A 62,051-nucleotide genomic window follows, 5' to 3' on the forward strand; every position below is an offset into this window, starting at 1 on the left:
CCGGGGGATTCCCGGCAAGGCTCCAAGGCTGAGGTAATCATTGGTGGGTGTAGTGAGGCTCCCGCCTTTGGGAGGAGCAGGAGCAGCTCGGGGGGCACGGCTGGGCACACAGGCCGAGCTGCCTGGGGAGCAGCGGGCGGCGAGGCCAGCACGGCACTGCGGCCAGCACGGCACTGCGGCCAGCACGGCACTGCCAGCTCCGTCCCGGCCCCTCTGCCAGGAGATTCCCGGCCCCGCACAACAGGAGGTGCCAAGGCCCGGGAGGCATGCCCTGGCACCAGCACCTACCTGGCACCTGCAGTGCCCATGGCAGGAATTCTCCAGGCTCGGCAGCACGTGGGTTCAGTCTGGAGAGCTGAGGACACTGAGGGAGCAGTGGTGGGTGTGAAACCAAACAAGCCCAATGCTACAGACTACCAACAACCTCCCACAGCACAGGAGGCTCCCAGCCAGGAAACCTCCAACAAACACCGTGGGGACACGCAGGGACAGTCACAGGAAAAGTCTGACACAGTTTACTCCTATGGAACTACAGATATGAGGTGCTCCCTTAAGGGAAGACACCTACTACAACTATTCACACTTGAATTGTATCACGAAGTTCACACTCTACATCACTTTCTGGACTAACTTCTTGCCTTCCCATGATCAACACAGCAGAAAGCACAGCCTGGCCTGGGTGGCCACAAGTCACCTTGGCACATGACCAGCTTCTTGCCGTGAGGAATCCAGGAGGCAGCGTGTCACTAGGAATTCACATCAGAAGGCATATTTTACAGTAAGCAAACCCCTCACTGCTGCTTTTCTGTCTCTGTTGCAGATGTATAATAATTTGGCAAACTAACTTCTCCATCAGCCACAAGATTAAACTACCTAGAGACCAGTTTTGTTCTACAAATTCAGACAAGATAGCCAAGAACATCTGGTAAAGCTCTGCAAATTCGCTTCTGTTGCTTTCCACTGACTCCTCCCCTCCCCTTATGCTGCAGAAGGCTTCTCCTCAGCCAGACAACATCCACATCAGACACCCTGGACGTTTATTGCCTGGGCCAATTCTTCCACAGTCACCGCTCGGACAGGGAGGGAGATGCAGAGATGCAGGTACTGGCCATGGCACATGCCAGCATGGAGCGCTCACTGTAAGGATGCAAGGACCAGCCTTGCAATGAGCTGCCGTGAGTACTAAAGTCATGGAGCAGCCAATAAAACCTTCCAGTGGAAATGCTGACCTGACAGCCCTGGTCTCAGGAATTCAGCAGTGCAATAAAAAAAGCTTCCTCTGATCAGTGGACTGAGAAGTTGACACAGTCAACCACCCTGCATGGTGTCTCACTGTGCTTCCAAGCACTGGCTCTGAGCCCTCTCCCTTTTGGAACTGCCTAGTTTTGGAGCCTGAGAGCTCAGCTGGCTCTCAGCAGGTGCAGCTTTTTGTTCAGAACACCTTCATTGTGTTTGCCCCACAGGAACTGCATCTGTCCTGTCTGTGCATTTGAACCAGGCTGTCCCCGCAGCGCCGTGGTGCAGGACCACACCATGGAGAGCAAGCTCACCTCTCAAGGCTCCTTGCAGGTGAATCCTGAAGGAGCTTTGCTGGCCCAGTGTTAGAGAGGGAGAAGTAAGTATACAAATATATCCTGAAGATGTAGAGGCCTGTCCCAGCCGCGTATCCTGCCAGTGTTTCGAGTATCCAGTGTTTCCTGTGGGTCACTGCAGAGCAAGCTGAGCAAACCTAGCAGTTGGTATAAGTTCTAAAGCACTGATTTTCTCTTACAAAAGGGACTTGGAGCTCTGCACCCATTTTCCCAGATGAACCCAGGGAGTGTGGCACCGAGTGTGGGGCTCGTGGCTCTCAGAACCTGCTCCTTGCTGAGCCCCTGTTCGCTATGCAGGCAGCCCTGCCCTCCTGGGAAGAGGTGGCTCCAGGACGGGCTCCTGGCAGCTGCCTCTCAATCTCCCAGTGGCAGGCACTGCCCTGGAGCTCTGCAGACTGTGCTGCGCCCCGTGCAGCCCTCGTTCCTCCACCAGGAGCAGGGAAGGTCAGCTCTCATCCCAGAGCTATGGGCAATGCACTGCTGCAGATGGCTCCTGCCTACCTGCCGTGACCACTGAGCCACAGGAGAAGCTATAAACGGATGTCACAGAAAACTACAGAACAAATTACAAGCAGAAAAATAGAAAGACAAAAGATGGATGAGATGGGCACAGCACTACGGCACAGAGTGGATTTGAACTTGAAGTGAACCTGAGCCGAATGACCAAGCTGCCATGGTATGTTCATTTGTCAACGTCGGCATCATCAATCTGGCCTTTGTGAAGCCTGGCAGTGAGGTCTGGCTTTTCTTTACTGCAGGATAAATAACAACTAAAAATGGTGGTGCAAGCTCCAAGTAAACGAGCACTTCCAGGGGGTCACCCGAGGGCTCCAGAGCTGGTGCACAGCTTTAACTCTTTTGCCCAGGAATAATGCACATGCAACCAAATCGGCCTCTGCTCTCCAACCACATGGCCACTCTACAGACATAGCTCCAGAAAATTATTTACCTGATCAGAAGAAGCTGAAGCAAAGATCTGGACTCAGTTTGTCCCAAATGTATTTTGTGCTCTTCATCCCAGCAGTACAGTGTGGTGCCTTAAAACCAGAGATGAATCTTTGGACAAGAATTATTTTACTTATGTACAAATAAAAAATATTAGCTGACAGTACAAATACTGCTGTTAGTTACCACTCTGTGCAACTAGCAAATGCCAGATCAATCCAAGGGAGTGCAAAGTAGGTTGGGGCACATGTACGACCCAGGCTGAGAGCAACAGCACTGTTCCTGTTACCATGGCAATTGCATTTCAGTGGGGTCAGGGAATCAGTATTTTACAATACAAAAAATTGTACATTTTAACTCTTACTCCAAAATTGCCATTTTGCTGCCATGATGTATGTTTGTTCTACAGCAGAGACTTGAAAGAGCAGCACAGAGTCAGATGGGCACTTGTAAATAACTTATTACAGCAATGGACTTCTCCAAGACATGCGTTTGGCTTGGGAGCAAGCCCGGTCAGCGATCACAGGGAGGCAGAGGTCAGGGTTTAATGCATCCCGCTCTCATCCTGCGCCATGTCAGTCTTCAGTGCTTCCCCATGAGTGCCCAGGAAACAGGCACATCTCTTTTGTTTTAGCAGCTAGCAGGGAACACGTTAGAGAACTGTCTCAATGATGGGCAGGTGATGGCATCCCTGCTGTCAGCAGGTCCACAGGCAGCTTGGCTGGCGTCCGCCAGGGTGTCGCTGCCAGCATCCATCCATCCATCCAGAAACACAGGAGGCTTGCTGCCCTAGATCCGTATGGACACACGGACACCCTGTGCAAAGCGAAGGTGCTTCATCTCAGGACCTGCAGTGCACCTTGGGCACCCTGCCTGCCCGGCCAGCGCCCAGGGAGAGCCAGGGGCCCTGGCTCCCCCAGCCTAGGCAAATCCAGTGACCACAGTGGATCTGAGACCGATCCCAGCCACAGCAGAACTTTTGTGCCCAGACCGTGGCAGAGGGATTGGCATTCACTGCAGCTGGGTTCTGCACTGGCCTGGGTGCTGCAGGAGCCTCCTGCTGCAAGGTGTGGAGCGCCAAGCAGCTCCACAGCAGCTTGTGTGGCAGTACCCAGCCATGCCTTCCATTGCTCCTTTCAGGGGTAAGATCTCTCCATGCTCCGCAAGCTCCCGGCTGTGTTCGCAGAGGTTTGCTACAGCTCTGGATTCTGTGACTGTCCTGCAGCAGGGTTACAAAGTGGGGATGAGCAAGGTGCTGCCTCAGGCTCCCAGTCCTCAGTCCTGTACTCACGTGGAGAGGGGTGTGCGGCGGGGTGGGGGCGGCTGCCCAGGTGCCCGCGGTGGAGCGGTGTGTGCAGGGCGGTGCAGCGCGGCGTGGCTGGACACGGGGAGGCGCGGGATGGTTCCGGGGCTGTGTCCCGTGTCCTGCTCAGTAGTATGCACGCACACACGCTCCGGCCGCGGCCCTCAGGACGGCGGCACCGGCGGGCAGCGGGTGGGGCTGGGCGGCAGGCGGGCTGCCGCGCTCTGCTCCGTCCGGAAGCTGTAGTCGTACTGTGGGGCAAAGCAGAGAGAGGGAACTGCAGCACTGACCACACAACACTGCCCACACCTGTGCTGGGACGGTGTGAGAAGCAGAAAAATGAGAGAAAAACCTGGGCTGACAACAGCTGGCCCAGGTAGGGCCATGCCAGGTGAACCTGCTGGTACCACCTGAGCTCACATCAGTGACCTCCCCAGGCAGGGCTCACCCCCTCCCCAAAACCCCGCATTAACACAAATGTGACCACGCTCATCCTGTCCATAAAGCAGCTAGTCAGAAACATTCCCCCTGGCAAGTTTACTCAAGCTGCTACCATCAGAATTAACGTTTTTGGTTGGCAAGAGGGTGAAAGTCCCTACATTCACACCCCTTGGGCCCACGGTGTCACTGCAGACAGGGGACATCCCTCGCAGGCTGGCGTGCACTGTAGCAGTGCCATCTCGTGGCACGCTGTGAGCCGCACCCGCCGGCCCGCGGCCACCCGGCCGCTGCCAGGGCACCCCAGGACAGGCCGGGGTAGCGGTGGCTGTCCCGTGGCAGGCGGGTGGCCAAAGCAACACCATGTGTTGGGGCTACCGAGGCAGGAGCTGCCTGCGACCGACCGTGGCACACGCACTGCAACGGCCCCGTACACGGACTCTCCTCTATGCATCTCCCAGTGCCGCATTTGTGGCCTTTGGAATCTCACAAACACGTCCCCCTGTGTGCTCCTCACAGCCGGACCAGGACAAGGGATGTGCCGCCACCAGGGCGGTGGGGCAGCCATCAGCCATGCCGGTACCTGGCCCAGGGCCGTGCCAGCAGTACCAGGGCCGTGCCACTTCCACCCGACGCCGACCTCCTTTTGGTGCCGGCTCGGGAGGACACCGGCGCGACGCTGAGCTACGGGAGCCCCGCTCCTGCCGAGCGCACAGGGCCGGCCATGGCGATGGATCCCCGGCGAGGCGGCCAGGGGCCGGCAGGGGGCGCCGCGGCTTCGTGCCGGGCCGGGCGGGAACGGGGCACCCCGGCCTGTGCCCGGCCTGTGCCCGGGGCCTGTGCCCGGCCTGTACCGGGACTGTATCAGAGTCTGTGCCTGGCCTGTACCGGGCCTGTGCCCGGGGCCTGTGCCCGGCCTGTACCGGGACTGTGCCCGGGGCCTGTGCCCGGCCTGTACCGGGACTGTATCAGAGTCTGTGCCCGGCCTGTACCGGGCCTGTGCCCGGGGCCTGTGCCCGGCCTGTACCGGGACTGTATCAGAGTCTGTGCCTGGCCTGTACCGGGCCTGTGCCCGGGGCCTGTGCCCGGCCTGTACCGGGACTGTATCAGAGTCTGTGCCTGGCCTGTACCGGGCCTGTGCCCGGCCTGTACCGGGACTGTATCAGAGTCTGTGCCCAGGCGGTACTGGGGCTGTACCGGGGCTGTGCCCAGGCTGTACCAGAGCCTGTACCCAGGCTGTACCGGGTCTGTATCAGAGCCTGTAGCCAGGCTGTACCGGGTCCTGTACCCAGGCTGTACCCAGCCTGTACTGGAGCTGTGCCGGGGCTGTGCCCAGGTTACACCAGGGGCTGTATCAGAGTCTGTACCTGGGCTGTACCAGAGCCTGTATCCAGGCTGTACTGGGGGCTGTACCGGGGCCTGTACCAGAGCCTGTACCCAGGCTGTACCAGGGCTGTACAGGGGCCTGTACCCAGGCTGTACCAGGGCTGTACCAGAGCCTGTACCCAGGCTGTACCAGGGCTGTACCGGGGCCTGTACCCAGGCTGTACCAGGGCTGTACTGGGGCTGTATCAAAGCCTGCACCCAGGCTGTACTGGAGCTGTGCCGGGGCTGTGCCCAGGTTATACCAGGGGCTGTATCAGAGTCTGTACCCGGGCTGTACCGGGCCTTTACTCCCCGGGGCCGCACCTCCCTGTCGCGATGCTGCAGCCGCTGGCATGCAATAGGCCTCATTTTTCAACACCCAAACGCATAAAGATGTCAGCTCAAACTGTTTACTAATTAACACTTAAAAAGACACAAATTAGATATGCGTGGCTAAGAGCAATTATAATCAAGACGAATCTCTCCAGTCATTGGGGAACTGAGGAAACTCCTAATTGCTGGAACCAATGTTTTAAAATCTGAAATCATGCCAGTTAGCAAATATGTTCATTTAAAGAACATTTCATGTGACTGCACTCAGGAGAATTGACTACAAACATGCAAACAAGGAAAAATATTTCTGTGTAAAATTAAAATTTTAGGCTCTTCTAGATTTACAACTTCTTCATTAAATATATTTGCAAAAAGGAGCCCATGAAAACTTGTAGCAATTTAGTGGTTAAATGAACTGCCTTCCTTATCACTTTAAAAGGAATGATGAATATTGGATGCTGCCTTTACTAATCAGACTCTCTCTAGACTTTTTACACCACGCCAAGCGCACATGAAGACAGGGTGCACCCTGCCAGCGGCCAGCCCGCTGCCCTTGCTGCACAGCATCCACCACAGAGCGGGGAACAGGGACAGTGCCACCACCCTGGCTGCCACCTGCACCTGCCCAGGCGCCTGCTCAGTGATCTACCCTACCGAGGGCAGGCAGGGGTGAAGGACAAACCCCCAGAGCCCTGCTGGGAGACTGGCAGCAGCGCTGTCTGTCCTACATCCACCAAATTAGCCATGAAGTGATGGCATGTGCTGCTTACACCTGCACCTCACCACCTCTTCATAGCCCAGCTCTCTGAGCACTCCCCCGGGCACAGCTGTGCCATCCTGGGGCAACAAGAGCGGTTCAGGTGCAGTCCAGGATTTGCACCTATTTCCATCATTTTCCTGACAGGGTAGAGTCCTGAAATTCAGCTGCCTGCAGCTTGGAGGATGGATGCATACATCTGCAAATGCGGTGACAGAGAACAGTAATTCTTAGAATTCTTTGGGAATATTTTTTGCAAGGCATCTTGCTCCAGGGAGAATGTTCTGGCTGCTTTGGATATCCAGAAGATTTGCTGTAATGGTGCTATTGCTTGCAAGGGAAATAAAGCCATGCCGAAATTCACAATATTTATATGTGTAGCTCTCTATGTGCAGACAAGATGCTTCATCAAGGAATATGGGCTGCATAATCATACTTTTCATTACGCTGGAACGCACACAGCCTGCTACAGAGCAGGAGCTGTGGGAGAGCAGGCAGGTCTTGGCCTCTCCTCGCTGCCCACAGAAATGACTGCAGTGCTGGTGTCCCCACCCTCCACAGGCCTGCGAGGGCACAAGCAGGGCTGTGCAGCCCAGCCCTCCCCAGGCAGCCCCCGGGCCGCCAGACCTTTCCCACACCAGGCAACGCACAGAGATGATGCAGAAGCAAATTCAGCACCAGACGGATTCCCCGTGGCCAAAGGGACCATCTGCTCCCTGGCCAGCTCAGGGCAGGCGTGGGACAGCAGCCAGGCACGGGGAAGGGCTGCCAGCCCTGAGCACCCCCTGCTCCCAGGGTCCCTCCTGACAGACACTGCCAGTCCCAAACAGAGGGGCGGCATGTGTGCCACGTGGCAGACTGCAGTGCCCGAGGCAGTGGGTGCATCTGTCAGCCACTGGCCCTGTCAGGCAGCATCCTCAGATCCACCACTGCAGCCACTGCAGTCCCACGGGGCGCCTGCAAAACCCCTGCCAACTGGGCCTGACCATCTTCTGTACTTGGACAAAACTTTCAGGCACAAGAGGGTGGATCTGGGAGAGACACGAAAAGTATTTTCCATAAGGGAAGGGTTCTTAAAAACAAGTGAACACAGCCCTCATGATTTGCTCAGTGCCTGGCTGGCTACTTACCTCCTTTTCAATTTCTGCAAGGGTTTTGATTGTGATACCCAAGAGATCAACCGGCTGCATCTGGCAAGAAAGAAACAAAAATGTCAGATTCAGGGTCAGGGAGGGGGTGTCTGTTTGTTTGTTTGTTGTTTTGTTGTGTTTCAAGTCAGCAAACACTCCATCACTAGAGATTTAGAGGCACCATCTGTAAACACAGGCACGATCCTGTTCCTCGCTGCAGCAGGAGAGTGAACAGCAGACGGTGGGCTGGGGCTCCCCGCTCCAGCCCTGCTCTCCCTCAGCACGACAGCTGACACTCACCCTGGTGCTGCTCCGTGCGGGCAGGGTGGGTCTGCAGCACTGGACGGGTTCTGTGGCTGCAGCACGAGGCGTGAGCAGCACCAGCTGCAGGAAGCCCTGACCAAACTGACCATATGGTGGCAATGGTGTCTAAAGGATCCGCGGGGAGGATTAGCACAACCTAATATCTCTGCATTTGTCCTCACAGCAGGGACTTCAGATTTCTGGGAATAATGGCCCATAAACAACCCTCTCAGAAAGCAAGGGATGTGAAAAACCGCTGTCAGCAGGAAGAAGAAAGCAAAAAGCTGGAGCACTACTGAAAAATCAGACACAGCTGATGGCCCAGTGTTTGCCTTAACAGCTTCCTGTAAATTGATTTTTAAAAAGATGCTGCTTTAGGATCAGATGGATTTGGGAACTGATTTGGATGCTGAATCTTTGAGCTCTGGATCATGAACCTTACCAAGCACGGGTCCAGTGACACCCAGAGGTCACTCTGAACCAGGAGCAGCGTTTCTGTTTGGGGAAGCAGACGTGCCCTGCCGTGCAGGCAGCAGCGCCCGCTGCGGAGCAGGCACCACCAGTGCCCTCTGCAGCTCACCCGCAGCCAGGCAGGGCCCTGGGGCAGCTGATGGCACTGGAGTGCACTGTGCCATTACCACTGCCCCGAACTTCTGCAGGGACAGCAGGAAGTAGTAAAGCTGCTGGCACTATGCCATCCTCACAGCAGGTAAATGCAGGAGAGCTCATCTCTGCAGCTTTCTTTACAATCTATGCTAAGAAATTAGAAATGCTTTCAGCACCAGGGAGTCCCATTGCCATTCCTATTTTTGATGGTAATAAACCTTGAAATCCCAGGACAATTCAGTTTTAGAAGCAATCTGGAAAAAGCCTTTCCCATCTAACGGGCAGCTATTGTGACATGCAACCTTGGCCCATCTCAAGCACTGGGTATGTATTTGGCCCCACAACAGAGTAGCTCCCAGAAGCAGCTAATTTGTCTTGATGTTTTGTGATCGCTCCCCATGAAACAATGGATTTCAGACACTGGAGAACAACAAACTCACCCCTTCAGGAGCACAGGCAAATTTCTCCGAAATCATAAAAGGCACTCCATCCATTGCTGAAAAGGACAAGACATCACATGTGACGTTTCCAGCTGCCTTCTGACATGCAACTTCACACATTCCCAGTGACAGATCAAGTGTTCACAGCACTGACACATGACTGATTGCTCCCAAGCGTTACTGCCAGCCTTTTTCTCCCTCTAAACTGCCAGTGGTTTCTTTACATTTAAGACATAGCTGGGTCAGTCCCTACCAAGCCAGGAATCCAACAAATTCTCCTTGCTCTATCCATATACAATTTCATGGCCTCAATTTTGCATTTTCCAGTTTTGTGCAGCTGGCAAAGCAGGACAGTATTTGAAACTAGAAGGACACAACTTCTATTAATCGCCTCCTCAGCAAACCAGTTCAGCACGCGGTGGTGTCTGAGCAAGAGGATAAGGGACAGCTGGTTCAGGGGACTTGCAGCCCCCAAAGCAGTCACCACCACCACCTGTGTACCAAGCAGGTAAATGATGACAAACACCTGGGGCCAAGCACCCTCCCTGGCCTGGCTGCTGCTAGTGTAAACTCAACAGTGAGCAGCAGCTCAAACACTTGCAAACCACATCTGGAGGATGTAAACCAATGGAATATGAAGACAGACATGAGGACACGACACCACAGGCTCATGTCACATGGCCCAGCTTTTTCTGTAGCATAACCTTAATGGTACTCAGAGCACTGTTTGCCTTTATACCATCTTGTATATTCATCCTAGTGCAATGATGGTCAGTGTTTGTGTCTTGCTATCACCATGTCACAGGAGGCCTCCCGCAAGACGTGGCAGTACAAGGGAGACATTTTTAAAACATGTAACTCAGCAATTTGCATGGAAGACTGAAAAGGGCATGTTTCGAAGGCAGCTCACACCCCAGATACACCCCCTTAATTGCACTTACACCGTTAACATCTGAAGTCTTTAAATTTCAACTTTGAAAGAAATAAAACTTCAAATCAGAGCAAATTTAAGCCCTGAGAGGCCCTCCACTGATCCTCAAATAGGATTTTCTTTCAGAAAGCATCTGCACCCACAAACCCAGTGCTCCTCTGCTGTTTCTAACTTCTACAGCACCACTGAGTTACCATTGAGTAGACTCAGCCTTTTACATTGGCTTTGTCTATTTCCAATATAAAACCCCCCTCCACTGGAGTAATTTTGTTATCAAAGGTGCTGCGTGGCAGCCACAGCGCAAAGGAAAACAAAAGGAAACAGATGAAAAGCAGCATCACCAAACCCAGGAAGTTTTAAACCTGAAAGACCATCTGCACTTGTTATCCGACAGGAACCCCCTTTGATCAGCCACATGCCAGCCTCTGTAAAGCAATCTAAAGCCTGAGCCAGGGAGAGTGTGCATCCCCAGAGCGCCCGGCCCACCCGGAGCTCAGCGCACACAGCAAAGCAGCAGATAAAAGCAGGGTGAGCCAAAGGCTCTGCAGCGCAATTAGCGCTCTCCTAAACAAACGAGCTTCAACAGAGCTGTAATTAAGCAGGCCTGTAATTAAGTATATGCCCTTTATCATAACGATCATGCTTAAAAATGGCACGATGCATGGAAGTGTGTTATTAATGCTGCGCTCCCCAAGCGCGGGAGCGTGCGCGGAGCTGCCGTGTCAGGCCCGTCACCAGCCTGCTGCTAAAATGCATTAAAGGCAGAAAGCAGAAAACAAGGTGCTCATTCAGCGTCTCCTTTCTCAGCCAAGCTCCGGTGTCACGAGGGTTTAAATACCACCAGTTCTGGAACCTTTACAGAAACGAGGCCCTGGGCAGCCGCAGCCACCGCCTGCCCCAGCACCAGGAGGGCAGCAGCCCTCAGCCCTCACCCTCAGCCCGTGGCTCAGCTGGGCTCCAGGAGCCCTTGGGCCACGCAGGGGCTGCAGGCAGGCAGGGACAGCCCAGACAAGATGCATGGGGAGCAGCGCTCCCCCCTCGCGTCTGCTCTCCCCGAGCAAAGCAGATGCTCTGGGGGCGGGAGCCTCCTGTGCCCCCACCCCACCCGTGGGGTCCCCTGCCCGCAGGATGAGACACCCACTGCTGCTGCTGCCCAAGATGGGCTTTTTCCCACTCACGAGGACTGCAAGGGCGTGCTCTTCTCCCTCAAAACGAAACAAAATAAAATCGGGTTTCAGAAGGAAAACTGTTTCCAATGGCTGTTTGCTGCCTCCCAGGACCAGCTCCTTCCTGAGGGTCACAGCTAATTAACTCAGGCACTGCAATTAGTTAAAAGAGTTGAGAGGAGCCAGCAGGTAAACCAGCCTCGCAAAGCGCAGCCCCAAAGGACAGCGTTCCCATGCATCCCTGACAGCAGAAGGGATGCCTCGGTGAGGTGTAGTGGACGTGTCCCTTCATGGGTGCAGGACCACCGAACACACAACCGCTTCCACCTGCCGGCTGCTCCTGCACTGTGATTTACCAAGACCTGCTCTCCGGCTCTGGTGGGGAGGACACCAAAGCATGCTCTATAATTCAACTTGCTAGCTCGCTTAGAAATCCTCTCTTTAATCTGTGAAAGTATTGTCACCCTTCTCTAAGCACTCGAGAGATGCTGCCTTCTGTGCTGCAGACTCCAACTAAATCTCAGTTGTCAAATTAGTAATTCATCTTTCTTGAATAACTATATTTTTAGCCAAGCTACCAGATTTAAATAATCAGACCTGCCAATGCTACCCTAATTTAAACATGCTGACGAACTTTCACAGGCAGCATCAGCTAACATAATGAGTTTCTGGATGACAAAGAACTTCAGACGGTAGTTCTCTACACTACCCAGCGTAATAAGCACTTGTTCTTTTCTACAATGTGCACATAAAAGAGAAATCTAAATAATAGTTGCTGTAATTATCTTGAAAAATATGTGGTGATTAATGGTGATTATGAAAATCTGTATAATTGTTCGCTAACGCTCCAAAGATCAGATGTTCTCTTGAAGCAACCATCAGTGAAGAACTTGGAAACACAAAAGCTTCCAAGCTGTGTCCATGAGAGCGGGATGACCCGTGTGCCAGCTCAGCCCTCACCCTGCCGTGACCTCTGCCACAGGCTCCAGGATGTCCACCACGCGACACATGTGTCATTGTGGCTGAAAGCACCGAGTTCAACCTGTTATTTATGCAAATAATTAATTACTCTTGTATCCAACTCACAGTTTGTCATGACACATTAATGACTTGATAGACTTCTATGAACTAGTGAGCACAGGACAGCAGAGCGCTTTTATCGCCATTTAATTTAAAAATGATCCTGTGTGAAATTATCTAGTTGTGAGTGATGGAAGCATAAAGAACAGACTCAGCAAAGCTTCTTTTGGATCATTGCTTTATTAATGGTAACGTCAGGGAAATGAAAAATGCTAACATTGTCATATTTAACTCCTGGGTACAGATGAATCGCTGCCTCAGAGCCTGGCAGGCTCCGTTTGCACACTGCAGCGAGCGCTAATTCCTCACACCACGATGGTGGGGATACACAGCCACACAACAGTTTATACACCTGAACTCCCAAGGAAATAACAGCTGTTTCTGCATTAAATTCTCACCATAAGCTTTTATAGCTTTGGATTTCTATATTACTGTTTTTGCATCGCCTGTTACACTAGAATTTTCAATTTCTGATATTAAAAATATTTAAATAAATAAATAAATCCCTTGCAAAATGTTTTCCTGCATGACTGAAAATGAAGAACTGCTAATCCAAACCAACAAAAAACCCAACACTGAGTGCACTACTACCACCTTTAAAATTTAAATGACCTTAGATTTTAGAAAGGGCTTCCTCTAACGCTGCAGAACTGTTCCAATTTTCCCCAGACCTGAATGCTAACAGAGTGTTTATCCTTTACCAAGAAGAGTATTTCATAAACCAGCCTACAGCAACACCATAAAACCAGCAGAGCTCTCCTGCTTAGAGAAAACTTGATTTTCAGCTAAATGGCACCAGAGGAATCTGAAAGCAGATTCAGAATCAGGGGCTGGCACAGAGATTTAAACAGCAACCTGAACAGTAAATGTGTGTGTTCTTTGTGCTACAGTGCACCCAGGCCCATATGGAACCACACCAAATCACTGAGGGCGAAACCTCGGGGCCAAAACCAAAAGCAGCCTTTCCCGACAGCTCCTGCCAAGCCAGCTGCAACAGGGAACCTGCAGCTGTCCCAGCTGTGCTCCCCAGCTGCAGACACCAACCCCAACACGCACACAGCTTCGTTGTGTCGTACAGGGCAGCGCGGAGGGGCAGGCAGGGGCACAGGCAGGGGCACAGAGGGGTGCAGGCTCAGCTCTGCTGGCCCAAGGCAAGCATGAGCCCGAGCCCAAGCTCATGAAAGCCCCAGAGCACTCCATGTGGCTCCTGGGCAGCAGGAGCTGTCCCCAGGGCTGTTGAGGGAATGCCCAGCGCGGTGCCCGGCGCCCAGGCCTGGCCAGGCAGCAGGGTGGCAGCAGCACCAAGGCACCCAATGCCTGGCGCAGCGAGTGGGACAGCAGGGGCCTCCTGGGCTGGGGAAGGAACCTCTGCTTTGGGAAAGGTTTACAGCTTTCCTGTTCCTCTTGAAATGACTTTGATTAAAAAAACAGACCTGGACTAAATTTTCATTTTTGCTAATTTGATTGTCAGCCTTGATTTTCTTCGTTTCCTGCGTAGCTCATGTCATGGCACAATTAGTTCTTTACTGCTAAGATCAAGCCACGAAAACACTTGAAAAAGTACCCCTGGATTTGATTATTTTCTTTTTTAAATAAAGTGAAGGTTAAGTGCCGCATGGTGACGCCTAAGGAGCACCTCAGCACTGTGGCTCCATCAGCACCAGAGAACATGGAGAGACTTCAAACAAGCTCTTCAAATTGCAAGTGTTTAGGAGCTCTTGATTTTATTATTTTTTAATAAAATGTCCCCTTTGAAGTCTCTGCACCACACTAAACTTCAAAGATCACACCTTAGCATGTGCTGTTTCCAAGCCACAGCCCCTAATTAATTAGAGCAGAGCAGATACAAACCAGGGCACTCGCGTGGGGCTGAGGCAGAGCTGGGACAGGGCCCGCTTAGTGATGGGGAGGCAAAGGCAAAGGAAAGGCAAAGGGTAAAGGCAGGGACTCCTTCAGCATCTGCTCACGGCTGTGTGCTGAGGAGAAACCCAGACTCTTTTCCATTCCCTTCAGCTCTGGCTGTAAGGACAGACTCCTTGGAAGTCATTAAACGTGTAATGTCTGTCTGCACGGCCGGGCAGCGCAGGCTGCAGCAGCAGTTGCAAAAAGCATCTCGGGCAGCCCCACAATGGCCGCAGTGTTCCCTGGCCGGCAGCTGTAAATTCCTGCTGCTTGATGAGAGAAACATCCACACGGCTTCCAGGGCTGCGGGGCAGGGGCAGGGGGCATTAAATCCACGGGCTGCATATTGTTACAGTGTCTGGCCCCGGAAGCCTTTTCCTCAGCTGAGCCACCTGCGGTGTGCGGTGGATTTGCTGCCGCTGTGACAGTCCCAGGCTCCCAGACTCTCTGGACAGCAGCCGGGTCACTGCCAGGGCGGATGCTCACACTTGCAGTGCTGTGATCCTGCCCAGCAGCTCCCCACACTCTCCAGCAGTGCAGTGAGTGACCAACATCTGTCCCACAGGGCTCCCAGGGGAGACAAAGGTGCACGGTCCTCTCTTTACATGGTTTTGGTCTAAAAGACCCAAGTTATTTTTAACACACAGCAACTTTGTGTTTCCAATAAAGGCAGGAGAAAGAAACTAGATCAGCTGCCCTGACAGCACCATGCTCTCCATCCCGCAAGCATGCCTGCAAGTTAGTGGAATGGCTAGGAAGGAAGTGGGGATGGATAGCCACCTTCTGCCCTGGAGCTCACTGACACCCAGAACGCGCTCCCACCATCCCACGGAGCATCCACCCAGCCAGAAGAGCCTCGACACAGGCCCAAAGCTGGGTCTGCCGAGGATGGCACAGGGCACAGGCACGCAGCACTGCCCTGATGCAGGGACGGTCCCTGCGCCCAGGCTGGGTGGTGAAGGCCAGGGGAGGTGCCCTGCTGCCAACAGCCAGGCACGGGGCCACAGCCCTGCCTGGCCAAAAGCCCTTCTGCAGGAGGAGATCCACTGTGCCACGCAGGATCCACATCCTCTAACGGGACTTCATTTTTAAGTGCTCAAAAACATTACTGGAACCACATATTTCTATCAGGTAAATTTCATTTGCATATGCAAATGATATCCAAATACATAGCACCATTAATATGATCAGTAATTACATAATAATAGTCACCAATCTCCACACACATCAAACTTACAGTTTTGTAGCTATTAAGGAAACTGTGCTTTGTAATTAAGATAATCCTCATTTCCAGATGCTAATTAACTATATAATAATTAGCTTCTTTTGCTAATGCAAATGAAGTATTTTCATCCTTATTGGTAAAAGAGTTGCTTATCACTTAAAAAAGAGACAACCTAGAAATAATCCCTCCTCCTCCTTAAAGGTGAAAAGGTAACTCCATTTTTATCAGTCTCATTTGTGAATGTAAATTAGCCCTGATTAATCAAATCACAGATTAATGTGCCCATCCTGTAGCACGGCCAGTGCCTGGCGTGGCCCCCAGCCCTCTGCCCGTGGCCCAGAGCAGCCCCCAGCTCCTTTCCGCTGGTGCTGGCACTGCAGAGCCCCCAGCCCGGGCACCAGCCCCCGCAGGGACACACGGTGCCACCCAGCCAGCCGAGAGCGCCAGGAGCTGTGCCAGCCTGTGGCTGTGCCACCAGCCTGGGCGGGGGCAGCGCTGCCAGCCTGTGGCTGTGCCACCAGCCTGGGCGGGGGCAGCGGTGGCAGGTGCCAGTGGCAGCGCTGCCACGCCACCGCGGCACGGGCCGGCCTGGCGCAGCGCATTCATCATCTGCTAAACCAATCCACCCACTCTGCACCACCATTTGTCATTAATTATGCTAATCAGCACACCATTACTCTCCGATGACACCACGGCACTTATTAGCCAGTTATGGTTTCTCAAAAGCACAGCTCATTGTGTATGTGAGTGCTGCGCCTGCATTAGCCTACAGGGAAGAAATGTCCAATTATGAAAAGAAAAAATTTGCTATTATCTCCCTCTAACAAACCAATTTAGTAATTATAAAAGTCTCTGAACTCAGAAGGATTTGTTAAGAAGAGCTGAGTGATGAAACCAGAGAATTTTCTTTGCAATAACTTTCTGAGTTGGAATTGAAGTGACAAGAGAGAATGAGCAGTTTTTATTATCTTAATTACAACTCTTGCATCTTCACTTTAGATGATCAAAAAGCAGAATTTATCTAAACACAGGCCCATATTTGGCTCTTCCATTAACCCATCTGATTAGTTTATTTTAACAGATATGCACCAAACGTGTGTACGCGTCACAGACCCCGAGACGGGCCTGGCCAGTTCCCAACGCGCAGCTCTGAAGCGCTGGATGTTGGATGCAGCAGCTGCGCACGCAGAGGCACCCGCGCAGAGGCACCCGCGCAGAGGCACCCATGCAGAGGCACCCACTCAAAGGCACCCACACAGAGGCACCCACGCAGAGGCACCCATGCAGAGGCACACACACAAAGGCACCCACGCAGAGGCACCCATGCAGAGGCACCCACACAAAGGCACCCACGCAGAGGCACCCACGCAGAGGCACCCATGCAGAGGCACACACACAAAGGCACCCACGCAGAGGCACCCATGCAGAGGCACCCACGCAGAGGCACCCACACAGAGGCACCCACGCAGAGGCACCCACGCAGAGGCACCCACACAAAGGCACCCACGCAGAGGCACCCACGCAGAGGCACCCATGCAGAGGCACCCACACAGAGGCACCCACCAGGGTGGGGACACCATCCCAGGAGCAGGGACACCGCCCCATGCTGACACAGCTAAAGGGATGGAGCCAGGCCCTGGAGAGCCCCTGGAACACTGGCTTTGTTGGAACACCCAATTCCTCCACAGTTCCTATGTTGATCTGCTCACTGCAAGGATACACCACTGGTTTTAGAAGCTTAATATGTGTTAAGAGCTCATTAATATCATCAGAGTAAATGGGCCTATTAAAACATCTTTAAGCAATATCTGAACATACATCTCCCTAAACTATATTTAATGACTGTACTTAAGATACATTATATGAAAGTCTTAATGAGACATTAGATAGCATTTTGAAGATTAAAATTAGAGAATCCACATAAAGTCTGTCCACTTAATTTAGCCTTAAGCTACACTGATGAAATACATTACCACCAAATTATTACTTCATTAGAACAAATATTTTCTAATAATTTCTGATTTATGCCATTAGTTGTCTCCATATATATTATATATTCGTATCTATATGGACATATAAAAGTATACACACAACAATTTTCTAGTTCAAGAGGAGATGGGAGAAATCTGAGCTTTCTAACAGCTGAGCTAATTACTTGTCTTTTTTTTCTATTGAGTTAAAGATATGGAGTATTCATAACAGTCCATTTGTGGTGCCCCCACTTATCCATGAACCACAAGGTCATTTTTTAAACATTTGCTGTTTTGCTTTTCAAGGATCAGTAAGATGCCTTGGGCCTGGCATGCAGGGATGCTGCCTCTGTGCCCTCTGCAGAGGGGGAGGCTGGTGCCAGTGCAGCCCCCGGCGGGTGCCAGCCCAGGGCTGAGCAGGAGCCCTGTCCTTGTGGCGCAGAGAGGGCTGGCACCCACCAGAATGACCCAGGGCCTGGCAGGACCCGTGGGCACCTGCAGCACTGCCCATGGCACCGTCCCTGCTGCTCTGCCCAGGGACGGGCACCCACCCTGGGCCCTGCCCTACGACAGCCACAACTGAGGCACTGCCAAAACAGACGGCAATAAACTTATTAGCAAGAGGGTTTCGTGTGTGGCTTATTTTGTATAAACAGCTTTTCATTAGATAAATGAAGCCCAACAACCTTTACAAATGTTTTCAATTACGAAATGGTGCCATTGAGATATCTGGATGGTGATAATCAGGGAAAACACCAGTGACATCTCCTGCTCGGAGCTGGAACGCGCTGCCTGCGTGGCTGCTCCTCCCAGTGCCATCCCACCCGGCCACGCCAGGCAGGTGCTGACTCCTGCTTCATTTGATGCAATCTGTAGCAGCAAGACTATTTACATTTATTCTGCCCGAGCCTTCTATCCAAAAGAGCAAACATCTCATTGTAACAATTTTGCATTTTTAACTGCGCGAATTAAGCATTCTTCATAAATAACAGCCTGGTTTGCTGCACTGCAACTCCTTTTTATTAGCGGCACAGAAATGCACAATGAGCAACGTGTTCTATTATTCTTTGTCAAATCACAGAATGCTACATTAGAATAACTCTGCTGGTCAATGTAATATAGTAGATTAAATTCAACTTCTGTGCAAAACCCACTGTAAAACAGCATGATAAGAAGGCTATAAAAAATTTAATTTTACTCCAAACTCCATCAGAAAAAAAAAAATGGTGTGAAAAGTAATTTTGCATAATCAGTACACGCCATCTGGAACAATTAACTGATTTCTATAGAACTATGAGGATCAGTCATATCTGCTTATTAAAGATCAGAAATTATACAAGTAATAAATCCTTGAAAAAACTAAGCGTACTCCTGCCTGTCAATGCTATTTTAACTTCAAATACTGAAGAACGCCTGATAAGGCTGAAAAGAAGAGATTAATATATGCAAATTACATCCAGCATTTAAAATCCCCAACAACTGTCTCTGGTTTTCTGTCCCTTATTGCTGCCTTTATGTTTTATTCATACACCAACTCACCTGTCACTTCATAAGCTATAATATTATGGGGGGTATTATTAAACAGCATAAAGCCAAGCTTTAATTGGAAAGCTTCATTGCATTTTCCAATTATTTGGAGTAAATTAAAAGCAGATGCACATAGTTTAATAAGGAGTCTAATATCAGTTCCGGGAAATCAAAATTCATTGTCATTACTATGCTGTGATAGTTTTGCAAACTGTACTCAATTTTGGAGGTTTTGAAAAGAAAATCTGTCTCTGCAATCTGTTAATTGTCATTCGGTTAATAACTGTTTAAATATCCAAACCTCTGAGCAGCTCCCTATTTAAAAAAAAATTAAACTCTGGCACTCGGCAAAGCAAAACAAACACAGTGCAGGCCACCCCAAGGTTGTGCTCCATGGGAACGGCACCAGTCCCACAAGCTCATCCTCTTCATCAGCCCCTGGTGCTGTGGGGTGAGGGCACCCCTGTCCTGGGACCCCTCAAAGGGTTCACCCTGCCCTCCATCAGCCCCTGGCCTTCACCCCGTGCTGCTGTGGGGCATGCAGGGCAAGGACAAACCTGGGGTCCCTGCCCTCCATCGCCCCGCTGCGGATGTGCCGCCAGCCGGTGCCCGGTACCCCTGCTCATCCACGATTTATGGATCCAGGCTTAGAGCAGATAACCCTCTCAGCAGCCTCCCTGAAGGTGACGTGCGAGCTGGGGAGCGCGGGTGAGGCCCGCGTGCCCCAGCAGAGGGACAGGGCTCCCATGCCCGCCTGCCGTGCCAAAGGGAGCCAGACCAGCGAGGGCAGGGCAGCAGCCAGCCAGGGCTCCACCGCCCCTGCCAGCACACGGCAGGAGCAGAGGAAAACAGCAAAGGCATTCTGGGCAACAGCAGGTTCATCAAAAAACTGTCTGCCTTAAAAATGTCACCGGGGACAGAACTCATGGCTCCATCATCCCCATTTGGGGCTGGGGCCCCAGCACAGCCTGGTAACGTGGGGCACGCTGACAGAGCACACCAAAAGGGTCTGCACACCACGGATGGTATAATTTCATAGGAAACACACTTTTTGTATCTCATTAAGTATAGTATTAAGTAACACACTTCCCTTTCTGAAATATGCAGCTGCAGCATTTTACATGAGACTCCAGCCTCCCTGAACTGCTGGATATTAATAGAGTCTTTCATAGCTGGAAGATTATCCAGGTCTCTTAGTCCAAAGACTGGAAATTGCAATAGGGTAAAGAACAGGCTGACTTTAATCTCAGCTTCAGGAAGGAGGTTTCAATGCAGAATAAAGCTTGTGTCACAACTTGTCTGGCTTTTGGACCATCCTGATTAAAATTCAGTATCACAAAATATATATTTAGTTACGCTTCTACTCTTAAAAAGCACGAAGACCTTAAGTGAAGGGATGGGGACCAACAGTAGGATGCAGCACAGGACCTTCCCTTCCAAGACTGGGGGTTTCAAAACCCTTGAACATTAGAGGCAATCGCAGAACCACCAGGAACTGTGCTAGAAGATGAAGATAAAAGCAATCCTTGTGCACTGATCCAAAGAATAGAATCTCCCTTTTTTTTCAGAATTACCTGTTTTAGTGAAGTAAATACACTGTGACAAGTGCATAATTTAATTATCTACAAAAATAATGAAGCAAAACAATAGTTTGTAGAAATAAATTATTAACCTCTGATTAAAACACCTGTCCTTCTATACACAGAAGAGAGATGTGTCTTTTCAAAGGAAACAGACAAGTAAGGAAGTGGCACATGTGGCCACTTGACCTGGCATTTTGCAACAAGAAGGAAGTTGACACATGGGCACTGAAATATAACAACATCTGAATTTAGAAAGAGCTCTGAAAGAGACTTTTGTCACTACCAAAGTACAAAAGAAAAACAATGAGGGGGACGGGGGAGCGGGTACCCGAAGGCATTTCCAAGTGAGCCCCTCCCGTGCAGGAGGAATCAAAGTTTGCCTCGGGAGCAGTGTGAGAAGCAAACGCTTCCCACGGCCCTGCCCAGGGAGGCGGCACCTGCCCCCGCAGGGAGCCCCAGCCCGCAGCAGGAAAAGCAGCTCCGTTTCCTTCCCAGGAACCCACTGGCTTTGATATTTTTCCAGACCATTAACATCAGTTTGCAGTCTCTCTGCTGCCTCCAGAGAGCTGGATTAGAAACCTGCGTGGAGTGATCGCCAAACGCCGCCGCAGCGCCTGCAGGAGCAGCCCATCCTGGTGCAGACCAGCCCAGCTCAGCTCCACTCGTGCCACGCCAGGGCCTGGCTCACCTGGCCCACCTGGCCCCGGCTGGGCTGCCCAGGCTGAGACCCTCTGCCCTGCCCTGGGGCTCTGCCCTGCGCTTCCTGCTGGCAACGCTCACCTGTGAGACCCAGCAGTGGAACTGCACCGGAGCCTCTGCCCACCAATGCTTCCCTCTCCAAACTCAGACCACACTTTGCTCTGACCTTTCACACAAAGTGTCTGAAAGAGGGCAATAAATATTTAAATATAAAAAACTACCTCAATATAAATATAATAAATACCCATTTAAGTAAATATTTACCTCCCTAAGGTAATAAATACTGGTGTGTGACTCCAAAATAAACAAGCCAGAGGTGTGGAGCAACTGGCACTGCAAGAGCCGCACAGGGAAACCTCCTCCTTCACGGCATGCTGGCACACACACTGCAGCCAACACTGCGCTGGCAGCCGGCCGCGCTTCCCTTCCCTGCTCAGCCCGGCCTCTCACAGGAAAACACCTCACACAGTCACTTGAGATGGATCAATGAAGGGTTTAAAGACCACAAAGCAGCACCTTCAAGGTAGGAAATACATGTAAAGGCATCTCAGCCTCAAATGACTGCTGGAAAACCCACGGCTCCTCAGCAAAACAAACAGCGAGTGCTGCGGTCTCGGTCACAGCACGGGCGTTCCTTTATCAGAAGATAAAGCGTGCTATGCTTTTTGGGATCTGACATCTAAGCTCCAACCCATGGCTTAGACACGGCTTCTTTCCTCTTAAAGGGAATGAAAACCTTCACCTGCAGCTCAGCAAGGTCCTGAACGGAACTGAGAATGCTCCGGGTAGTGAGAGACGCTGCACTTCTGGATCCTGCTTTATTTCTAAGGATTAACATGACTTGAGCATGGATGCCCAAACTTATGGATGACATATTAGTACATCCAGGTAACATAATTTCTTAAGGTACTTACACAATTTTGACAACACAATTTCTATCCTAATCAGAGAACAGGCCAAGAGAGGGGGCGAGATTGTTCTGGAGTCAAATTACACAAACTTGTCTGCTGCTGCCCCAAAACACATCTATCTGTAATACAATGCTGAAGATGGCTACAGGGAAATCTGTTCAGCAGAATGCACAGATCACCAGCAGCAAGGGCTGGAATTCACTGCTTAGTAACTTCAGAGTGCTGCTGTGGTGTTAGACCCCATCCAATTAAGTGAGGCCTGCAGAATATTTACATTCCTACATCTCTTGGTTCCTGAAAGGGTTAAAGCTTATTATTAGCATATAATTTACAGGTCCCTTCTCCCAGGAAAGAAATAATGCACGGTAAATGCCACATTCATTTTAATAATACATGTTACAGTCTGTGCCCAACATCTGCACAAAGGTAGAGCAGACAGATTTTTTTGACATGTCCCACTCTGCCATTGAAACACAGGCTTTTTGTTTTGTAAGTGATGGAAGGTTTAATCAAGAAAGCAGGCAATTCATCAATCGAAACAAGGCTGCTCACACTGCCCTGACAGCACACACATGGTTTTATACAGAAGAAACCTGGCCACCTGTCAGCAGCACCTTTTACATCAGGATATACAAATACACTGGGTGATCAATCCTCCAGCTCTTCCCATTCATTTCTTCATTTTCTTATTGTATTTTTCTTTATGCTAGATGTTGCCCTCATTCTCTGCAGGGATAGATGGGAGACAAGGCAGGCTATGGCTGTTTATACACTATCATAAAAATTTATATACCCTTAGAGTGACTTATTTCCCTTCTATTTGAGTACCATTATTATAAATAATTTTTCACTTCATTGAGGAATTTTCCCTGTATGTTATTATCTGTGCCTGCCTGCGAGGGCTGCCTCTCCCTCACTGTGCTTGTGCCTCTGATAAGCCAAAGCAATATGCTGGCAGAAGATGCTCAAGTCTGAAATGAAGGCAGTATGTAGTCACAACAACATCTTAATTAAACTGAAGGCCATGAGGAAAGACTGTGCTGTGAAATACTGAGCCATGTCTGTCAACAGGTCTCTCTGCAGCAAGGCATTCTTCTTCCAGCAGCTGCCTGCCCCAGCATGCACATTAAACCTGGCAGCTCCTCAGCATCCTGCTCCCAGCAGCACCCACAGACGTTCTGCACATCACAAACCCTAATTCTGCCTTTGGTCTGGGTGCATGGCACGGGGAGGGACGAGGGAGGCTGCTGGGCACGAGGACGATGCCAGCAGTGCCAGTGCTGCACTGCCGTGGGTCGTGACAGGCTCTGGGCACCGCTTCTCTATCGGCACCCTGCCAGGGTCTCACTTAGGAGTATATGCCAAGAGAAGTCTCCTTAACCTTCAGGTCACCCAGTGTGTCATGGCCAAGACCGGCAAGGACAAAAGAATGGTTAAAAATTGTAATTACAGCTTTCAGGACCATTTTTTCATTGAGTCCAGTTTTGTGCAAACAACAATTGCACTACACAGCCCAAGGGGTAATGGGCAGTTCCAGTGAGGATACAGTCATTCTGCCAAAATATATTTGAGATACAAAGTAGAATCGACAGCCAAAATTCATTTTACCTTCCCCAAACATGCTGAACCACAGCTGGAAGTGTTGCTTTCATCAAGTACTGAGAAAATCTTGGATGTCTATAGAGAGCAAAGAGAGACCAAGCTGCAGCTCTTCATCCTACCCCCATGCCAGCCCTCCCTTCCCAAGCAGCTCCTCCTGCGCCCACAGCAGACTGAGGCCATACTGAAAGGGGAAGAGACTGCTCCTAATGGTTTTTGTTTTCCTCAGCAGCCCCAAGAACCCCTGTTCTGACCTGGGAGCCCAGAGAGTGAGCCGTGCCCGCAGGGCTGTGCCCAGGCAGAGAGGCACCCTGTGCGTGCCGAGGCCCAGCTCCATCATCCAGCACACATCCTGCAGCACCAGCTCGCTCGGGGAGCCCTGGCAGCAGCCCAGGCGTGGCAGCCTGCTCCTAAATCTCCTGTTGCCATGGCACTGCAGCAGCACTGCAGAGAGCCCAGACGAACAGGAAACTCGGCAATGGCTCCCAGAGCGTGTCTGGGGACCAGTCCACCCCGCAAGGCTCGAGCACACAAAGAGAGCACGCGGCACCTCGCTGCAGCTGCTGACAAGGCAGCCGTGGGCAGGAGCCGTGCACCAAAATCCTGTCAGTGCACAGCACGTGTCAAATGACAAGACCCTTTCTCTGGAAAGAACTCACAGCTGTAATAGCCATTACAACACACGCACAACTCATAACAGTGTTTCTGGAGGAGAATGTGCAATTGGAGGAAAAATAAAGAGTTATACTTGAAAATGTGCTCAAGTAAACATGAAGAACTAATGCTCTGCCCAGTTCTACAAGGCCTTGTTTTGTGCTTTGCCTGTAAGGATCTGGTAAAGTGCTCAGGCTCTCTGTAAAGCAGGCGCCTCCTCGGGCTGCTCCACGAGCAGAGGCCACACATCCTGCAGCAAGGGCAGCCCCACCAACACCACACAGAGCTGCTGCAGTTGGCGCCTTCCCAGAGAGAAAGCACAGCTTCCCATCCCCATGCAGAATTGTCTCCTGTGAACACAGGAATACACCTTCCCTCACATTTCCAAATGTATTAGGGCAGGAGAGTAACAAGAAAAACGAGGACTGACAAGGATTATGCATTCTTACATTCTATCTCTTTGGGAACTTGAAGCTGCAGTTTCAGGCAGAGATTACCTTTTAAATAACCCTTTGATTATGGTACATGAATTAATGCCATGTTCCCATGTTGCAAGTGTCACTCACTATTAATAGGAGGGACCTGTGAATGGTACATTTTTGCCATCTTCTCTTCCCTGATTATGCACAAGGAGTTTCAACTGCACAACCAGCCCACTGAACCAACTGCTGAATTTCCAAACTGTCCTAAAATCTCCTTCAGCCAGATGACGGGACTAGACTTTCATTAGGCTTTGACAGAGTCAGGTTTAAATCCAGTATCTTTCTCCTCTTGCAAAAACAACATGACAGAGCAAACCCTGTGCTAAGTGTGATTCCGCCACGGCTATGACAATATTTGCTCAGGTGCAATAGCACTCCAGCAAGCCCTCCAAGAGCACTGCAGGGGCCCAGCAGGGCGGGTGAGCTCACCTGAGATGGCGTACAGGTTGGAGTGCTGGTGCTCCAGGTCCAGGCGGCTGCTGTGGCTCTTGCCCCGAAAGCTGGCCGGCAGCGTCAGCGAGATGTGCCTGAGGGAGAGAGGACAGGCACACACGGTTACACAGAGCAGGGGAGGACAGGCACACACGGTTACACAGAGCAGGGGAGGACAGGCACACACGGTCACACAGAGCAGGGGAGGACAGGCACACACGGTTACACAGAGCGAGAGAGGACAGGCACACACGGTTACACAGAGCAGGGGAGGACAGGCACACACGGTCACACAGAGCAGGGACAGGCACACACGGTTACACAGAGGGAGGACAGGCACACACGGTCACACAGAGCAGGGACAGGCACACACGGTCACACAGAGCAGGGACAGGCACACACGGTTACACAGAGGGAGGACAGGCACACACGGTCACACAGAGCAGGGACAGGCACACACGGTTACACAGAGGGAGGACAGGCACACACGGTCACACAGAGCAGGGACAGGCACACACGGTTACACAGAGCAAGGACAGGCACACGCGGTTACACAGAGCAGGGACAGGCACACACGGTTACACAGAGCAGGGACAGGCACACACGGTTACACAGAGGGAGGACAGGCACACACGGTTACACAGAGCAGGGGAGGACAGGCACAGACGGTTACACAGAGCAGGGACAGGCACACACGGTTACACAGAGCAAGGACAGGCACACGCGGTCACACAGAGCAGGGGAGGACAGGCACACACGGTTACACAGAGCGAGGGAGGACAGGCACACACGGTTACACAGAGCAGGGGAGGACAGGCCCACACGGTTACACAGAGCAGGGGAGGACAGGCACACACGGTTACACAGAGCAAGGACAGGCACACGCGGTTACACAGAGCAGGGACAGGCACACACGGTTACACAGAGCAGGGACAGGCACACACGGTTACACAGAGCAGGGACAGGCACACACGGTCACACAGAGCAAGGACAGGCACACACAGTCACACAGAGCAGGGACAGGCACACACGGTTACACAGAGCAAGGACAGGCACACACGGTTACACAGAGGGAGGACAGGCACACACGGTTACACAGAGCAGGGGAGGACAGGCACACACGGTTACACAGAGCAAGGACAGGCACACACGGTTACACAGAGCAAGGACAGGCACACACGGTTACACAGAGCAAGGACAGGCACACACGGTTACACAGAGCAAAGACAGGCACACATGGTCACACAGAGCAGGGACAGGCACACACGGTTACACAGAGCAAGGACAGGCACACACGGTTACACAGAGCAGGGGAGGACAGGCCCACACGGTTACACAGAGGGAGGACAGGCACACACGGTCACACAGAGCAGGGACAGGCACACACGGTTACACAGAGCGAGGGAGGACAGGCACACACGGTCACACAGAGCAGGGGAGGACAGGCACACACGGTTACACAGAGCAGGGGAGGACAGGCACACACGGTTACACAGAGCAGGGGAGGACAGGCACACACGGTTACACAGAGCAAAGACAGGCACACATGGTTACACAGAGCAGGGACAGGCACACACGGTTACACAGAGCGAGGGAGGACAGGCACACACGGTCACACAGAGCAAGGACAGGCACACACGGTTACACAGAGGGAGGACAGGCACACACGGTTACACAGAGCAGGGACAGGCACACACGGTTACACAGAGCAAGGGAGGACAGGCACACACGGTTACACAGAGCAGGGGAGGACAGGCACACACGGTTACACAGAGCGAGAGAGGACAGGCACACACGGTTACACAGAGCAGGGGAGGACAGGCACACACGGTCACACAGAGCAGGGACAGGCACACACGGTTACACAGAGCAGGGACAGGCACACACGGTTACACAGAGCAAGGACAGGCACACACGGTCACACAGAGCAGGGGAGGACAGGCACACACGGTTACACAGAGCAAGGGAGGACAGGCACACACGGTTACACAGAGCAGGGACAGGCACACACGGTTACACAGAGCAGGGGAGGACAGGCACACATGGTCACACAGAGCGAGGACAGGCACACACAGTCACACAGAGCAAGGGAGGACAGGCACACACGGTCACACAGAGCAGGGGAGGACAGGCACACACGGTTACACAGAGCGAGGGAGGACAGGCACACACGGTCACACAGAGCAGGGACAGGCACACACGGTTACACAGAGCAGGGGAGGACAGGCACACACGGTTACACAGAGCAGGGACAGGCACACACGGTTACACAGAGCAGGGGAGGACAGGCACACATGGTCACACAGAGCGAGGACAGGCACACACAGTCACACAGAGCAAGGGAGGACAGGCACACACGGTTACACAGAGCAAGGGAGGACAGGCACACACGGTTACACAGAGCAAGGACAGGCACACGCGGTCACACAGAGCAGGGGAGGACAGGCCCACACGGTTACACAGAGCAGGGGAGGACAGGCACACACGGTCACACAGAGCAGGGACAGGCACACACGGTTACACAGAGCAAAGACAGGCACACACGGTTACACAGAGCGAGGGAGGACAGGCACACACGGTTACACAGAGCAAAGACAGGCACACATGGTTACAGAGAGCAGGGACAGGCACACACGGTTACACAGAGCGAGGGAGGACAGGCACACACGGTCACACAGAGCACAGGATGCTGCTCCTGTCAGCTCCAGGCAGGCTAAGCAGCAAACATCAATTTTAATACTGCTTCCAAAACTGCCTGCCAACTGTTCAGTGTCAGCCCCTCCAGCCCTTGGGCCCTGGGCTCGGCCAACAACCAAGGGCTGCAGCAGTGTCCATCCAGCCCCAGCAGGACATTCAGCCCAGGGCAGGCAGGGCCAGCACCCACAAACAGCCAGCACAGCTCTGCCCCTTCACCTTAACCTGCATTCCTCCAATGCAGAGCCCCAGTCTGCGACAATTCTAATTAAATATTATCATTAACCTTCTGGACCGCCTTGCCACACGTAAAAAAGGCGCTCCCTCTTCACAGAGGGCTCGGTGCAGCACGAGGCAGAGGGAGCAGCTCCTGCCCCGGGCAGACAGCGAGCACTGCCAGCAGAGCCAGGCAGCCCTCGTGTCCCCTTGTGTCGCCTGGGTGTGCGAGACAGGGCCCTGCATTCTCCAGCAGGGCACCAAACCCACGTCCTCAGCCAGCAGATTTTATCTACCACACCAGCCATCTGGAACTTATCTGCCTTCAGAAACAGGACATGTTTTGGGAAGAACAATGTATTTTTAGCCCTTGATGCAGATGATGGTGAACAGTACAGATAAAATAAGAAAAAGCAAGCATCAGTCTGAGTTTGCTTGTGCTTTCCAAAGCTATTTTTAACCAAAAAAAGATGGTGTGAAAATATATTTGAATTTGGCTATCAGTTTGCTGTTTAAAACACAATCCACATGAGAGTCTCTGGAGCAGAGGCATGTGTGTTATGAACACTTTAAAACAGGAGACCACTGCCTGTGGGCATGACATGCTTCTCATTCAATTTATAATAGAAGTATTCAAAAATATTTTCCAAGGCATCAAAGGCAGCCAGTAGAAAGACTCGGTTTCTCTGTCCTCTATGGAGAACTGCTTTCTTCTCAGCAGAAATAGTTCTGGAGCTAAATAAACCAGATCAACTTAAAAAGCCCATTTCTAAGGAGATGGGGCTTTTTTTAGAAGTTTGTGCCAACTTGTGCTGTAGGAGAGGCTGACCCTGCAGGGTGGGCACGTGCCAGGTGTGCCATGAGGACGGATCGCTCCCCCACGAGGCACTGAGCACACACCAGCACTGGGCAGCACTCCCACCCTGCCTGTGGTGTAACGAGGGCGTCTGGAAATGATGGCCTGCCTGCTCTGGGGCATTTGCTATCCCTGAGCTAGGACAACTGGGCATTCCATTACTCTACCGCCTCAGACAGCCACAGAGATGTCTCCAAAAAGAACATTAGCTGCACAAGACAGGGCAGTGACTGCTGGATGGAAATCAGCTCTCCCCTTCTCTCTTTCTTTTTATAAAAGATGACATTGTAGGGAGGAATGGGAAACAAAGCCTAATTTATTTTAAATTAATGTAAACCTTGGCCAGGATCAATATAGCTTATACCTACCAACTTGATTGCATAATGCATTTTCCTTATGTGTTGTGAGAGCCAAATCATTTTGCATTGTAGAAGACAAAAAAAAAGAGGCTGCCATAGAAAAGCAAGAAAATCCCAATTACAAAGTCCCCAAGTTCCTAAACACATATCGTGAAAGTATGCGCAGTACTGTGGCATATGGCAAATCAATTACTAGTTTAAATTTTAAAACAAAAACATGGTAAATGTGTTGCACAAATAATCAAGAACAACGGTTTGGTTTAGATTACAGCGGCCACTAGAGTTTTGAATACAATTAATCATCATTCCAGGCACCAGGAAGCCATATTGACACTTATTCCTAATTTGAATATTTAATTAGGGTGAAGTTCTTCATCAAATTATCACAGAACTGGGAGGAAAGCCTAAAAGATTTAAACAATTACTACTTTAACCCTTGCCCAACTGCACACCTGTGAGCACAACAATCTCTTTCCGTTCTGCAAAGCTGGAATATGATCAGGCAATGTGACAGGTAAAATGGACTACAAATATCCTGGGAAAGGGGAACAGACACCCAGCACCCAAAGGGCCTCTCTGGAGAGGCCGGGCTGGCACAGGCTTGTGCTTCTGACTGCTGGTGCTCCTTGACCTTTACCAGGGCAAAGCTTTTGGGCTGTATCTCTATTTCAGCATCAAATGCGGTTCCTTCCAGGGCTCTTTGGTTTGGGGCTTGTTGCTGGTTTGGCTGTTTTTAAATGAAAAGCCTGTCCAGAACCATCTAGCAGGCTCCTGCTGCCCACAGCTGAGCTGGCACAGTCACCTGCTCTGCCTGGGAGGTTTCACCTGCACCAGGAGCTCCTGGCCTGGGGCTGCTCCAGACCTGCTGCACCTCCAGCACCCCTGGGCACCTCCCTCTGCACAGCCCTGCCTCCAATCGCTCACACACCCCTTCATGTGCTGTATTAATCCATATAAGAAAATCTCTTTTAATGAGGAGTGATATACTTATGAACTCTCTAGAGTCATAATTAGAGCAAACTAATTGAAGTTGTGTTTTGACACACTTTCCAAATTCACGGGTACTGCATGACATATTCACAGCACCAGTGCTGCACACCGTGGTGACAGCAAAATCATTAGGCTAATAACACTTATTTGCATTCCGATCATGCCAGCAGCGGCCGTTAAATGCTGCCTCAACCAGCACTCGTTTACTCAGAAAGTTTCCACTGAAAGATATTAACAGTAATTATTAGTACTTTAGTGGATGTCTGACGTTAAGGAATGGCAGCTCACAGAGACCATCCCCATGCCAATTGTCTGCCTCCTGAAGTGCCCCCAGAGCAGCTTTGCTGCTCCCGAAGATGAGCAGCGCCTGGTTTGGTGTTTGGCGCAGCGGGAGCTCGGACATCCTGCCAAGGCCAGGCCAGGGCTCCAGCCAAACCCTGCTGCTCCAGCACTGCTCCAACACCAAACCCATTTCTCCCCAGCATACCATAATTTCAAGACAATTTAGAGCAAGTTTAATCACCCTCTTCATTTCAGTTGCTCTTTTATTCGGCAAATCCACAGAACAAGTCAGCATGCGATGAGGAGGTCCCTCACGTGCAGGCTAAGGGGATTTGAGGTCTGTGCACATTATGGCCACTTTTTGAACATTTTTGGAGAGAAACTCACATAAAACAGGCCTGGAATGCCTGACAGTTCCAAACCTGTTATTAAGAACTGTCTGCAGGAAGGTGATGAACTGCTTTCGAAGCGAGGGGGCAAGGACTCATAAAACAGAACAGAGGATCACAAGGGGAAGTGCCAGATATCAAAGGATGCTTCATAATTCATATAAAAATATCAACAATGTACAGCAAAAGCCCAATGGAAAGCTGGGCTTTGGACCCGGCAGTGACAGACTGGGTGGTACAAGTGTGACACCCAGAGCAGCATCTGAACCATCAGGCAGCAAAGTTTGATTTTTTCACAACAACCTTCAGAACGGTGCTGCAAGACTTCATGGGAATACCTTTCAAAACAAAACACCAAAAAACCCAGAAAAACTACCTTACTTTCTATAAACAATGATCAAGCAAAGATCATTCCCCATGAAAAATGGAGAATGGAACAATTACATTTCAAGCTGTAGAAAGCTGAAAACACAGCTAACATGAGTTAATATCAGGCTGCAGCTCTCAAGAAATGCAATCCAACATGGAAGCTTTGCTTCTGGAGACTGGAGAAGGCACATTTCTGAGAAAGAAGCTGCTGGGGTTCTGTGAACTGGCACCAGGGGACTTGGCAACGAGCCCCTCTAGCAGGAGGCATCTCCTGGGCAGCAGCTCACAGCCTGTACCTGTGCCTGAAACATAGCAGGCACCTGTGCCTCCAGCAGCAGCTACATCCCAGCTACAGCATTTCTTCACAGCCCTTAACTTTGACTGTGCTGGGGCACTGAGATGCCAGAACACCTACCTCATACTCCAAAGAACCGCAATGAAAACCTAAACTGCGAGGCAAGAATCACCTCGGGTAATGGACTTCATTCCAGACAATCTATTCTAATCGTGTAAACCAAATATTTAAATACTTTTTAAAACCTTCCTGACCCTTTCCCTAAAACAAGCAACATATGGGCTTTGCAAGCATTTCATCTCATTCCAAGCTACTAAAATATCCTGTTTCCTAAGAGTCAATGAGAACTGGGGTGCCAGATTCAGATTTTATAAAAGCCCAATGGCAGGAGAGAATGAAAAAGAGAGTGAGCGATTCTTTCCACATTGAGCTCTCCCAGCTGCACAGGGCAGGAGGGCCCAGCCCCGGCAGCCCCTCCCCGGGCGCTGAGCCCCCTCTGCACAGGAGCTGCCCGAGCGCACAGCGATGCTCACCAGGGCACGCGGTCTGCGCACACCACAACCCAAAGCGAAAGGCCTCATGCGGAATGAACCTCCTGCAGCCTCCTCTACATGGGGATTAATGATTAATTCAGATCAGAGGAACTGAGTAACTAGGACAGAACAGCTGCCAAACAATAGAAAAAACCCCAGCAAGTTTAATTTACGCCGCTTGGAAGTGTGAGCTGCAGCCCATTAAATCCTTGCAGGCAGAGGCTGCATCAAAGAGCTGAGCCCTGGCAGTGCACACGAAGCGCTCGTGGAGCGGCTGTCTCAGCTGAGCAGCGCCGTGTCTTGGGAGGCTGCGGCGGCCTCCACATCCTTCACGAGCTGCTCTCCAGAGCCACGAGTTTTCACATAATGAAGCAGCAGGGAAAAATTGCCAAACAGCAGAAATACTCCAGAAAGATAAATTACACACGGTGTAAGCGTCCTGGGTTAGGATTTTAAGTCCTGCCCAATTAATCAGCGCAGCCCAGGCTCCCAGGGCAGACGCAGGGCCCCTCTCAGGACGAGCCCCTCGCTGGGGCGGCCCAGGCAGACCCCAATGCCCTGCAGCGCTGCAGGCACAGCCCGGCCCGCAGGGACATCCACAGCTCCCCTGCAAAACCTGCTAAACAAACATGCCACATAAAGACTCATTTGGGAAGAGCACATTGTCAGCACTTTGCCAGTAATAAATAATGACAGTCCAAACACTTTACTAAAAGCAATAAACTCAAGAAGTGTTTTGGAAAATGCTGAAAGTGATTGATTTAAAGGAAATATCTGAACACAACCACATGCATTTCAGGGTGAAAGCACAGATTACAAATCAGCAGTGGCAGCGATCATATTAAATAGCAGACAACACACAAGTTTTAGGGGAAAAAAGCTCAGTTTCCCTGCAGGGCTTATTTAACAACCCAGAGCACAGCTTCTCCAAATGGATACCTCCGGTTTGGACTTAACAGCCCTATGCTATGCCCCAAAGAAAACATGCCTCCAGAAATACTGCTATAGCAGGAAGAGGGCTCTCTATAAAGAATAATGACTCCAAGATTGAAGCCTCTTCACTCAGAGCACTCCACAAATTTTTCAATGCATTCTCAAAATCGGCCAAATCCATCAGGCTCCTTCTAATTACAGTTCATGGCTTTCCTTCTCAGCTGCTGCAAGGGACTCTTGTGCCTGGAAACCAGCCGTACTGTTTAAACATTTTTTCCTAATCATCATTTTCTACCACTAAAACATACTGGCCTGTGACCAATTTTTGCACGTCTTCATCCAGCTGAGCTGGACGCAAGCCACACGGTCAGTGCTGTTTCATAACAAACCCTTTATGGGAACCAGACTCTGGAGGAACACGTGCCAGCCCCCTCACCCACCCAAACCACCATGTTCAGATCTGCACAGCCTATGCACAGCATGGGCATTTCACCCTTACACTCTGTTCCTCACTATGGAGGATCCATGGAAACCCTCCCTCCAGGCTCCAGCTTACTGTTTGAGTCTCACAGCATTGTCAATCCATCGCTGCTGAGATGTGACCTCAGCCCTTATGACATCCTTGGCTTCCGGTAAGTATGTAATTTAAAAACTAGGAATATTGCACTGTTTCATGACACAAGTGATTTGAGCATTCAAGCCACGTAATATTTTCAAAATATAATAATGAATAACTACTTTTTTTATTTGATCTTATACGTATTTTCCAATGCAAATGATTTTACAATTAGTTGCTAGTCAGGAGGTGGTTTTAAGGGAGGGATTTAAGGCAGACCCCCACTGCTCTGTGGAGGCATTCTGGCCCTCACATCACCAGCAGTGGCTGCCCTGTGCAATGGCAGCTTTCTCAGGATTTGGCCTTTCTCTACAACAGAGCAGAACAGCACTGAAGCCCTGGAACCTTTTCCCTTACGGATGCTTCATAAAAATCTATTTTAAATTACTTAAATAAATTATTATAGCTACTTCTAAATAATAGGGTAGCTACTAAAAATAGGAAAGGCAGAAGGCTTCCCTTCCATTACCACACTGCAGTCAGGCTGGTGCATCCCAGCCCCAGCTTGGGTCTCCACACTGCCTTGTTGGTGCTGCTTTATGACCTGCCTCGACTGCACATCATCAGCCTGCAGCAGAAAGCCACAGACTGATCCCTTCCCAAGCTTACACCACCAATTTCAAACCCTGTTAATAAATCAATTTGAAAAATCAGACTTCTCTGCCTAGCAAAGAAATTCCTACATTCCTCAACATGAAACTCCACTGGGAGCAGAGAACAGGAACAAATTGTTTCCTTTTCCTCAGGAGGGGCCAGCTTAACTAGTGAAAGGGTAACTGAGAGCTCAGAAGGAGAATTCGATCTTATTCCAGGTGTTAGGGTAGAGCAATTGCTATCTGTGTACCAAAGCCAGTGAAGCAGCTTGGAGACCCGCACAACGGCATGGCCACCCTCACCAGGACTGCCAGGGCTGCTGTTGGAGGCCACCCAGCCAGATGCCTGTAGAAGAAAACACGAAGGAGAAGAAATGGCTGAAAAACACCACGTGAAGGCCAGCACAACCATCAAACAAAGCCTCCCCTTGTGCAGCCCTGACTGTGAGCCATAAGCCTGTGACATGCAGCAGCAGCACTGCTGATGTGCACCAAGCTGCGGAGCTCACACCTCTGGTACAGGACAACTCTGTGACGGCCACATCCACTGCCATCAGCACCTCACACCACAGAGCAGAGGGGCTAGTGCAGAAAAAATATATCCACAGGGAAAAGTCCTTCCATTTGAGGTTTAGCTGTACAGAGGGGTTTAGTTTATATCCAGCGTTAGCAATTGTTCTGAAGCCCCCTCTTGATTCAGAATTATTCTAAATGCAGGCACAACTGAAGAGAGCAGCTGAGATACCTGCCCAGCCCAACAGCAGACTCTGCACAGTGCTCCATGCAGCACTGCTCACCAATCCATCCTCACTACTGAGGCAGCCTCAGAACAGCCCACTGCTATTCCTGTCAGGATATATCCACATGGAATAAAACAGCAAACTGACTGCCAGTGTAATCTCCTCTCTCTGTGGTGACATGAAAATAAGAGATCACTTGTGACTACAATCTTTCACAAACACGGTGTTGAGTAACTCACCACACTGCTGACAGTGTTAGAAAAGCCTTCAAGTTGTCTGTGTTCCCTGTAATAATTAAATATTTGCAGGATGCACCTTTATATACATTTCTATTTCTTAAAAAATATATTGGATAATAAATAACCAAAGTAAAAAAACAGACATGAAAGATGCTTTGAATGATCAGGCTGGTGGTGTAAAAGTTACCTGTAAATCACACATGGGGTGTGAGAGTGGAGCTGGCTACAGACAGGTGGGTTTTACTACAAGGCATTAATGTAACATTCAATTATTCCACTGCATACTGGCTGGTTTAACTCAGCCAAATTAGAATACATTTTATATTGACTATTTTGACATTTGCTTTATTTGGCAAGTAAAACAAAACTGATCCAATTTCCTTGCAGCCATTGTAAACCATAAACTCCACAACAAGAGGTTATAAAATATATAAGCCTTGTAAACACTTCTTTTCAGACTGTCACTGATGCTTTGAGCTCTAATTTTGGCCCTGTTCCCAACAGCTCCGACACTGCTCTGCAGCCTTCCCTGGTCAGCTATAAAGTGACCATTCCACATTCAGTGATTAAGCACTGCCATTGACATTCTCTTGCTATGGTAATTTTTTTTCTTTATTGTGGAAATTTGCCCAGACAGAAGTTCTTGCAGAAGGAAAATGAAGATCTGTGCTCTAAAATCAAGACATCTTTCTCTCTGATCTCCCATGGCCTGGGCTGGCATCTAGCTTATGTCCAGCAGAGCTTCACAATAACATCTCAGGTCCTAGTGGGACAGGCTGGAATCCCCAGAAAACTGCTGGCTTTTCATCTCTTTTGCCTCATCTCTGAGAAGCATGACAGCACGTCTGCCTGCAGCACACCTGACAGTACGCGACAGCAAGCTCTGTGCCAGGGCATGGCAGCTTACCAAGCAAAACTCTCAGAGAAAGAAACACCCAAATGCTTTGGAGAGCTCAAAGAGCCACCACAGGACCGTGGATTCCAGTCTGGGTCATGGATGAATGTACACGCCTCAAACGTACACACCTGCCTTAAGGAGGTACCCGACAGCTTTCTGGGGAACACGTTGCAGCAGTTTAAAAGTGTACCTCTGAAATGCCTGTAAATCAAGATTCTAAAGGACACAAGCAATTTCCACCCATGTGATATAACGACCTTTGTACACAAACTGTGCCTTGGAACTCCCCTCTGCTGTCTCCTTCGAACTTCCAGCTCTCACTAGTTACTGTAATACTGTAAAGGTATCCGCAGTGTAGAAAATGCCTACAAAAATACATGTACACATAATAGGCAAAAGCACAAAGGGACCCAAGGAGAGTGTGCCGTCCGCTGGCAACAGCCTGGCCCAGTCTATGAGCCTCAGCAGCAGGAGCACAGCTCACACTGGGCGCTGTGCTTTTGGAGTGAATGTCAGGAGTGCAAAGTTCTCAGTTTCGTCACTGTCTGGGCTGCTTTGCTGCTTAACAACACCTCTTTGTCCTGAGAAATCCAGCAAGTAAGCTGTCAGTACAGCACTACTGGTATATGAAAGTCTACACACTAGCACATCTCTTGATACACACACAGAAATACTGCCCGTAACACAGGGAGAACAGCCTGGACAGACACACTGCCCAGCAGTGCTGCTCCCATCACTCACCACGAGATGAGCAGGCTGCTGTGCACACTCACGACAGCTGCATAACTGGAGCTCAGCAACTGGGTTCAAGAAAATAAAAAACCAAGAGCCAGTACTTCAAACCATGATCAGACTGATCCTGGAGATGAGCAAAACCTGGTTCCCTTCTGAAGTCTGTAGAGACACTTCTCCTTCCCTCTGGTTAAGGAGAACAATCAGCCTGGCAGCAGCTCTGGCTCACCCTTCCAACACGTACGTGTTGGAAGCCACAACATCCTGCATAGTTTAAAGCAAAGGAAAGGTACAGTTTGCTACTTGCCTTCCTTCGCAGGCATTTCCTTTCTTCTGGCTTCTTCACCCATTTTTCTTTACACAACAACAGGCAAATACTTCAACCAACAGCACACTGCCTTATCAGATTGTGACACAACCATTCCGTGCCGGTGCAGCACCCCGGTCTCGGTTTCCCAGGCAAGGTGAGTAACCACAAGACATGCAGCATCAAGCAGGAGGAGCTGGAACGCAGCAGACCTACCTGGGCAGGCTGGGAGCGGGCGCTGGGGCCGGCGCCGGGGCGGGAGGAGCCGCGGGCTGCGCGGAGTCGTGGTTGCGCGGCACTCTGCCCATGCGGTACCAGATGCCCATGCTGTTCAGCTCCCTGCGAAACCAACACGGGCCTGTGCCGATGCTGCACGCCGCACCAGCACCAGGCACTGGCGTGCCTCACCGACGCCTCGGTCAGTGAGAACAAGGGTCATTAAAAAAAAGGGAGGGGTGAGTTAACTCCTACATCAAACCCAGTAACACTTGTACTTACTTGGACTTTCCTAATGATAAGCTTCACCTCTTAGATGCTACTGCTTGGTAATTACAGGAGCACAAGGCCCTTGCTTTGGTATAACTGCATTCCTGACAACAGCTTTGGAGTGAGGGGTACTTACCCAATGAACGTGTACTGAGGAGGGGCTTGCTTGGACCTCCCCAGGATTCGGATATCGCAGATCGCCGCCTCTGTGGAATCTCGAGGGATGAATTTAATGCACAGCCTCTTCTTTCTGAAAGCTACTTCTTCTGCAAAAATAACCCGGGATAAGGGTGGGTTTTATGCAAGATTAGAGTATAAATGTTATTTATAGTCTCTCCAGGTATTAGGCAGGTAATTACGGCAGAACTGGTGCCAAAGAACAGACGTATGTCAACAAACCAGTCAGTGCAGTGCCATTCAGAGGGGAATGTTCTGTCGGATGTGCTCTTGGCACTGCAATAACCAGATCTCCTCCTGCCTGCTGCAGAGATCAGCTCCCACGTGTGCCTGGTGCTGCCCCGCAGCACAGAACAGCAGGTGACTGCCAGTTCCGCATGCCTCTCGCACTCCCTTGCTCTTTCCCAGGTAATGTTTGCCTCACCGGCCTGGACAGCCATATCTAAACATTCCTCCCACAAGCACTGCCTCTAGGAATGTACCTGGAAGCTTCTGATACAACCAGTCAGCTCATTCTGCTATGTGCTTCCAACCAGCCACTTCCACCCCACTGCAAGGAGGAGCAGGCAGAGCTTGCCATGCAGAGAGGTCGAGTGCAGGAGCTGTCTGTCCAAATCTCACACATCCCAAGTGTTAGTGACATCTCCTGATCAAGTCAGCAGGCACAGAAATGATACTCCCACATGTTTGCCCTGGTTCTTTGCAAGGACAAACCAGACTCACAAAGCACTAAGTGCCAGAACCTCCCACGAGGCAGCTGTGCTGCTCTGGCCTGTGTCTGAGGTGGATGAATGCACTGCACAGCCCTTTCTGCTACGTGTCACAGAGCAATTGCTTCCATGTTATCCATCACGGAAAACTCGAGCCCATCAGAGTTAGGGCTTATCTGTGTAATGAATTCACAGCTCTTCAGGCTGTTTACCAGCACGCAGACACAATCCACAGCCCAAGCTGGTGCTCTCTGTGACCACAGCTGGCACTGGCACACAGACACAGATCTGCAGTGCCTGGAAAACAATGCTCCATCTCACCCTAAGGAGTCTTGGGGTGAGCAAGGTGAGGTTCCTGTTTGGATGCAGGCACTTGGAAAGCAGGACAGAAGTCTACTGATATACTGAAAATGTAAAGAGCAGACGCTGAATGAAAATCTGGAAAAAAAACAGCAACTACAAACAAGTGCCTGCAAAATAAAAACCCTTCATCTTAATGTGAACAAATATCTCCCAACTTAAAATATGCTGTCACTTCAACAGATGGCAAGCAGCCCTGTCTCCATAGGCTCCTCCTGTTTCGTAATCCACACCTTGGGAAACAGCAATCCATTCCAGCCTCTGAAATGTGCTGCTGCACTAGCACAAATAAGCATACAGTGTGAGGTGTGCCAATAGAGCATCTGTGCATGCAGCTTGCAGTTACAGTGGTGCTTTTAGAGATGGTAAATACCTGCATCCCTGAAGTCTAGTCTTCCCCTGCTTTGAAAAAGTAGAGCTTCTGTTTGAAGTGCTTAAAACTCATTTTAGGAGTCTAGGATTTAAGGCTTCCTGAAAATCTGCTCAAGACCTAACAAAGAGTAGTGTATTAAATGTATTAACTGCAAGTCAGCTGCCATTTTGAGAGGAGCACAGAGACACCTGTAACCCTAAATCTAACTCTGAACAAAATCAGTGCCTCTTATTTGACTCTCTCTGCAGCTACAAAGCTGACTACTTGCTTCTGTCTGTGTTCTCTTTCACACACTTCCTTAGTACAGGCAGTGCCTCTGCTTTAAAGACTGTCACAGTCACAACACAATGCATTTCAAATTAATGACAAAGCCCCCTTCCTCCTTTCCAGCAGGACTTTCACAGAAGTTGAAGCAGCACACAGTAAGGTTCAGCACTCCCAGGGGTCAGCAGGATAAGCAACAATTCTACCTCACACCACACATGCCCAAGAATTTTCCAGGAGCAGGGGGTGACCTGGGCGAATAATCTTCAGAGTCTTTCACTTCCAGGCCACAGGTTCCAATCAGAACCAGACCACAGTGACTGCAAACCATCCTCATGCGCTGCAGCCCCAGATGAATGAGTCCCTGCAAAGCTGGTTTATGTAACCCCTTTCTGCTCACTGCTGGGCTGGATTCCATCAGTGAGGCGCACTGGGACCAGCCCTCCTGCGAGGAGCAGCTGTGCCCCAGGCACCAGCACCACTCCTGCCACGCTCTCACGCTCCACTCCCGTGGGGCTCGTCCCCTGCCAGCCCCAGCCCTCGGTGCCTGCTGCACAGCACAGGCCTGCCACCAGCCGTGGCTGCAGCTGCTGCCGCCACAGGTCCCAGGGGAGCTGAGCACGCTGTTTGGGAACTGCTCGCTTACGTGTGGCAGCGAAGCAATTCTACCTTGCAGAAATGAGGATGATATTCCCCCTGGACACTGCACTTGTGCCTTGTGTCAGCCAGCACAAACACACCCGACACCCCTCAGCACTTGCTGGCAGGACAGGAGCCCTTGTTCTCCCACAGCAGGAGATGTACAGTGGGAGGGCACAAACCCACACCCCCTTCCTTTCAGAGCATTTCTGACACCCCTTGACACAGCAGCTCTGCTCCTGCTCGGCACAGTCCACTCTTCACATTGAAAAAAGAAACTCTGCATTCCTGCCCCAGAGACATGTGACTCTAGCAGGTGAGTGAAGACAGACAGGCAGCCCCATTAAAGAGCCTGAGGAGGACAAGAAAACCAAAGGCTGTTTCATCGCAGCCCAGAGCTGCCCCTAAATGTGCACATGCCAGCCCAGAGAGCAGAGGTGCTGGGAGCACCCCTCTGCCTGGGACACACTCTCCTCTGCCTGACCACACGAGCACCGGCACAGTGGGACTGAGGAACAGATGCCAACTCACGTGTATCAATGGTCTCCTGGATGGGCATGAAGCCTACAGGTAAGGTGTCCTTGATATCAATGAGCTTCATGTCAACCAAGACGTTGCCTAAATGACTCTTTGGAGAGAGAAAAGAAACAGTTGATTATGACAATGTCACCAAATTAAACCCCAGATCTTCCCACCTGCTGAAGCATGAGATGCCTTGTCATTGTATCTGACCACAGCTTTAGAAATGGTAGGAACATACCAAGGCAACCCCTGCACGTGTCCTCTTGGCAGGAACCAAACAATGACTGACTAGGAAATACCAGACAACTTTCAGCATTCAAAATTGTAACACCTCATCCACTGCCACACTTCCAGATCTTTGGAAGCACAGCCAAATTCTTCCTTTTGCAGGCACAGCAGCTTGAAGTGCTACTTTCACCAAGCCATCCACTGAGCAGGTCGCCTCAGTTCTTACACACTCTACATTTACAAGAGCAACATGACATCTCCATGACAGTAACAGCGAAAAGCATTACAGGATGATGGCTTATGCACACAGGGCCAAAGTTATTACATGCATTAGCTAATTAGTACTGAATAGACAGGGTTCTAGCTCCAAATGCAGCGCGCTCCAGAAGCACAGGCCATTTGGAACAACACACCTCATTCAGAGTCCATATGAATTCTGAACTCATGCCTTGTCCTATTAATCAAGGCTGGAAGAGCTCAGAGCCCAATTCAGAGTGACAGCCTCCACAATGGTTTAGAGACCAGATTTTCTTTGTGGTTTTTGATAAAACCAGCACTGCTGCCAATAATCTGGGGTCACATATGAAAGAACACATTTCAGGTACTGCACAGCCTTTATAAACAGAAACATAATACAGCACAATTAAAATTTAATCCCAAGTTATCAAACTGTGTCATTGAGTTTTACTGTTACTGGTTGCAAAGTACCTCCTTTAGTTTTCATCTGGTAAGAATTTTTCAGACAAAACTGTACTGATTATTTCACTGAAATTCTTACAAAATACTTAAATTTGCAGGCTCTGAAATAAGGGGAGGTCAGGTGTGAGTTCATTTTTGGGAGGTCCTGCATTATACGGTCAGCTCCTGACCAGAAGGGTAGGCAGACCTGCAGCCCTGTCCCACCAGACACAAGTGTGGCACACATCCTCTGCCAGGAGCCCCCACCATGCCCAGGGCATCCTGGAGCAAGCAGTGCTGGATGCTGCCAAGCCTGAATGTGTCACTGAACATGGTCCTGGCACAGCAAACAGCAGACAAAGCAGTTGCTGCTGATTCATCTTTCATGTTTTATTTATTTAAGCTGTCTGTGTTACATCAGCGGCAACTTTCTGCTGAACCACCAAGCCCTCTTCAATCAGCAGCAGACAGGTAGAGAGGCGCCTCCAATGAGCCCCGGGAGTCAGCTCTGCCAGGTGCACAGCAGAACAGGGGACAAAGCCCCAGCTCTGAGAGCCACCATCCAGGGCCTGCCCACACTCTGATGCAGCCATGTCAGATGCTGTAAACTGCTGAGAAGGATGGTTCTGCTAAACAGGCGCTGCAGACTGACTCTGCTCTAACCCAGATACCTGACGTGCATTAACTCTACTGACTACAACATTGTTCTTCAGGACAAAAGAGTTCCCAGCGTTTTGATAAACACAAAAGGAACCCCTGAATGGTAAAACTTCCAACCCAAAGAGCAGCACATCAGAGGGAGAGAAGCCTCTCGCGTCCTTTCCTCCCAGATGAGGGAACTGAGGCCCCTTAGCCCCCAGGTGCCCCCAGCAGGGAAGCACAACATATATCCCATGTGGTAAGGAGGACTGAGGGAAGGGGAAACTTTTGCTTTAATTTATGCCTCATCAATACAAAGAAAGTACTCCCAAACCATGGTGACCCCAGGGTTCCTGCCAAAAGTCCAACAGGCACCACCTGAGGGTATTTACACCATCTCTGCAGCCAGCAGCTACTCCTGTCCTGTAATTATTTCTGACAACTTCAAATTTTAGGTAGCGACTGATAAACCTAATACTCAAATCAGCACAAGCCTATTTAATAGCCTTCCTGCCCACTCCAGGGCTGCTATTCCTGCAGCTGCACATACTTCAGGATGAAAAGCACAATTATTGTCCATCCACCCCAGGAAGTGATATTCCCCATAGCTCTGGAGCTTTAATCTAGATGCAGGCAGGGAAGCAGATGGAGTAAAGGTCAAATGGTGGGAACTGGCAACCCCAGCTCTACTGCCAGGACCCGTGAGCAGCCCCTGAAGCTGCCATCACTTTTCTGTTCCTGTCACAGTGAGAGCACAAGTACAAAATGGTACTTCCAGACCCCGCCAGCTGAGTGGCCGAGAATATCCAAAGCGCGACCAAAAGCAGGATTACCCACTAGATGGAGTGCATTCATTGCAGAAGTCAACAGTTCCTCCAGAAAAAAAGAAACTTTTCACAGTAGCCTCAACCAAAAACACAGCAGAATGCATGAAGCTCTTGCTGCACACGGTCTCCTCTCCTCCACAGAAAGTGTGGGCAGACAACTGCTGCTAATCACGAAGTAACTCGTACTTAATAGTCAGACCAGATTACAAGAATGTGGTAGCATATGCACAACGTGGGCACATTTTCAAGAATCAGCACCAAAACCAACAAAGCAAGCAAGCTAAGCCTGCAATAAAATATCTGTGATGCCCCTGGATTCAGAAACCAACATTTTCTTCACCACCACTACCTACATTGTCTGTTTCTTGAGGAATTTGGGTTACACATCAATCAGGAACATGAGTGTGCAGCACTGATTGCTGCAGCAGGTAATGAGGGTGAGAGGCTGCTAAAACGCAAACATTCCCTTTTGTGCTTCTTTTATTGCAGAAGATTTTGTCAGCAATTTCTTTCCACGAGAAACACACACAAAATGCAAATATTCTGCCATTGTACTTTGCCTCCTTACTCACCCGAACTCAGCAGAACGCCTGCTTGAATTATAATTGGCTCCATAAAATGAATCATCATGTGGGTAAGCACATATCAGGCACAGATGCAAATCACACAGACACTCAACAAATGGACTTACATTCTCTTTCGAAAATGATCTGGTGAAGCACAGGTACCGTGTGACCTTGGATTTAAACAAGCCATCTTTCCACAGGTCAGCATCCAAGCCATCTGCTGTTTGTGCAACCTGCAAAGAAGAGACAGAGGGAGAGAGGAGACATGTGAGCCAAGATGAAGTTAATACATGTGCAGTGCTTCTTCCTCAGACCTCTCCTAATTAACAGCAGCCCAAACTTTCACAGCATCTCATTAGTTTCTTCGCAAGGTGCAGTGCAAAGAACTTTCAAGAGGAGGTATAAAAAGAAGTTCTAAAAATGCTGTCTCTCAGGAGACCCTTGATTAAAGATGCTCTGACAAAGGCTACTCTAATGAGGAAACTGCAACTTCAGTTACAGTCTCCAAACAATAGTTTGGAAAAGTCAGCACATTGAGGCATTCATTACCACTCTACACACAAGGGCACACCGGGCGAGCTGCGAGGGTCCGTGGAGACAGAGCACAGAAACTGGCCCACCCCAGGACTATTTTCATGGAAAGCCAAGGAATTCTGGCTCCCAGGTCAAAAGCTGCTTCCAAGCAGGTTGGGGAATCCCTGGTCGCCGGTGGGTTTTAGCAGCAGGACTGCATGTGAGGACACAGCCCGCAAATGTCCCCCTCCGATGCAACCCCACACCCAGCCAAACTGATATCACACACGATGGTGCTGGGTAAGGAAACAGACCCTGGACCCTCCACAGGAGAGACAGCACGATGTGCAGGAGAAAATCTCACTGCTAGCTGAATCAAGGAGTGGGCAGGAGGCAGCACCATGCACTGGGGAAGGGCTCTACTCTCAGCAGCTGGGCACTCACTACACACAGAGCAAGCTGGTAAGAGCCCTGGCCCCAAAATGCTTGTTGTAAGAGAGGAGGCAAGAAGGCAAACACAAGCAGAAGGGTCGAAGAAACAAGATTACCCCATCAGACTAACACCCAACTGGCATCCCCAACAGGAGACTCCAGCATGTTCTGAAGCTCCACAGAAGCTGAACTTCTGCCTGATGCCTCTCAGAGGGGGCAAACTGCTCCACAGCAGCTCTTGTAATCACTCCGAGCCAGCCCTTGGCCCCAGAGTGGCCTGGAGACAAAGAGCTGACACTTGTCACCTTTGCACCCCTGTTCAGCTGAGCAGGGACTGCGCCGGGCATGGGAGCCAGAGCTGAGTGCTGACACGGCCTCCAGTTACCCCGAGGGCACAGATAGGCAAGAGACAGTCTGATCAAAGCAGCAAAGTGCACTCACTGCTCCCTGAAGTTTGGCAATGCTGCTCACAAGGGGCCCAGCTCAGGCCAAGCCATTGTACAGCACACACAGCTTTTGCGTTCAGGCTCTGCAAAGAAACACGCCTGATTTTAAAACAGCTACATTTTAAAATAGGATTTCAGCAAAATTTTTTGCTTATTTGAAATCTTTGAATTCAAATCTTTCCTAAACTGATAGTTTAGGAAAATGTAAAATCTACAGGCATCTTCCTCTGTGATGGGTAAGTCAGTCCTAGTGAAGAATATTCAGGAAACAGTCTGTTTGGGAAAACTGCTGGCATACAGGGATGGTTAGCTTGAACTCCAAGCCAGGAGAATGTAAGCATGAATGAACTTGTCAGAAAACTCACGGGGAAAGAAAACAGAGCCATATAAACAGGAAACTTCTTGCATCACCTGCTGGGCTCCTGCAAGCAAGGAGAAGCCCCAGCAAATCTCAAAGCAGAGCTGTGCCTGGTCAGCATGCCCTCAGGACAGCAGCCAAGTGGGAAAGGCCCCAGCACTCCACAGCCCAGCCTGCCCAGTCCTTCTTGGCTGAGAGGCGAGGAATGTGCGAGACAGAGGATCTGTCCCACCTGGCACTGGGCACGAGGAACGGTCCTTCTCCTCACGAGGCTGGGGGAGACACTCCTCACTGTGTGCTGCAAACAGATGGACTTGACAGAGCGACACCCGGTAAGGTGTGAGCCCCAGCACGTGCAGGGTGATCTACCTGCTGCACACTCTCAGGATGCGGTCACTGCACCTCAGTCAGGTCTTTGGCAAGCGGGTCCTTTAAACCTGATCTGCCCCTCTGGCAAAGTCAGGGCTGCTCCTGTGGGTCTGCAGCTTGCTCAGGCACTGCCCCAGAGCACACCCCACCACGGGGCTGGTGTTCAGCCTGCAGCAAAGAACACAGCTGCACAGCAACCACACCTCCCTCCTGTCCCAGGCTCCTGCCTCCCACCCCTCCTCCCCACCCAGACACGCAGTCTTGCCAGTTTGGTTGGATTTTCAGGAATCTAAGTTCAGACGCTCTGCATATTTTCACAAAACCAAGTCTTTGGTGCTTTAGCTGTGAAAAGGCCTGGCCAGTTATTCCAAGTGCCAGTAGTGCATTTGTTTTCTAAGCAGACACAAAGGCAATAGAGATTATGGAGTAACTAAAGCACTACAGAGGAAAAAAGGCCTCTGTCCCATTTGCCAGGACATCCCCCCAGGCACTGCTGCCTGCCATCTCCAGCTGGGCAGGAGGCTGAGCTCTGGGGCTCTATGTGAACCTGGGAAATGGACCTGGACATCTATAGACATTTAATTTACACCTGGGATGAAGAACCCATGCTCCTGGAGACTTCTTTAAAAGAGAACAAAAGGGAAAATGAAGTTGTAAGCTTGAGAAGGATAAAAATGAACGGGAAACTGGTAATGCCTATAAATAACAAAGGTGAATCAAAAAGAGCTGGTTACTTCATTGCAAAACCTGAAATCATCAGTGAAACTACATGAGAAAATACTTCCCCATGCAACCTGAATCCACCTGGAGAACTGAATGCTGCAAGATGCAGCAGTGACACACAAAGCCACTGGATCCCTAAGGGGACTACAATATCCCAAGAAACACTGCTGTAAATGCTTCCCAAAAGATGAGTGTGGCTCTCCTTTCCAGGATGCAGTGTGCACCTCTTACCATGAGGGCTCTAGGGAGCACACCTCTGGGACACAGCTGCCACAGCTGCCTTCCTCAAGGCTTCACAGCAATCAGCCGCCAGTGCCTCGCCAGTGCCTCGTTAAGGAAATTGCATACCTGCAGAAACACAGATCCCAAGACCACCCAGCTCTGCACACTGCCCATGTCTCAGAACACCATTCCTCTGCTGTGCTGAGCACTGCGCTTGTGTACATTCAGCTTCACACTTCTGGGGAGCCAGACCAGGCTCCAGAAAGGTCATGGAGAAGTGGCAAAGCGGCACACCACACAATGCTCCAGCGCACCGACTCCTTCACAAACACCCAGGCAAGAGCAGCACACTCGTGCGTGCCACTGTCCCTTCACATCAGCGTGGCACCCAGCATGGCCCCTTGACAGCAGGTGCTGCACAGGGGACAGGGCACCAAGGGTGGCTGCAGCACCCAGGCACACTGCTGGGGCGGCAAACTGGCGTGCAAAGTGGCGTGGCAGCCGCGCTGGGGGAAGCACAGCACACAGCAGGCTCTGCCCCACGCCCGCTCCAAGGGCGCTCCTTGTGAGCAGACAGGGAGGCAGCAGAGCCAGAGCAAAGGCAGCTCCTCACTGTGCCCTGAGGAGACAGCGACCCACATTCGCCAGCATTACATCACCACCATAATTGGATTACGCCACAGGAAGACTCTTTTATCTTGTTTAGTTTAAACTGCGTTAGCGCTGCAACTCCCCATTAAGCCACAGGCAGGCTATCTGGGGTGAGCGTGCTCTCTGCCCAGCCATTTAGGCAAAATGCAATTCTGTTATCACAAGTCTCACACTGTCCCGTGCTTCTTTATCAGGGCAAGCAGCTAATTACACAGCCTGGCTCACACAGGTAATGAGCACTTGGAAAAACACAGTAAATGTAAAAACCTCCCAGGTCTTTAAGGAGCTTTTTCACAATGCTCCCCTTGTGTCCTTACTTCAGCCTGATCCATTTTGTTTCTTCAGACTGAACGAGGTATGAAATCATCCAGAGCTGAAGAGGTGTGAGCAAAGCTCAGGTCAGCTGGCTTCCACTCCTACCATACAAGCTGTGAGGCTCTGGAAACCCAAGGTGTCATATAACATAGTTGGAGCACAACACATAGAAAGGCGAGCAGATGAACTACAGACCAAATCTTTCTCTATAGATCTCTGCAAAGTCAGTATTTTATATTCCACAGTTAGGGACACTGATCTAGGAGTAGAAACATCCTGCTGTTGGTTACACAGCAACTAATCCGAGGAACAAGCAGCTGTTGAACAGCAACCTCCCTTTATCTGTTCGCACATTCATCTACCCTGTACCCAGCTGCCTTTTCCTGCTGCCAGTCTCCTGCCAAACCTTAGTTTAGCAGTTTGTACTTTGCCTGTCAAAATCATCCTTGCCATTTCAGCTGGATGCAAAACTCTTTGATTCCCTTTCTGGAGTTTCTCATCATCATTGTGCAATGCTGATATGTGGGATTAAACAGCTGACGTGGGATCCATTTATTTAGAGATAGAATTTGTACAATACTTAGGACTCCTTCAGGATGAACGCTAGTAGGATTATCAAATTTGCTTGCCATTGTGGCCAGCTGTTTCAGTAAACCCCTCCTCCAGGAAATTCAGCTCCTCTGGAGTGGCAAAGATGAAGAGGCAAATTTACACCCACAGCCTTCTGCTGAAGGAAAGCACTAAGTGCTGTGGGCTGAAAGGTGGGCAGCTGACTACCAAGTGACTCCTCACAGCCCAGTTCAAAGGCACGTTCTCTCTGTGCTCTCACCGCAGTAAAGGCTCAGCAGTGCAGCACCAAAGCATTGAGAGCAGCAGCTCAAGCTCTACTTACAACGTCATATCCAGTGGGTGCTCGGCTGCGGGACGCCAGCACGCCCACGCCGGTGATGGGATCCATGGGCAGCTCGGGCAAGGCGTCCGAGAGGTCTCGCACCTCAGGCATCATGGACTGCTCCTGCAAGAAAGCAGCAGCATTAAAGGGCTGCCTGCTGGGCACCACACCCCAGCAGGAGCCAGAGAACCAAGAGCACACATGCATGCCACAGTGCCTGTGCTGACACACCACAGACGGCCAAGGTAAACACAGGATTAGGCCAGACACACCTTCTGCACTTTCATTTGCTTTTGATAAGAGAGTATACTTGTGGGCATTACTCTGCAATGCCAAATAGGTTTGAAATTTGGGCTGGCAGCCTCTGAGACTCATTTTGTTGCTTCCATGGGCTGGTCTCCATCTAGCAATGACAGGAAAACCAAAGCTCAATCCCTTCTCTTCCAAAAAGAGAACAAATTTCATCCCCAAGCCAGGCTGGTTGAAGCAGCTCTGTCATTTTAAACAGCAAGAAATCTGCTCCTAATGGCTTTAGAGGGAGGTTCCCCATCCACCATGGGTGTTACCACATGCTGGGGGTTCCCCTCAAGTCCTCAGTCCCATCACACGCCCGTCAGCCAGACTGATTTCAAGGAGCAGCACAGATGTCTCTGGCGCTGGATGCAGAACTGCACTGGCTGCAGGGAGCCCCAACACCAGGAACACAGAGGAAGCACAGGGTGGGCTGGCACAAAGCAGACAGGCCTTGAGGAGGCCCGAGCATCTTCCAGAAGAGACACATCACCGAGAACGTCAAGGGAGGGAGATATGCAAAAAGGACAGAAGCGGGTAAGACCAACTAATTTTGGAGGGATGCTGCTGCAGGAAGCAGGAGGAGAGGACAAGAAAGGGGCTGAAACAACTGAGGTGGAGGACGGGAAAGGTGCCACTGCCTCAGCGCGTGGCCTCCTGCGGAGGCAGCCAGTTAAAGCAAGTCTTCTCTGGCTTTCAGGCAGGAATGCCCCAGGAAAGCGCCCCCCACGCACCCCAAGACAAAGGGCAGTGCTTTGTGGAAACAAGCATCACTGCTGCACAGCCAGACAAGCCGTGAACCAGAGCTGCCTAATTCAATTCCCTCCTCAGAGCAATCAAACCCCAGCATTTCTAGGCCATTCAGATGGCTGGTTACTTACTGCTTCTAGAAAAGGCAGAGGTGAGTACTGGTGCCAGTGGAATTGGGTTTACACTTCACAATGCCCAGTCTGAACAAACATCGTGCTGCAGGCAATAAAAAAGAGCAAGTCTGGGCCCTAAGTAAATAATAATAATGTCACATGAACAGCCAGACTACTTGAGGAGTCCAAAACAGGTGCTAGTGACCAGTAGGGGTGCAAACACTATTGCTGATGAACCAAACAGGAGAGAGCTCTGCTTTAGCACCAGTGTGCTGGACACGCATCCAGCACACAGAGCAAAGCAAACCCTCCTCACTCCCAAAGCAGCTCAAACCTTCGAGCGTGATGCAGCCTGAGCCCCAGGGGCTCCCCCTCCTCTCCCAGCAGGCTCCCTGTCCTCAGGGTGGGCGAGGAGCACAGGACCCTGCTGCAGGAATGCTGGGGGCACTGGCACAGCCATGACAGACCCTGTGCCAATGCGTGTGCCGCCCCACAGCTCGTCCAGAGACCTCACAAATAACACAGAACCTCAAACATACAGCGTGGAAGAAACATAATGTGAATTTAACAAAGAGCTTACATGTATGTTACATGTAATATAAAGAGCTTACAATCTGTTCTTCATGAATGTCTTCTGAAACTTCAAGTCACTCAATAGTCTGGTGACTTCTTACTACACATTGGGAGGAGCTGGGAGGTAATGAATGCTGACGTAAGCTTCTCTTGGGCCATTTTGCGCTGCAATCCAGGTACGTGATGATATTCCCCAGCGCGTTAAGAACACCACGCGGCAGGCTCCCACCCGGCTGCAGCGGCACTGCAGGGAAGCAGCTCTGCTCACGCGGTGCCCGCAGTACCCCCAAACGCAGCCTGACGAGTGCGTGCTGCTGAGCGCTGCCCAGCCGTGTCTGCCCGCGCTGGGGCCTGCGGAGGGAGGCCCAGCTGCCCCCGCAGGGACCCGAGCAGCTGCCAGCTCAGCCGGGCAAGGCTGAGCGCGACGGGGTCCCGGCACCAGCACCGGAGGAGGGGTAGGGGTAGGGGTGGGCGCTCCGACCCGCAGCGCGGTGCCTGCCTCAGCCCGCTGTCCGGCACCCCGTCCCCAGCGAGGCAAGAAGGGACCTTTGTGGGAGCCATTTGCAGCCCTGCTCCAGGGCAGGGGGAGGGGAGCCGCCATCAATCCTCACTTTGTGCCGGCTCACACAAAGCCCCTCTATGGCGGCAGCAGAGCTGGGCGTGGGGCTGCCTGCCTGGCCACGGGGGACACCACGGGCTAACGCGGCACAGCACCAGCACAGGGCCCCGAGCAGCACCTGCTGCAGCAAGGGCACCGAGCTGCCCCTGCCCAGAGAGCCCAGCACCTTCCTGAGCCCCGTGCCTGCAGCCGACAGGGATGGCAGGCACAGCTCCTGCCCAGCAAGCAAACCGCTGCGGCCACTGCAGCACGGCCAGGCTCTGCCACACCAGGCCGTCACTGGGCAGAATGACTGAGGATGCGTCTGGAACAGATATGGAGCAGCACAAGTCAGTTGCACACTGGGATAAATGTTTTTGTGAACTCTGCACAGGTCGGAGGGGAGTCTCTGGCTGGGCAATCACACAGATCATTAGTTACACTGCACTTCTCCGTGAGAGCATCAAGAAGGTTTGGTTTCTCTTCTATCGAACCATCTAATTTAAAAATGGAAAAATAAACAGTCAAAGAGGAGATTAAATTAAGGAGCAGGATTCTATAAATACCTCTGTTAGGCAGCTTGTTACTTCAATTCTCTTTAGCGATGTGAGTTTGACCTGCGTGCCCAGCCACCACCACAGCGGCCGAGCGCTCAGCCCAGGATATGGCTCTCAGCATCCTGCAGTAAGCTGCCTGTGCCCACCCGCTCCCTGCAGGGCTATTCCGGGACCAGGCCAAAACAACGACAAGAACATTTTTCCCGTTAGCTGGGAGCATGCTCCCTGGAAGTTTTCTCAGCTGTGGGGCCACATCCTGTCCCCAGCACAGCCCAGCAGCCAAAGGAAGCCGGATGTGAGCTCTGGGGCAGGAAAAAGCTTCAGAACACTGTGGGGCTGCCCAGACAAAGCAGCGGGGAAAGAAAGTGTCTCTAAGGAGAAAGTCCCTGTGCATCCTGGCAGCACCAGCCCCAAGCAGCACGCAGCAGAGAAGGTGGGACGGCTGCAGGACAAGATGGACAGGATGCACTCTTGGACAAGCAGCCACCATGCTGCTGGCTCTACCCCAATGCTTCCCGGCCCTCGAACCAGATGTGCCTCAAGGCAGCAGGCACAGTGCCCCTGGGATCTTGATGCCCAGCTGTAGCAGAGGCCTTCTGGGACTCCACCGGCTTCTGGCACAGCCTTCTTCCCACAACCCATGCCCACAGTCACACACACCTCCCTGTCTGCCAGCATGGCCAAGTTTGGCTGTTTATAGCCTTTTTGCTTGTTCTCTCCCATTTCCTTGTTATGTCATCCGCCTTTATTAGTTTATCCTAGGCATACTTTTCTGCTGGCTCCACTGACGTGACTGACCACACAGACTGCTGGGCTCTGGCTGGGGCACATATACAGCAGAAGAACCCGCTTTCAGAAATGAATGTGTTATTGTGAGTTTCTAGACCATTTTCTGCGCTCAGTGTTCCTTTTCAACAAGTTCAGCAAGTTCAAGAGCTGGTGGGTCCATGACCAGATCAGGCCTTTCGATGTGTTTGCTACAGAAACATCGTGCTGCCAACAAAGCGGGTCAAGCTCTGGAGTTAAATAGCCAGGGACTTAGATGGAGAATGGTGTTATTGTTTCTTCCTCCAACTACAAGCCCTGCACTTTGACACCGGCTTGCTCTTCCCACAGGCAGAAAAGTATGAGCTAAGACAAAACTGGAAAAAAACCCAGCTACCTCACTGCATCCCTGCAGTCTGTGGGAAATGGTCCCACAAACCAAACAGCCTTCTCTCAAAGGCTGTCCTCCATCCCTGCAGGAAGGCACGGCTGCCACAGCTCACCCACACCGCACGGCCCCAGCCAGCCTTCTATTTCTGCTCATGGAACACGGCGTCATCTCCATCGGAAAAACAGGAACACGGCATCGTATCCATCGGAAAAACAGGAACCCGCAGTGGCCATCAGCAGCGGGCCTTGGAGGCCACCATCACAAACAGGCAGGATTTCAGTTTCACATTTCACCACCATCGAAGGCATGCCTGGAATCACCTCTGCACACAGGCTCCCTTAGGAGACAGTTGCCCTGCACCAGCTGCAAAATCTACACTTTGTGACTGAATGGGATGGAAACAGGAACTTAAGTGACAGAATGAGCAAAATCGAGACCCTGTATTGCTTCACAGCACTCTAACTATGGACACACATTTCTCAAGTGTCCTGTTTCGAATCAAAATAGGTTTCCATACGCGGATGACCTTGCACCAGGGCAGCAAAACTGAAATGACATTCGGTTCAGTTAGTTCTCTCTTGGAACAGGTATGAACATGTCTCTGGGGGCTACTGGCACCCTTAAGCCTGGGCTTTGCTTTGTCAGAGATGCACGTGGTACAAAAGTGAGATGTCTGTTTCATCTCACACATGCCGAAGTCAAGTTATGCCTCCGTCTAGAAGGGAAGTCCATCTCAGCTAAAAATTATAGGGATGACACTGCCAACCTGCTGCACAACACACAGCCTCCCTTAAAGAATAGATAAGCACGTTCTCACTCAGTTAAAATAAAATACAAAATGGAGAAACCCAAGCTTTAGCCTGAGCAGCTACACACCTGCATATACCCGGCCTGTCTGGTTTCAGTGTTACTGTGACCAAGCTGAGAATGACCCAGCTCTGGGAATCTGCAGACAACACTGAAGAGTGGTGGACCTTTGAAAATAGCTCCAGAAACCTCAGAGAAAGCTTGCAAGCCTCCGTGATGCAAGGCACGAGTACTTAAGGCACAGGCAGCTCTGTGTCGCTGCTCCAGGCAGGCTGTAAGCAGTCAGCCAGCGCCACATCTCCAGCCATGCACTGAGCACAGGTAAGATACGGGCAGTCAGGTAGGCCCGTGCTACAAACGCAGCAAAAGACCACATAAAACAGAGGGGGGTTTGTTATTTCCTCTACCCGTCATCAAGAAGAATTTACAGTAAATTCCGGAGCAGGTCAAGGTCACCGGGGCTGTACCCCACGGCTGGTACCCGAGGCCGCTCCTGCAGCTAGCCCAGCCTCGGAGGAGCCGCCGGGTTTCACGGAGGCCCCGGGGCGCTCCAGCCCCGGCCCAGGCGCGAGGTCCCCGCGACAGCCGGCCCCGACAGCCGGCCCCGAGAGCCCCCGGCAGGCCCCGGCCCGGGGCTCAGCCCGCCCGCCCCGCCCGGCGCCGCGGCCGTGCGAGCGCCCCCGCCTCCTCCCGCCGGGCCGGGCTGGCTCCGCCGGGCCGACCCGCAGGGACCGCGGGGCCCGGCCCGGCCGCGGCGGCCGCGGGGACACTTAACTGTTGCCCGTGCGGCGGGCGGCGGGTCGCGGCTCCCCCGGCGCAGGCAGAAGCAGCTCCTCATCGCCCGGCGGAGCCGGCGCGGCGCGGCCCGGCGGGAGGAGCGGCGGCGGGGGAGCGGCCTGCGGGCCCGGGCGGAGCGGCGCGGGGCGGGGAGCGGAGCGGAGCGGACGCCGGGCAGGCCCAGGCCCGGGCTCGGGCTCCGCCGCCGCCGCTCCGCGCCCACCGCGGCCGGACCGCGGCGCGCAGGGCCCGGATCCCGCCCCGCCCGGCCCGGCCCCCGCGCCGCCCCGCGCCCCCCGCCCGAGCCCCGCGGCCCGGCCCGGCCCGTCCCTCGGGACACTCACCGCGGCTGCCGCGCTGCTGCCGCCGCCGCTCCGCCCGGCCCGGCCCCGCCCGGGCACCGGGCTCGGCCCCGGCACGGCCCCGCGGGGCCCGGGGCCACACCTCGCCAGAACGCCGCTTCCTCGGGAGCAGGGCAGTGCCTGGCGTGCTCCGAGCAGCCTCCCTGACCCGACCCCTTCCTCGGGAACGGGGCAGTGCCCGGCGTGCTCCGAGCAGCCTCCCTGACCCGACCCCTTCCTCGGGAGCAGGGCAGTGCCCGGCGTGCTCCGAACAGCCTCCGCGGGCCGACCCCTTCCTCGGGAACGGGGCACTGCCCGGCGTGCTCCGAGCAGCCTTCCCGACCCGAGCAGACCGGAGGTGCTAGGTGGAAATGGCTGAATAGTTGTGATTTGGACAGTGTAACCTCCTTGTTCCTTCTGAAACGGGCTGCATCCAGGAGATGGGCAGCAGCAGGAAGGGAAAATGGTGTCAAAGAAGCTGGTTATCTTCTCAAGAAGGCCCCGGAGTTGGGAGGAATGAGCGGTTTCAGCACCTACCTTCAATTCATTAAGATATTTGATGCTGTCTCACCGTGGCCTGGAAAGCAAAGATACGGTCCAAAGTAGTCAGGGTTTGCCCGGCCGGCTGGGTGTCCAGCCTGCGGGTCCGCGCACAGCACAGCAAACATCCCGAACAGAGGCTCTGCAAAGGCCTGCTTCTGCTCAACTTAACACGTGCCAGGGCTGAAACTGACAGCACGCTCATTGAGCTGGCAGATGATGTGAATTGCAGCATGTCGCGGCACAGCAGCATGGTCCATAGCCACCGCTACGTGAACCAGTCCTGCAGCTGTCCTGCAGTGCCTTTTGAGCGCCTTACCTGAGGCAAGGTCAGCAACAATCGTCTGCAGAGCAGCACGATGGGTGTGGGGGCTGACATCAGCGGCCTCCGGCGCAAGACAGAGAGTAGGAGCTGATAATCTAAGGCAAAAGAAAAAATCCTGAGTGAAGAACAAAATAAGGGAGGAAAGGAAACACGTTAATGTGTATGTGAATTTAAAAGAAGGGCAGAACCCTGTTCCCCTTTGTGAGAAGCTGAGAAGTGATATGTGTGAAGTGCAGCAAGAGATTCTGTAAAGATAACAGAATACAATACAATACCAAAGAGTTAAGAACAGCTTGGAGAATTTTTGTTAATGGTCAAGTCGAAAGGCATCCCGAAAGCTCTTATCAGACATTATTCAGTCATTCCCTCGGAGCAGATGGTCTCCCCCGTCCTTTACAGAGCTGGTTTACTCTATTTCCCATGACGCCAGAGTTTTCTTTGTGTGGGGAACCTGTCTTTGTGACTGAGGAGAAGGATCTTTTTTTTTTTCTTTTTTGTTTTTCTCCCCCATTGTCTTTTTGCTTGATTTGGCCATCTTTTGAGGAGTTGTGTTCAGCCTGTTCTTTTCTGACCCAGATAATGGTTTGTGCCTCCATCCTGTTTGGGCCGTCTCTAGATTGCTTTGGCCGGTGCGAGCCGGGCCGGGCAGGAGCGGCTGAGGCAGCAGCCCTTGTCTCTGCTCCCTGGGTGTCTCCGGGCCGGCTTTGCCCCTGTGTGGCTCTCCCTGAGGTGGGCAGGAGCTCGGCTGCCCAGGCCTTCCCTTGGCCCAGCCCTGAGGGGCTGTAGGCGCTGCGGTGCCTGCAGGGCCGAGGAGCAGGGCCGCTCCCGTCTGAGCCTCAGGCCTGCTTCAGCTCCTTGCTCTTCATCCTGCCGTGGTCAGAGTGCCTACCGAGCAAAACACCGTGAGCTGTGATTAGCCAGTGTTTGAGAGGTTTGTCTGGAAGGCAACGTACGCATTAGTGGTTTTGTGTTCCTGTCCATAAAGCAAACAACAGAAACTGGAGTCCTGCTTCATCCCGGACACAGCCCCGGGCTGGGACCAAGCCTTCCTCCTGTCCTGACTGCTGCTTCTCTCCAGTAAAGCATTTTAGACTGGTGCTTGCTGAACCGTGGCAATAGGTGTTTAGAATGGTGACTCTGTTACCTCCCTGTTTGACCAAGGCTCTCTGGCTCTTACTGATACAGCCCTGATGGCTGTTAGTGGCTCCTGCATTCAAAGATTAAAATATATATATATATATTTTTTTTGAGCGATAAGGAATACAATGCATTTTTTTGATTTGGAGAGTAATTTAGAGAGAAGAAAAGATGATGCCTGGTGGAAATGAGAAATATATGTCCCATACATAATATATGCCCCAAATGTCCTATTACAAATACAAGAAGATTTCCTGAACTGGAGAAGTTGCTACACATTACAGTGTGCTAATGCTCCCCCGTGGAGATGCTGATACTGAGAGAGTCTTTAGTGTAATAATATTAAAAATCCGAGAGTTTCAATAAGATCCTCCCTGCTACCATGGTGGTAGGAAATGAATTGATTCCAAAGGAAGACTCTAATTGCTGCTTAGAATGCACAAAATATTCAAAGATTCACTGCAAGCGTATATCCCAACGTGTCTGTGGCATGATCTGCAATAACATGTTTTCCAGAGAGAGTCACTTCCAGCAGGGTTTGGCTGCACACAGCCCCGGGCAGTGCTGGCACCTCTGCCCGCGGGCACCTGTGAGCCTGGGCAGGCCAGGGGGCTGGGAAAAGCCCCATTGTTCTCTTCCACGGGGCACTGCACGGGCTCTGAATCAGCAAATGCTGCGTGTTGGGTGCATGAATCATAGCTGCACTGGAGTTGGTTAATCTATCTGTGTAAAGTTACTCAAAAGCATAAATATTTGCAAGTATAATGCTTTCCTATGAATATTTTACATCCATCTTTTTCAAGATCCATTTATTTACTCCTCTTTATTTCAGAGCATGTCTTTTCTCACGAGTTGTGCAGTCCTGTATGTGCTGTCTAGCTCATACCAGTGTTGTCTTTTCAGGACACCCAATAGGGGGAATTTCGGTCAGTCCTGGCGCCGGTGCCGTTGCTGTGGCTGAGCAAACACGGCTCGCTTGTCCCAGGGTGGATGGCTGCCCGAGCTCAGATCTTGCAGAGCACTGTTGTACAGAGTGGTGCCTGCGAGCTGGGTCTGCCAGCTGTGTGGGACGCGCTCCGTTTGTGCCACCCTGCTCGGTGTGGCTGAAGGGCGACTGCTGGTGCCAGTGCCACTCCTCAGGGCTCAGTGCTGGCCACAGCACGGCTCTGCACCTCGCAGTGGCTTGCTGGCCGCGTTTGTGGGGTGCAGAAGGCGCCTGGGAGCCAGTCACACAGCCATTCCAGAGACTGGAATGAGCTGAGGCCAGAGATTGCTGTCACTTGTGGCGAGGTGCTGCCCAGCAGCCTGCAGCTCCCTCTGTCCACGGGGAAAGCCAGCGAGGAAGGGGCTGTGCCTGGCCGTGCCGGAGGGCAGGGCCCTGTCCTGGCATCCCCGGAGCACCTCGGCTGAGCAGACACATCTGCTCCCCGCTCAGAGGCTGGACAGGATAGGAGACAGTGCTCGATCCCCACCACCCTCTTCAGGTTTTGTAAAGATTTAAAGCATTTTAAACCAGCAAAATCTGTCCGTGCCCAGACACTGCCTCCAACGAATAACAGTGCACAGGTTTCTGCACCTTCAGCTGAGAACAGACAGTACGCAGAGTCCTGTGGCTAGCACAAGGACACTGGCCAGTGCTGCTGCACATGCTTCTCCCAAGGGCAGCAGGAGCTCCCAGCAGGCCCTGGTCAGACGTCACCATCAAAAGGGATCCCAGATTTTAGGGGGAAACAAGCTTTAAAGGATCCTGCGTCTGCACCCTGCCTGTAAGCTAAAGTTCTTTAAAATCCTTTGTGTTGTAGGAATTAATCTCTCCATAGCCACATTTAGCATAGTAGTGCAATAGTGCTGCACATTCCATGTTTTCCATGCTTGTCTTTGGAGGAAAATCAGCCTGGAGTTTCATTTCATGCTGGAGTTGCTGCAGGTCACAGCTCAGCTGCTGCCTGGTTTTAAGGTTTTTTAAAGGTAGGCTTAACCTGCTGCCTCTAATTTGGTGCACCAAAATATCTCTTTGCAGTGAGAACTTCCCTTCTATATTTCTAGTTTACAGCTTGATTATTCTAAAAAAAGTGAGGAGGTCCTAATCTCCTTTAACTCAGACACCCGCTCTGAAACAGATGAAGTAATTTTGAAAAAGCAGTTTCTTGATTCATTTCCCATTAACTTTCCTATCCCACGGTTGTGATTAAGCACTAGATTAGTTGTCACAAATGTATTTCAGTTATGATGTACAGGACACCAATGTGCAGCAGTCCTACCAGAGATAACTGATTTGTGTAGCACCCAGTGGTGGCTTTGGCCAGGACAGAGGTTCAGGGCATCCCTCACCTGAAGGGATGGTCCAGGAGGAGAGGCTGTCACCAGCTGCCCCACACAAGGGAAGCAGGGCCCAAAGCATCCCGTGAGCTGCCAGGGTCACAGGGAGCCTCTGGCCCGGGTGCACAGGCACTGCATTCAGTGCTACCGGGATGCACTCTGGCCTCGTGAGCCCTGTTTGCAGGCCCCACAGCCAGGACCAGCCCTGTTTGTTCTGTGGGACACCCTGGGACCAAAGCACAACTGCTGTTCCACCAAATGGAGGGCAGAGAGAACGCTGTGCAGCTAATTACCAAGGAGAGCCACGCATCCAGATCCTCAGATTATGAGTAATGGCCGCAGCACGATGGAAACCTTTGCTTGAACAATTTTGAATGATGAACACATTTGAGGAAATAATGTTTTCTTTGCAGGCCTCCTCTGATGAAATGCTGCTTTGCTTTGCTTTGTCCCTCGGGTGGGCGCTGCCCCCGCCGTGCCCAGCCACCCGTGCTTCCTGCCTGTGCATGGCCTGCCCTGTGGGTACTGCAGGGGAGCCCGGGGTGCTGCCAGGGCTGCAGAGCTGCTGACCCGCAGCAGGCTGGCAGCAGACAGCATTCCAGTGCTGGGTGTTGCACAAAGGAATGCAGGCACTCGGGTAATAGGTGACCATTTGGCAGTGGTACTGGGGAGTTTGTCACAGGTCAGAGTTTGTTTGGTGCAGCCCCTTCTCCATTTAGCTATGCAGGACCTCGGCTCTGGTCTTCCAGCTCCTGAAAGCAGGGCCACAGGCAGCACCTCTTGTTCCTCTTAAACTGAAACAAGTAATTCACACTGGTTAAACTGCAGCAGCCAGGGATTTTGCACCCCTATCTAGCCCCAGGCTGTCCCCCTGTGCAGCAGCACCAGGGAATGCCAGGGGCCCCATCCCCTCCTTCAAGAGCACACTGACTCCCTCCATGGCAATTCCCAGGCCAGCTGGCATCTTCAGACACTGCTCTTTGGCTCCTTGGCTACTGCAGCTTGTGCATATTAGCACCCCAGCAAGCTTCCCATCCACCTGACAGGACCTGGTGTGGATAACGATGCCAAAGTCAGTCATAACTGAACAATTGCTGTATCACTGGGAGACCAGAAAAACTGCAATCCCAACATCCTTGGGGAAGGGTCCTCAGGAACAGCAACATGTTCCCCATTCTCACCTGGCTGTCCCCAGACAGAAGGCCACTGACCCAAGGGCATCACAGCACCCTTGGGCAAGGGCAGAAACCAGCCTGATCAATCCTGCAGCTGATAAATACAATCTCTTCTGGCCAGAGATGGGGGCACGAGCTCAGAAATGGGGTCTTCATGGGAAAACCTAAATCCACCATGGCCAGCTGTTCATGCAGAAGCCCCAGCTGCTGAGCAGCTCTGAGTGTGAGGTTGGCACAGCCATTAGGACAGGTATTGCCTCCGGTTCTGGCTGGAGCTTCCCAGAAACGCTGCATGTCCCCCAGGTGTGACGATGTGCCCGTTCTCAGCAGGACAGAGGCCATGGCCGTGGCAGTTCACTGAAGGAGAAACGCCTTGTCCCATCCAGCCCCACCTATTGCTCTCCTCATCTCCTCAGTGACAGTATACACCATCCGTACCACAAAGCTCCATGGGTTTGCCTCCTGCTTTGTGCTTTTCAGGCAGAGGCCAGCAGCAAAAGATCAGAGCTGTTTTTCTGTTGCTTTGGAGCCGTGTGGGCTCGATGAGCCAGCAAACCCTGCGGCCGCCCGCTCAGCGCCCGAGCAGCAAATTACTGACAGGGCTCTGCAGCTGGACCTGCAGCACTCCTGACCCACACTCTGCCAGCACTGAACTGCAGCACACCAGGCTCCAAAGTGTCACATTGGCTGCAATATTCATGTTGCAAATACAGATGGTATGAAAACCTCCAGTGAGGTTACAACCCGCACGTTGGCAAGTGCCAGCTCCAGCACCACGAGCGGATGAGTCACAGCCACTTTATTCAGCTCACAGGCAATGGCAGAGAGGGGAGCAGGGTGTTGAATGGGCTTTGGGTGACACCAGCTCCTTGCACACATTACTGATTCCTAGAGAAAGCTCTCCCTGCCCTGGCACAGCATTGACTCTGCTCTCACCGTTGCCCTGCTGGAAGCCAGTCGAGGCTGGGATGTCGTTTCCATGACAGAAGGTGCAAGAGCAAATGGGCATTGATCCTGAATAACACATCCAGGGTGTCAGGGACAGGCCTCTCGTGTTCCTGGGGAATGCAGAACCCTGGAGAAGGCAGGAGGGCCCTGGCCACAACAGCATTTGGAGCAGTGCAGCAGAACTGTCCCTTACAAGAGTTAAATTCTGCTCCATGGTGGGGAAGAGCCCCTGTCCCAGGAGAGGAGGATGCCTGGGAGGAAAGGCTCCTGCAGGACCCTGCTGCTCCTGCCAGTTCCTGAACCTGCTTCTTGAAGAGCACCTGCAGTTGCCACCCAGTTTGGAGTCCCACAAGCTGAGGCAGCAGTGCACAGAGCAGTGGGGCTTTCCCTGCACCCCAAAATGCAGAGGTACAATTCCCTCAGAGACCAGACTCCCACGACTAGCCAGAAACCTTCCATTTATGTGAAAGCAAAATTTTCCCTAAACCCATGATCATCTGACAAAATGGGGGAGCAAATTTCAAACTGTCCTGCTGAGATCCAAGGCTGTGGATCCCTCCCTGCTGACCGAGCATTTGGGCAGGAGAAATGGTGGATTCACCCCAGGTCTGTGGCAGTGCGTTGGAGCTGGGCCAGCCCCAGCTGGCACAGCACCGAGCTCTGGAGCTGCAACGCCAAACCGCCTCTCCCACCAGCTCCCAAGGGAGTTGGATGGAAACAGCGGTGGCAAACTGAAGGTGCTTGCACCAAGTGGTTCCCAGGTTTGGTGGGGATGCGTGAGGATGCATCCACGCACCGAGAGGGAACGTGGGCTGCCCCGTGCAGCCTGTGCTGTCTGTG

At 51.6% G+C, this 62,051-nt stretch overlaps 1 protein-coding gene across 5 annotated transcripts; it reads right to left on the bottom strand.

Moving 5' to 3' along the window:
- Positions 1-854: 854 nt before the first annotated feature.
- On the bottom strand, positions 855-54,809 carry MVB12B (multivesicular body subunit 12B). 5 transcript variants are annotated; one of them, XM_054284158.1, is made up of 11 exons: positions 54,771-54,809; positions 49,977-50,061; positions 48,805-48,927; positions 44,009-44,116; positions 40,955-41,051; positions 38,037-38,166; positions 37,631-37,753; positions 25,371-25,468; positions 9,213-9,268; positions 7,864-7,923; positions 855-4,091 (listed from the first exon to the last, which is right to left on the bottom strand). In XM_054284158.1, exons 3-11 carry the CDS (start codon positions 48,916-48,918, stop codon positions 4,005-4,007), a joined length of 873 nt encoding a protein of 290 aa, XP_054140133.1. In that variant the 5' UTR covers positions 48,919-48,927; positions 49,977-50,061; positions 54,771-54,809; the 3' UTR covers positions 855-4,004. The 5 variants fall into 5 exon arrangements, with proteins under 5 accessions (XP_054140133.1, XP_054140130.1, XP_054140132.1 ...); XM_054284155.1 differs by lacking the exon at positions 54,771-54,809 and adding an exon at positions 54,425-54,512; XM_054284157.1 differs by lacking the exon at positions 54,771-54,809 and adding an exon at positions 54,425-54,493 and having other exon boundaries at positions 49,977-50,093.
- Between the last annotated feature and the right edge of the window lie 7,242 nt (positions 54,810-62,051).

The sequence above is a fragment of the Melozone crissalis genome, unplaced genomic scaffold, assembly GCF_028551555.1.
Source record: "Melozone crissalis strain CALT ecotype California unplaced genomic scaffold, PUWL_Pcris_2 ptg000041l_1, whole genome shotgun sequence".
In the NCBI taxonomy this organism is placed as follows: Eukaryota; Metazoa; Chordata; class Aves; order Passeriformes; family Passerellidae; genus Melozone; species Melozone crissalis.

Coding starts and splice junctions, on each gene's coding strand:
- MVB12B (XM_054284154.1), bottom strand. CDS start 54,487: ATGAGGAGCTGCTTCTGCCTGCGCCGGGGGAGCCGCGACCCGCCGCCC. Junction 48,928..54,424: donor CGCCCGCCGCACGGGCAACA/GTTAAGTGTCCC, acceptor GCTTTCTTGCAG/GAGCAGTCCATGATGCCTGA. Junction 41,052..44,008: donor GATCATTTTCGAAAGAGAAT/GTAAGTCCATTT, acceptor CTCTCTCCAAAG/AGTCATTTAGGCAACGTCTT.